We start from the raw sequence: 61,073 nt of genomic DNA, 5'->3' as shown, positions 1-61,073 counted from the left end.
TCAGCAGGGAGTACAACAAGCACAGCAGGATATTTGCATGTTCTCAGAATGTCTCCTCATAGATTGTGTATTAGTTATAAAGGGGAAAACAATAAATATACTATGAGGAAACTAGACAACCCCTTGATCCATTTTGACCTTGATCAAATTACATCATCAATAAGAAGCAGATGGACATTGCGAACCTTGGGGTTAACTTCCCTGAAAAGAACACCTGTGATTTATATCATATTCCAGCTCAGAATGTAGAACTTGAATCTGGTCAAGAGGAAACATCAGGAAAAACAAATAGATGAACATTCTATAGAATGACTGTCTCATATTCTTTATAGAATTATTGTCTCATATTCTTTAAAAATGTCTATGTCACTAATGACAAAGAACACTGAGGAACTATTTCAGTTTAGTTTTGTTTACTTGAGTTTAAGGAAATAGAACATGACAACAAAATGTGATACATGATCCTGGCCTGGGATCTCGTATGAGAGGGGAAATGCCATAATGGGCATTACTGGGACAACAGACAATTTTGGAATACGGACTTTAAAGTATAGTGCCAATGTTAAACTTCTTGAATTTGATAACTGTACCATGGTTATTTAAGATAACATTCTTCTCATGTCGGCTAATTGAATTTAAATTTAAGAATAGTCTTCTTAAGAAATATGCACCAGAGTATGAAAGATAAAGGGGCATACTGCATGAAACCAACTCTTAAATGGTTCAGAAAAAACATGTTATAGTACATATACAAAAGAATGATAAAGAAAATGTATCAAAATGTGAACAATCAACAAATTTGGGTAAAGAGTATATGGAAGTTCTCTGTCACTATTATATGAAATTTTTCTCTAAGTTTTAAATTATTTCAAAAGGAAAATATTTTGGGGGCACCTGGGTGGCTCAGTGGGTTAAAGCCTCTGTCTTTGGCTCAGGTCATGATTTCAGGGTCCTGGGATCGAGCCCTGCATCAGGCTCTCTGCTCAGTGGGGAGCCTTCTTCCTCCTCTCTCTCTGCCTGCCTCTCTGTCTACTTGTGATCTCTGTCAAATAAATAAATGAAATCTTTAAAAAAAAAAAAAAAAAAAAAAGAGGGCTCCTGGGTGGCCCACTGGGTTAAAGCCTCTGCCTTCAGCTCAGGTCATGATCCCAGGGTCCGGGGATCAAGCCTTGCATTGGGCTCTCTGCTCAGAGGGAAGCCTGCCTCCTCTTCTCTCTCTCTCTCTGCCTACTTGTGATCTCTGTCTGCTAAATAAATAAATAAAATATTAAAAAAAGAAAGAAAGAAAAGTTCCAAGTGTTTTCAAATTCTGACCTTCCTGTAGCTTGGTCCCTTTCATCTACTTTCCTAAAAAGGCTCTTAACCATCAACCTCAAGACCGGCCATATCACAGGTGCCCACCTAGCTCTTAGCACCTCAGCCCATGGCTTACCTGTGAGGGTGCCACTTTCCTTCCCCAGTCCTGTGCAATCTAGCCACTTGAATACATCAACCTCTCTAAACCAAAACCCAAACCCAAAACAAAACAAAACCTATTCCAACACTGCAACCCACCCAGGTAGGTACTCCCAACAGCTTTGTTTCCTGTTCGGTGAAAACATGATTTCCCCAGGTCAAGGGCAAGATGTGGATCCGAACCTATGCACGGCTTCATCCTTCCTGCAAGCAGCAGATCCACAGCATATAGATAATACAACGGGCCTAACACCCACCCACCTATGAATTATGTACATATGACATTAGAAGCAGGCTGCATCTGTGGTTAAGAGCTAGAGGAAGATGGCCTGAATTTGGCTTTGACTCCACCACTCAGTTACGTGACTGACAGCAAGTCAGCTAGTACCTGGAGCTCATTAACCATTCACTCAACATTATCCATCCAGCAAGTACCAGACTGCATTTTAGGAAGCAGTGATACAAAATCTCTGCTCCCAGAAATTACATTCTAGTTGGGTGAGACAGAAAATAATTTAAATAAATATACTGACTGATAGATAGACAAATAGAGACTGAAATATAGACGACGCCAGATACACGTGCCATGGAGAAAAACAGGGCAGACAATAAAAAAGCAAGTGCAAGAACCAAAGGTGAAAATGTAATTTTAAGTAGAATATTCAATTGAAGTTTCACTAAGGAGGTGACATCTGTACAGAAATCTAAAATCTATAAAGGAACAAACCATGTAGATAGATGAATTTTGAGGCAAAAGGGAACAGTAGGTGCCAAGGCTTTGAATAAGGACATGCCTTGGATGAGAGATGACTGCTTAAATCTTTAACTCTTTGAAGGCAGGGAAAGGAATTCCACATAACAGGAGCTCTGTAAATGCTGATGGAAGAGAGTAAGCAGGAGGAGACTGCCGTATTATATCCAGAGATTTAAAGGTTGAATTTTGAGAATAGAAGAGTAGAAGTACCTGGCTGGCTTAGTCAGTAGAGCATGTGACTCCTGATCTCAGGGTTGTGATTTCAAGCCCCACACTAGGTGTAGAGCATACTTTAAAAAAAATAAAAATTAAAAAAATGAAAGAGTAGAAGCTTTAGCTCATAAAGCTGGAGAAGATCTGGTGATTAACTGATTCTAGGTCTTGTCTTTCTGACCTCTTAAAAATATTTCTCAAATGGAGATGATTTAAGGATTTTGAAGATTTTTTAAAAAGATTTTATTTATGGGCACCTGGGTGGCTCAGTGGGTTAAGCTGCTGCCTTTGGCTCAGGTCATGATCTCAAGGTCCTGGGATCGAGTCCCGCATCAGGCTTTCTGCTCAGCAGGGAGTCTGCTTCCTCCTCTCTCTCTGCCTGCCTCTCTGCCTACTTGTGATCTCTCTCTGTCAAATAATTAAATAAAATCTTTAATTAAAAAAAAGATTTTATTTATTTATTTGTCAGAGAGAGTGTACAAGCAGGGGGAGCGGCAGGCAGAGGGAAAGGGAGAAGCAGGATCCCTGAATAGGGAGCCTGATGCAGGACCGACCCCAGGACCTTGGGATCATGATCTGAGCCGAAGGCAGATGCTCACCCAACTGAGCCCCCCAGGTGTCCTGAAGATTTTGGTTTTAGTTTTGCTTTCTAGCTTTGTTTTGGGTTGAAAATGAGGATTTTTAAAATTTATCTTTTTCACTAAGTTTAAGGCATTTTGCAGATATACAGAACTTTTTTTTTTTTTAAGATTTTATTTATTTATCAGAGAGAGAGGGGGAGAGAGCGAGCACAGGCAGACAGAATGGCAGGCAGAGGTAGAGGGAGAAGCAGGCTCCCTGCTGAGCAAGGAGCCCGATGTGGGACTCGATCCCAGGACGCTGGAATCATTACCTGAGCCGAAGGCAGCTGCTTAACCAACTGAGCCACCCAGGCGTCCCTATACAGAACTCTTTAAGAACAGGGCTTAGAGGGGTGCCTCGGTGGCTCAGTCAGTTGAGCTTCTGCCTTTGACTGAGGTCATGATCCCAGGGGCCTGGGATGAAGCCCCACATTGGGCTCCCCGCTCAGCGGGAAGCCTGCTTCTCTCTCTTCCATTTCTTATGCTCTCTCTCTCTGTGTCAAATAAATAAATGAAATCTTAAAAAACAAAACAAAACAAAACAAAAAACAAAACACCAAGAATAGGGCTTAGAGTTCAAATTACTAATACTCTCAAACAATTTTATTACTTGGAAGAAGTTAAATACCATTTTCAGAATAATAAGTTTATAGGGGAATTGTTAGCAGTTTATAAATAGAAAGACCCCCCCACACCAAATGGTCAAGAGAATTGGGTCTGTGATTTGGATGTTCCTTTGCTATGGTTTGTACAGTCTGTATTTGCCTCTTCAAATAACTTTGGATGATTTTTACATGACCACATTATTGTTTCCATAAAAGGTATTTTTAGGAATTGGAAATAACAGAAAGTTCTGGCAGACTTGCCACTTGTCCTTAATAACTTGCATAGTACTGTTTCCTCCTTTACGAGACCCACCAACCTGTGCTGCATTGGCACCAAAGCCATGAAGAATGGGCCGCGTGGTCATCAAGAAGTACTACACGTGCCTGGGCAACCTCTTCCATACCAACAAACCCGTGTGTGAGGAGATGCCATTATTCCCGTCAAGAAGCTCTGCAAGAGAGAACAGCCTGTCACATGTCAGAAGGAGCAGACTTGGAGAGGCCCAGTGAGAGGGGTTTCCACCAAGCTGCAGGAGGAGGAGAGAGAAAGGAGACAGAATTACATTCCTGAGGTCTCAGTGCTGGGGCAGGAGACCATGGCAGTGGATCCTGACACTGAGGAAATGTTGACGGTCTTGGTCTTGGGCAGTCTGTAGTCTGCAGGTCACTCTGTCTAGAGTTGGGATGAATTTCAAAACACCTCATAGAGCCATTTGAATCTTTCTGCTGTAATATCTTCAATTACCCTTGGACAACAACAAAAAAAGCAAATAACTTGGGTAGCTAATTGCCTCTTTACCAAAAAAATGACTGAAAAGCAACACCAGCCCAGGATTTATTTTATTTATTTTTTTTTAAAGATTTAATTTATTTATTTGACAGACAGAGATCACAAGTAGGCAGAGAGGCAGGCAGAGAGAGAGAGAGAGAGGGAAGCAGGCTTCCTGCGGAGCAGAGAGCCCGATGCGGGGCTCGATCCCAGGACCCTGAGATCATGACCCGAGCCGAAGGCAGCAGCCCAAACCACTGAGCCACCCAGGCGTCCCCAGCCCAGGATTTAAAGTGTAAAATGGATGTTTGGTTGCTGGGCCTTTTTTTTTTTTTAAGGTTTTATTTATTGATATGAAAGAGAGAGAGAGAGAGAGAATGAACAGGGTGAGCTCCATCCCAGGACTCTGATCATGACCTGAGCCGAAGGTAGCCACTTAACCAACTGAGCCACCCAGGTGCCCTTCTTTTTCTTCTTCTTCTTTTTTTTTTTTTTTTAACTTGGTTTCTGTTGTTTAAATTATGGAAGGAAATTTTGTGTTTTATTTTTAAATTTATGTATGTATATATATAAGTAAGTAGGTAACTTTACACCCAACATGGGGCTCAAACTCATGGCCCTAAGATCAAGAGTCATCTGTTCTACTAACTGAGCCAGCCAGGCGGCCCTACAGAAGGCAAATTCCTCCTTTGCTTTGTGTGTGAGGATTTTTCAGGAGTGATAAGCAGACAGGCTCTGGTCCCAACATATAATCAATACCCATTTTGTTTTCAATGTCACTAAAGTACAGTTAATTTAGATCTACTCCACTTTGGTCTTTCCTCTCCTACTAAAAATTTCTTAAAAAAAAAAAAACAAAACTTCTAGGGGTGCCTGGGTGGCTCAGTTAGTTAAGTGGCTGCCTTCAGCTCAGGTCCTGATCTCAAGGTCCTGGGATCAAGCCCCACATTGGGCTCCCTGTTCTGTGGGGAGGCTGCTTCTCCCTCTCCCTCCACTGCTCCCTCTGTTTGTGCTCTCTCTGTCAAACAAATAAATAAAATCTAAAAAAAAAAAATCTTATCTTTAGCCTCTCTCACACCACCCTTTAAAAAAACATTTCATTCGCTATTATTTGGTAGAAAGGTAACAAACTTCAAAACATTCCGAAATAATATTGTTGAAGGTTTTGCTTTATTATGTCCCTATTATAAAAGTAATGCATATTCATTATATAATAAAGGGAGGAGCACAAAAGGTATAAAAATTAATTTTAAATTGCCTATAATCCCATCCCAGGTTTTCTTATTATTATTATTATTATTTGAAAATTATTAATATTTGGCATATTTCATTTTATCGATCTTCTCCTATGTATGTCTGAACACCACTCAGATATTACTATATACAAAGTCTCGTATCCAGCTTTTTCAATATAACATTATATTAAAATTATCTTTCCTCCTATCAGTAAAAATCTTGTTTATAAACATAATTTTAATGGCAGAGAACCATCCCATGATCTAGATATACTATAATTTATTTAAATGTTCTCCTAATAGCAAATATTTCGTAAGAGAGTTAGTGGGTCAAGGCATATCAAGGTTGTTAAGGTCCCTCTGTTACTGAGAACACAGGAAGGGAACGCAGAGACAGTGAGGGCAAGGTAGGGTGTCAGGGCCAGCAGCTCAGAGGTCCTGGCCTAGCCTTTCCAGCTCGTTGAGAAGGAAGTCCATATCAGCCCGGGTCAGAGCAGGGTTGGCCACGACCATGCGGAAAAAGTTGCCTCGGGTCCCATGGGGCTGGTAGCCGATCATCATGGAGCCCTCCTTCACCATGCGCTCCTTGAGTACCGGGGCCACCTGTGGAAGGGGTGGAGAGAACTTCCAGCTGCAGCCTGATGCCTACTCCCCTAGGTGCACCTCCCTCCTACTCGGCTACCTTTTGGAGGGAGCACTCATCACTCAGCTCCTGACCGTGGCCCTGGGTCACCTTTTCAGCTGCATCCCACCTGCTTGGCCTTCTCTAGCTTCTGCATTATTTCCTATCTTACCTATCTCTAGGTTGTCACATGGACCATTTTCTGCCAAATCCTGACTGTTCCCTGACACCCAACACTGCTTTAGTCTAACATCTAGCCTTTGTCATCCTTAACACCTTCTTCTCCCCTCTCTGAATTCCTGGAATATCTGTGATCTGCACCCTGTAATCTAACACGTAATTTACAAGACTGCCTCGAACATACTGGTTTCAGATAGGTAACTCTCGTTTTTCTAAATAACTCCTTAAGGGCAAGAACATTCTTGTCCTTTCAGATCATCGGCAGCACTTAGCACCAATCTATCCTTAGGGATATGACATATCTCCTTTCCTGTAGGAGACAGGTCTGGACCAGCCTTACAGAGTTATTCTGCCCCCAGCACCAGGGAATAAGGCCTCACATGGCTGTCCTGGGCTGGAGCTCCCAGCAGAACTCCCATGGATTACATACATGCACTGGTGACTTCTCCCATGACATCCCTCTCTGTCCTCTTTTCATTTTCCAGAAACATACCTTATTTCCTATCCCCATCCCCACAGAAATGAGGACAAGTTGGGGTTGTCTTCCTTTTCACACCCCCCACCCTCGGGAGGAAGACTAGCAGAGGGACCTGCCATGCCATGCATGGCCAGCAGGGGGCAGAAACACACCAGAAGCATGGCAGTTCCCTAAACTGGCCTGACCAGAGCCCAGAAGACAGAGCCTACCTTAGCCAGCCTTTCACTGTAATCCGGGCTTTCCTGCTTCCCCCGCAGGCTGGGGGGCACGAACCAGAAACACACATTGACAAATTCTGGCTGAGAGGAATGAGGGAGGAGAAGAGGTGAGCTGTGGAAGGGGGGGGATGTTCCCCCCTCACTTCCCCTCTTCCCCCTCTCCCTGCCCCCCTGCCTCCCCACCTGCTGCCAGGGCTTTGCTGTGTAGGATAGACTGGGATGCAGGGGGGCGGGGAGGGTTGGGGAAGCATACCTCCATGATCAACTCAAATCCTTCTCTCTTCTTCAATTCCTCCACCAGGTACCTGCAAACACAGAGAGAGGGGGAAAAAATCACAAATGGAGGGAAAGCAGAGCTACAGAAACAGAAGAGTCCTGCAGAATGAGCCCAGAGACCCTGAGAACAAGGAAAATGGGAAGAGCAGGGCAGTGGGTGGGGGCAGGACGGACCAGGGCAGTGGGTGGGGGCAGGACGGACCAGGACGGACCAGGAACTGGGACCGCCCCCACTCCTACCAGGTGAGGGCAAAGGCCTGGTCAACACGCCGCTCCAGCCCTTGCCCGCCCTGTGCCTTCCACATGAGCCACAGCTTCAGACAGTCCACGCGGCGGCCACACTGCACCACCTTGTCTCCGGTGTCCAGAGCCACGTCGTAGAACTTGTCCTGCTGGAAGAGGTAGCTGGCCTGGGACCCGTGGCAGCGCCTAAGCAGGTTCTGTTGGTTTGCGGGGGTGCGGGGAGCAAAGAGGGGGAGACTGTCAGACCCCATCCTCACCACCAAGGCTGCCTCCAGAGCTGCATAGTGAAGTGGGGGGGGCGGTTCTTAGCTCAGCCCACCCATTCTTTTCCTGCCATCAGGCCCCTTTCTGCAGGTTTTTCTCCCAATGCCAAGAGTTCTCCCCAGATTTGGCATAGGATCTCTTCAATTACAACTGCCAGCTAGAAACTTTTCCCTTTGCCTTGAAGACAGGCCACAGTGGGGGAGGGGGCACCCCAGGGGATGAGGGTGGTCACAGAAACTCAGCTTCAGATGAGGAGAACAGAATAAGGTCAGGACCCTTGCAAAGGATGGGGGGTAGAGAGAAAAAGATGGAGGTCCAAGGTGAGAGGCGGAGTGAGGAGAGCAGCAGGGCCAACCCACCGAGGTATCCCGGAGAAGAAGAGCTGAGCACTGCAGGCCGGCTGTGAGAAGCTTGTGAGGATTCCAGGCCACAGAGTCAGCCCTGTGTGTTTTGGGGGGGTTGTGTGCAGAGCATCACGGCATCAGCTCGCTGGTCCTCAGCCAGAGCCCCCCCCCCCCCCACCTTTACCACAGCTTCAGTAAAGGGGCTTGAGACTGCCCAGCAGTCAGGAAGAATTCCAGTGTCTGATGGGCCCCAGTCCACCATCTCTCCAGCGCCCCTCCCACCAACCTCCTTCCCTCCCTCCCATTGGAAGCTCCCTAGTCCAGGACTATTCTCTGAGTCAAGGATTGGAAGGGTGGGATTCAGGTATGTACCTCTGGATCCCATCCAGGAGATGTCTATGTGTCTGTGACAACAGGACGCTCCCACCCCAGGCGGCCTGTGGAGCAAAAGAAATAATGTGGGTCTTGGCCTTAACTCAGCCCACTCCCCCACTCAGGCCCAAGGCTCACTTACATCCACATGGAGCCATAGCCCGTGACGCTGGCACACATCAGCAATTGCCTCCAGGGGGTCAAAGGCCCCCAGCACAGTAGTTCCAGAGGTGGCACTAACCAGGAACGGGACAATGCCCTGCGGCAAAAATGCAGGAGGAGAGAGAAGCTGTGAAGGGATCTAAAAAGCTACCCAGAGCCCAGCACTGAGCCATCTCTAAACTCTTACTGCATGCCTGACCTCGGCCCTTTCACCCTGACAACATGCCACTGTTGCTTCCTTAATTTGCAGGTGAGGACACTAAGGTTCGGCGGTAATAAGAAATTGACCCCCAAGCTGAAGCTTCAGAGATCGAATTCAATCCTAGGTCTGGCTGCAGGTCTATTTCAAAGCTCACACACTTTCAAACACTTTTAATGTCTTGAAGATCAAAATGCTATTTTAAAAAGTCTAATAGTACAAAAGCTCATGAAGAACTAGAATTTTTATTTTATTTTATTAAGATTTTATTTATTTATTTGACAGACAGAGATCACAAGTAGGCAGAGAGGCAGGCAGAAAGAGAGAAAGGGAAGCAAGCTTCCTGTTGAGCAGAGAGCCAGATGTGGGGCTCGATCCCAGAACCCTGGGATCATGACCTGAGCTGAAGGCAGAGGCTTTAACCCACTGAGCCACCCAGGCGCCCCTTGAATTTTTATTTTAAAAAATGACCACAAGGAAAAGCCCAGGCCCATATGGCTTCACTGATGAATTCTACAATACATTTAGGAAAGAACGGATACCACTTCTTCACAAAAATTCTAAAATACAGAAGAGGAACGCTGTTGAATTGATCCTATGAGGCAAATATTACCCTGATGCCAAAGCCAGATGAAACATCACAAGAATACCTCAGACAATATCTCTGTGAATATAGATATAAAAATCTACAGAACACTAGCTGCCCAAAGCCAGCAACATATAAAAAAATTACACGTTAAGACAAAACGATTTGTCCCAGGAGCAAAAGCTCCATTTAGCTTCCAAAAATCAATTAATATAATACATTCTTATCAACAGAATAAAGAGAGGAAAAACACATAGCAAGAGACACAGAAAAAATCTGACATAATTCAACAATCCTGTTTGATAAAAATACTCAACAAGCTAAGAGTTGAAGGGAACGTTCTCAAACTCATAACAGGCAACTACAAAAAACCCACAGCTAACATCGTACTCAATGCTGAAAGACTGAAAGCCTTCTGCCTAAGATCAGGAACATGACAAGGATGCCCACTCTCCCCCTGTCCATTCAACATTATACTGAAGTTCTAGCAGGGCAATTAGGTAAGGGGGGGAAAAAAAAGAGGCATCCAGATTGGAGAGGAAAGCAGCAGAAGCCCCACACTGGGTGTAGAGATTACTTAAAAATCATAACCAAACAAACAAACAAAGGCAGAGGACCTGAATGTAGATGGCTGACACATGAAAAGGTGTTCAACATGACTCATCCTCAGGGATGTGCAAATTAAAACCACAGTGAGGTATGACCTCACACCTGTCAGAACATCTAGAATCAAAAAAACAAGAAACAAGTGTTGGTGACAATGTGGAGGAAAGGGAGCCCCTGTGCACTGTTAGTAGGAATGTAAATTGATAGACACTGTTCCTCAAAAACTTAAAAACAGAATTACCATTTGATCCATAATTCCACTACAGAGTATTTACCCAAAGAAAATGAAAACACTAATTTGAAAAGATAGATGCACCTCTATGTTTACTGCCGCATTATTTCCAATAGCTAATAGGAAAGCAACCCAAGTGTTCATCAATAAATGAATAAAGAAGCTGTAGTATACATGTGTGTGTGTGCATGTGTGTGCATGAGTATTACTCAGCCATAAAAGAGAATGAGACCTTGCCATTTTGAACAAGGATGGACCCAGAGAATAAAATGCTAAATGAAATAAATCAGACAAAGACAAATTCCATATCATTTCACTTGTATGTGGAATTGAAAAAAACAAAGCAAATGAAGAGAGAAACAAAGAAAGAAGCAGACTCAAATACAGAAAACAAACTGGTGGTTCCCAGAGGGGAGGCTGGGGGAGTATGGGTGAAATAGAGTGGATTAGGAACAATCTTCCAGTTATAAAATAAATAAGTCATGGAGATGAAAGCACAGCATAGGGGTACCTGGGTGCCTCAGTTGGTTAAGCGGCTGCATTTGGCTCGGGTGGTGACAGGGTCCTGGGATTAAGCCCCAGGACAAGCTCCAGGCTCAGCAGGGATCCTGCCTCTCCCTCTCCTACTCCTACTCCTTCCTCTCATACTCCTACCCCCTCTCCTACGCTCTGCCTACTTGTTTTCTCTCTCTGTCAAATAAATAAATAAAATCTTAAAAAAAAAAAAAAAAGCACAGTGTGAAGTGTGTAAACCTGGTGATTCACAGACCTGTACCCCTGGGGATAAAAATACATTATATGTTTATAAAAAAATTTTTTAAATTTTTTAAAAAAGAAAAGCACAGCATAGGGAGTCTAGTCATTAATACTATGGTAATGCATGGTGACAGAAGGTGACTACACTTAGTACCTTCTCCAAGTACCATAAAGATAGAACTGTTGAATCAATGTGTCATGTGCCTGAAACTAACTTAACACTTTATGTTAATCATACTTCCATTGAAACAAACAAACAGACGAGGAGAAAAGAAGTAACAAGTGTCAGTGAGAATGTGGAGAAACTGGAACTCTCATCCAGTGCTGGTGGGACTGGAAACTGGTACAGCCACTTGGAAAAACAGTTTGGCAGCTCCTCAAAAGTTAAATACAGTTAGTGGATGAGTCAGCAATTCTGTCCCCAAGTGTATATACCAAAGAAAATGAAAAACATACGTTCACACAAACACTTGTATACAAATGGTCATAGTGGCATTACTCAGAAGAGCTGAAAAGTGGAAACCCAAATATCCATCATCAGAGGAACAGATCAATGAAATACAACAGAGTATTATCCAGCAATGAAAGGAATGAAATGCTGAGATGCCACAACAAGGATGAAGCTCGAAGACAGTATGCTAAGTAAAAGAAGTTCATCACAAAAGACTATGCATAGTGTAAATCCATATATATGAAAAATCTACAACAGGCAGGTCCATAGAGACACAAACTCGCATAGTCCTGCCTAGTAGGTTTGGGGGAAATTGGGGATTGAGGGTTCAAGGGTGTGTGGTTTCTTCTTGGGGGTGATGAAAATTGTATTGTAGTGATGGTTGCACAACTCTGTTAAAAACCACTGAATTGGGCGCCTGAGAGCTCAGTTGGTTAAGTGACTGCCCTTTGGCTCAGGTCATGATCCCGGAGTCCCAGGATCGAGTCCTGTATCAGGCTCCCAGCTCCCTGGGGAGTCTGCTTCTCCCTCTAAGTTTCTCCTTGCTCATGCTCTCTCACTCTCTCTCTCAAATAAAATAAATAAAATCTTAAAAAAAAAAAAAAACATTGAATTGCACACACTCAGTGGGTGAATTGTATGACATGTGAATGATATCTCAGTACAGCATTTACAAAAAAAGAAAAGGTTTACCCAATAAAAGTGGTACTCGACTACTCTAGTTACTGCTCACATTGTTACTTAGAGGTAACACCCATTTATCAATAAGTATATATTATTCGGGGCGCCTGGGTGGTTCAGTCGTTAAGCATCTGCCTTCAGCTCAGGTCATGATCCTGGGGTCCTGGGATCGAGCCCCATATCGGGCTCCCTGCATGGCGGGAAGCCCGCTTCTCCCTCTCCCACTCCCCCTGCTTATGTTCCCTCTCCCACTGTGCCTCTCTCTGTCAAATAAATGAATAAAATGAATAAAATGTTTTTTTTTTTTTTAAGTATGTATTATTGTAAATAACCATAGGTTCTGGGGCGCCTGGATGGCTTAGTCAGTTAAGTGTCTGCTTTCGGCTCAGGACATGATCCCGGGCTCCCTGCTCAGGGGGGAGCCTGCTTCTCCCTCTCCCTCTGCCCCCCCCAATCCCCCATGCTCTTGCATGCTCTCTTTCTTCCAAATAAATAAATATTTTTTAAAAAATTTAAAAAGTAAAAATAAATAACCATAGGTTCAAAGTGTTCATTCTATACTACAACATACTATATGTACTTTATATAGGTCTACTTAAATATATAGTGGGGGTATTTTCAAGGTAGTAAATACTACCCACCTTATTCTTTTAAATGGCTATAAGTACTCCAATAATAACAACAAAAACAATAATGGCCACTAATATTTATATAGTCCTTCACTGTTCCAAGTGCATATATACTTACTCATGTAATACCTACAACAACCCTATGCAATAAAGTTCTATATTATGCTCAGTGACTCAAGCCTGCTCCTGACTCTTGGGGTCCGGTCCTGCCCAAGGTCTTGGCAAAGCCCCCAAGAATAGCACAGAGTGTCCTGACTCCTCAGGTTTCCTACTGATCACTTCAGCCCACGGGACAGAAGGGCACAGAGGTCAAGAAGAGGGACTGAGCGGCGCCTTGAGTGGGGAGGGCCCAGAGAAGCCTCCAAAAAAAGACCAAGGGGTTCTGCTCCACTGTCCCAGCACCCCTCACTCACCTCAGCCTCAGCCAGACTGATCTGTCTCTCCAGATCCTCAGGAATCATTTTCCCTCTGGAAAAGAAAACTGACTGGGTAAAGAAGTAATTGGTTTTCTCAGCTAGGAGGCAGAATGGCTGAGAGCAGGGTAATGTGGGGTTAGCTACACAGAGGCCATAATGTTGATTTTTTTCCTAAGAGGGGTAAGCGGATCTCAGGGGACAGGGCGAGAGACTCCAGCAGCCATTGGTAGACAGAAGGGGCAACTCTGTAGGAACAGAGAGGGGAGAAGAGCCCACTTGCGGCATGGGCCTGAGGCCAGAGTTTCTGGCAGCAGGAAGGCACACTGTGCCAGGCTGGCTCTGAGCCATGTGAACAGAAGGACCTTTACCTCTCATCTGTCTTGACTACTCGGACACTGTCGGTGCCAAGTCCCAGAAAAGCAGCTCCCTTCTTGATGGAGTAATGACACTGCGGAGAAAGGCAGAGGGCAGATTAGGCTTGGGCCAAGAGGGCTGGGAGGACAGGGAGGAGAGAGACACTGGTGAATGTGTGAGCTACAGAGCTACAACAGATGAGACTCTGTAGACTTGAAGGCTTCTCTTCTCGAATGTTCATGTGCCTCCACAACACCAGGGTGTCTGGTTCAAATGCAAATTCCTACTAGGTATGTCTGGGGTGGGGCCTGAGACTCCTTTCTTTCTTTCTTTCTTTCTTTCTTTCTTTCTTAAGACTCTGCATTTCTGACAAGTTCCCAGGTGACACTGATGCTACTGGTCCACAGACCACACACTCTGAGTATTAAGGGCGTGGACTATGTCCGCTGCACTCCTGGTCCCTCTGCTACCTGCGCACAGAAGGCAAGGCGAATGGGAGCGTTTACCCAGCCCCTTAAGTGCTTCTGCCTGGAGGCAGGCTGGCCCTGGAGATGGGGCTGGGTGGGCAGACTCCACTGGCTGGACATTAGAATCAGGAACCCAGGGCAGGTCTGAGTCTCTTCTCACCTCCTTTGATGCGAAGAGAGCCAGGGGCGGCAGCGCCCGGAGGCCCCTCTGCTTGCAGTCCGGGTAGCGCTGATAGCGGGCCAGGTTCACGGCATACATGTTGGAGATGGAGCCACCTGTCACAGGGAAGGTGGCAAGAAGGAGGAGCGGGTCAAAACTGGAGCTTGCTCTCCCTGACCTCCACCCAGGAGAACAGATCAAAGTAGCACAAGTGATAGGCTCCCAGGGCTCTCCTCAGAGCATACTGATAACCCCGAACAGCCGGAGGATTCACAGGTTCCCCCGAATACTTCCCTCCATATTCTGGGTGGACCAAGGCAAGTGCCTCCCCTCCCCAGAGCAGGCACTGATCCCATGGACTGTTTGACAAACATGAGGATACAGGGGACTGGGCAGCTTCTCTCAGGTTTGGCCTGAGCCCAGCTGGAGAGGACAGAGAGGAATCACCCCGCCCACCAGCATAGAGCAAAAAATCGTGGGGGAGGAGAACCCTCAAAAAGGCCAAAGAGAGGCCCCCCTCCCTCTCACATACCAGGGCAGAAGACCCCATCCCCAGAGCTCCAGCCCACAAGGGACCGGAGTTTCTTCAGCACCTCTTCTTCCATGAGCACAAACACAGGGGCGATTTCATAAGTGTACCTGCCAGGAGAGGAGGAGATGAGAAAGGAAAAGAGGAGGCAGGGCCGGCGGGGTCAGACTCAGAGGAGCAGGAAAAGGAGGTGGGGACAATGAGGGAGGAAAGGTCCAAAGAGAGGAATGACCTGGTGACCAAGAGCCAGGGAAGCAAGAATGAGGAAGAACTAGGGGTCCAGAGGTATGAGAAAGCTGGGAGAAAGGGAGCCCAAAGGGTACAAGGAGAAAGACTGCTAGCAGAGATGCCAGGAAATGGGGGGGGGGGGGGAGCAAAACCATTCTCCTCCCCCTGGGATATGTCTCCAGCAAATCCAAGCCTTTGTAAGGTGGGGGAAAGGGGCCCGGAGATGACTCACTGGCTGGTGTTGAGGCTCTCAGTGACAATACGCCCCGCCAGAGCGTGGGGATCCAACCCTGAGAAGAGCTGGTTGAAGAAGTGCGGGTGACCTGGAGAAGGGCAGCGGAGAGGGGGGAGAGGGGGGCAGGGAGCTCAGAGGGCAGCCGTGGCAGGCGGATGGACAAACTCCAGACGCTCCTCCCGCCGCAGCCCAGGACCCACAGGTTTTCACACTGTAGTGGATCACCTCCCGGCACCGTGCTAGGATCCGCTCAGCCGCCTCGCCCTCGCTGCGCAGCTCCAGGTCCAGCAGCCGCTTCAGCTCCTCCGGCTCCTTCCATTCGCAGACCTGGTGGGAGGAGCGGGAGGTTCTGGCGGCCGGTGGACACCCCACTGACCGGCTGCCCGCACCGCCTCTCAGCTTGCGTGGAAAACAAGTTAGGAATGTTTCCCAAGTAACTCGTGAACAAGGATAAATATACACAGTAGGAGGCAGCATATAATCCCTGAGGCACACGGCGAGACAGTGATGAACTAGGGGCTGAAGCCTTGTCGGCAGGGAAAAGTTCGGAGCCAGGTACAATGGGCAGGAGGAGGGGAAAGGACCCACCTTCTCAGAGGCACTGGTCCCTTTCCGAATGACCTCATCCATAACAATCCCAAACACATCCCGGAGCAAGGCTTCTGCAGCCATGGGGTCCCCATCAGGGGAGAAGAGTGGTTTAGAGTCAGCCATCAGGATAAAATCTGTGAGCAAAGCAGGAGTTACTCCCTACTCCGCCCAGTGTATCCCAGCAGGACCTAAGCAGCAAGGACCCCCAACCGCAGCCCAGTCCCAGCCTTCGCTGGGTGGACAAGAGCAAGTGCCCAGGGAGAAGGTCAGTAGCAACAGGTGGGGAAGAAACAGGCAGTGAGCGCTGAGCTGGTGGAAACCGGTGGCCACTGCCTACCTCAGGCAACAATGAGAGGCTTACCTTTCCACCCAGGTCTCGGTTCAGGGGAGCCGGAGGGAAGGCACCCAACTAGCTTTTGAGAGAGTTAGGACTGGGACAGCGGAGGGGGTGAGGTATAGGCAGCAGTCACATGACCATGAGCTCACTCTCCTGACCCTTGCCCGGAAGAGAACTTAGAGATTTGGGATAGGGACAACTGGTTGAGATAAGTCCCTGAATAATCATTAGCTGACCCGAAGAAGGGGGGAATGCAAAGAAAAGCAAAAAATATTAACATCGGGGTTGAGAGAGCAGCCAGGAAGAATCACTGTGAAGAGCTGGAGATGGGACTTAGTGGAGAATGTTGGGGGTGTGGTGCAGGGAGTTATTGCCCCTGACCCTGGAGACAGAAGCGGGAGGGAGCCCGAGAGAGGTGGAGGTGAAACAGTTTATCTATTTGTACCCCTACCCCCAAAGACCCATCCTGATTGATTGATTGATTGATTGATTTTAAGATTTTATTTGTTTGACAGAAAGAGATGCAGCCAGAAAGGAAACAAGCTGGGGGAGTGGAAGAGGGAGAAGCAGGCTTCCTGCAGAGCAGGGAGCCTAATGCAGGGCTCGATCCCAGAACCCTGGGATTATGACTTCGATCCCAGGACCCTGGGATCATGACCTGAGCCGAAGGCAGACACTTAACCACTGAGACACCCAGGCCCCCTGAACCATCCTGATTTCTAAAGCCCTCTTCTAGAGCAGGAAGGAAAGGGGGGGTTATGTTGAGGACGCGTTTTGTTAAACAAGTGTAATCTGCGTGCCTCGCAGGCTGAGAGCACTCAATATACAGAACGTGGTGGTCTCAAGTGAGCACCAACTGTGTTCGTGACATGGTACTGGGGACCGAGAAAGCCTTCCTGTCTGCTGGGAGGGCACAGATGCACGTACAACAGTCACAGCCCGAGGCAGGCTGGATGCTGACCCCATGTGCTACAGAATTAGAGAGAAGACGGATGGTGGATGGCAGCGGAAGACTGCGGAAGATCTGCAGTGCGACTGGAGCCGAATCTTGAAAGAAGGCAAGAGAAATGGGATTAGCAAAAGGGAGAAAGAGAGCATGGGGGGTAGGGTGATGCCAGGAGCCGACATGGGGAAGAAGTATGGCTTGATGTAAGGTCAATGAAGGTGCCTGGCTGGCTGGAGGGAGGTCTGCAAGGTGAGCAGAGTTGCATGAGGTTATGGGGAGAGCCCTGAGTGCCAGAAAGGCCCAGGGATTTAAATTTATCCTGCAGAAAATAGGAACTCATTGAAGCATCTGGGTGGCAGTGGGTTAAGCACCTGCCTTCAGATCAGGTCATGATCTCGGGGTCCTGGGGCTCCATCCCAGTGGGGAATCTGCTTTCTCCTCTCATGCTCACTCTCTCTCCCTCTCTCTCTCAAATAAATAAAATATTAAAAAAAAAAAAGAAAGAAAGAAAGAAAAAGAAAAAGAAAAGAAGAGAAAAAGAAAACAGGAACTCACTGACTCAGTGGCAAGGAACAGTGATGAGCTGATGCCCAGACTAGTACACAGCACAGGAGGCAGAAGTCACAAGGTGTGGCTGTAAACCAGGTGAAAACTGATGCACACTGGAAGAAGGGTGGTGTGGGTAGGAAAGGAGAGAGGAAGGAGGAGGTCTGCCCAAAGCTCTGAAGAGCTATAGGAACAAAAAGCAGATTTGAGAGTCAGGGTACAGGCTGAAGCCTGGTGATGGGCTCCATTCCTCATGGGAGAAAACGTTCGGAGGGACAGCCAGGGGGAGGGGAAAACACCAAGGCCTAGGAACCCCCCGCAAACAGGTGGGTGAGAGGATCAAGGGAATAGGAAGAGGAACCGTCCTCAAAGTGGGTTGCTCTGGTTTAATCCACCATCAGCAGCCACTGGACCCCACACTAGTAGAAAACACAGGTTCAAGGAACCCCAGAGGTCCAACCCTTAAACATTTCCTCAGTAGACAGGGTTTGGGGGAGAGAGGGGAGCTAGCCCAGGCCTTGAAAACAGAAGGGCCAGTCCTTTATCAGTGTTGCTTTAGCTCCCCTGACAGGTGGCAGCTGTGGGGTGATGGGGTGGAGAGGCTTGAGGGGAAGAAGCAAAGGAAGATAGGTACCAATGAGGCACTTAACCACGTGCCACACTCTGTCCTTAATGTGTATTATTATCATCTTTACAACTGTTGAGGGTAGGTATATGGCCCACATGTTTTGTTTAAAGATTTATTTATTTGACAGACAAAGACCACAAGTAGGCAGAGAGGCAGGCAGAGAGAGAGGAAGCAGGCTCCCCGCTGAGCAGACAGCCCAATGTGGGGCTTGATCCCAGGACTCTGGGATCGTGACCTGAGCCGAAGGCAGAGGCTTTAACCTACTGAGCCACCAGGTGCCCCTATGGCCCACATTTTAACTGAGATTCCAGAGACGCTATGGATGTAGCTGGGTCAGATCACGCAGCCAGCACATGGCCAAGCGGGGTGTGAAGCCAGGCATGGTGCACTCTGAAGCCCCCTGCTCCTAACCATCACACTCGACTGCCTCTCACGAGGCTCCGTCAGGCCCTGAGTGTGCTGTGCTGCTGAGACCACTGCGCCAGGAGTGAGGACACCTCAGGGCCTCCGTTTCTGTAAAATAAGGGGTTTCCAAGAGACAACCTCCAAGGTGCTTGCTGGTGTTCATAGGAGCTCAGGCCAGAAGACATAACAAGCAGGCCAAGGGAGACTTTTCTTTCCAAGCTGGGGCAGCAAACAGGTTGCAGGGGGTTTGTAAGGCAAGAACAACTGCTTAACAAAGAGAATCTCCTAGCAGGAGGGACACTTTCCCCAAAGCTCTAAAGAAAGGGCCTGTAGGGGAGACTCCATCCTCCCTTCCCAGGACCTTCTTTATCCTTCCCACCTGAGTCATAGCTCAGAAACGAAATCTGGAGCTGAGGCCTCTGAATACTCCCAGTTTTTTCCAGGGATAAACAGAGAAGTAAGACATCACATACAGAATTATTGTTCCACATACAGAATCCTGCCCTGGGCCCCTGAGAAAGGGAAGGGACCCCGCCTGCAGAGTTTTTCTTTTTCCTTTGTTTTTTAATTAATTTGAGAGAGATAGTGAGCGCGCAGATGCATGCAGGAGTGGGGGGTGGGCAGAGGGAGAAGGAGAGAATTTCAAGCAGACTCCCTGCTGAGAACAGAGCCTGACTCAGGACTTGACTCAGGGCTCAATCCCACAACCCACGAGATCATGACCTGAGCCAAACACAAGAGCTAATGGTCAATAAACTGAGCCACCCATGCCAGGAGTTTTCCTTTTTCTTTTCTTTTTATATTTTAGAAGGTTTTATTTTATTTATTTGACATAGAGAGCAAGCGAGCACAAGCAGAGGGAAGCAGCAGGCAGAGAGAGAGAGGGAGAAGCAGACTCCCTGTTGAGCAGGGAGCCCAACATGGGGCTCGATCCCAGGACCCTGGGAGCATGGCCTGAGCCAAAGGCAGACGCTTAACCGACTGAGCTACCCAGATGTCCCAGAGATTTTCTTTTTAAAAAGAAGAAGGAGGGGCGCCTGTGTGGCTCAGTGGGTTAAAGCCTCTGCCTTCAGCTCAGGTTGTGATCCCAGGGTCCTGGAATCATGCCCCACATCAGGCAGTCTGCTCAGCGGGGAGCCTGCTTCCCTTCCCCTCTCTCTACCTGCGTCTCTGCCTACTCGTGATCTCTGTCTGTCAAATAAATAAATTAAATCTTTTTAAAAATAAATAAATAAATAATAAAAAGAAGGAGGACATTAACCTGCAGGATAGAATGATAAAGCAAAGAAACATGAATGGAGTTAGGAACAGGGCTTCAGGGCTGAGAAGATGTTGGTAGGACCAAGTAGGGTTTGTTTAAAAATTTGTTTCTTCCAGCTTCATGGGATCTCTAGTCCATCAACTCCTCAAGCCATCAACTCCCTCATATCTTTCTTTTCTTCACTTATGCAACCTTGATTGTATGTTCTGTTGTTTCAGCCATTCTGTGCAAAATCCTCAGCTCCTACGCCCTTTGGTCCTTCCACCAAATCCACCTGGGGAAACTCCAATCCAACTGGCCAATCCTTCTCTTACCAATCTACCGGGACCGTTGGATTCTACTAGTAAAAGCCACCCAGCCATTCAAATTGATATAGCTATAAATTCGTGGTCCCTGTGCTCATTCCAATTAAACATAACAGATTAAACACCTATGTGTACCACCATTCATTCCTGAAACCCCACTAAAACTGTATCAGTGGCATTTTAAATTCAGAAGAATAAAGTAAATGAGGAGAGATAAGAAATGTCAATAATCGCAGAAGACAGAAGGCAGATGAGAAGTGGTAACTGGTTTATTAGCACAAGGCAGAAAGCCGAAACCAGCATGTCTGCGGATGGCTATGCCAATGGGAAACAAGCTGGTTCTTGGGGCTCAGAAAGGCTCAGGAACTGGAAACACTAGCCATCTTGGAAGGCAGGAGGGAGTTGCAGAAGTGTGTATAAGGTGCAGTTAGAACTCCTTCTCCTCCTACTTATACAGTCAGGCAACTCCCTTCCTTTCCCCCCACTTCCAAAAAAGCAAGAGATTTGTTTTCTAGAGCAACTGGAACAGGTAGGGTGGGACTTAGGGGGGCCAGGACTTAGAGACTTGAGGCACACCAGGTGAGCAGGAGGCACTGCAGGAGGATTAGAAGGAAGTTACCATCAAATCAACTCCTTTCTCCTAACCAGCATTCAGAACCAGTGGCCAGGGGTAAGTGTTCCAGAGTAGAGGATTCCTCTCTGGAGAAACTGACCTCGACAGCCCCAGAAAAAAGACCTCCTGGTCCTCTTATTTCAGTCCTCACCTGATCTCCTGGTCAGTGGTACCCACAAGTCAATATGGCCCATCCATGCACTTGGGCCTTCCAATATGCCAGCATGCCTCCCTCTTCACTGTGAGCAACCAACCAGCCACAGGTTACCAGACACTAGAGGAAAGCCCCTAACCTAAACCACACAGATAAAAACAGGCAAACTGAAAGAAAGCATTTGATGGAAGAAAAGAAAGTCAGGGAGCAGAAGAAGCCTCAAAATTTCCAGAAGATATTGTATTCATTAAAAAATAGGTCACCCTCAAAAAGGAATACTCAGAGAACATGAAGAAACTCTAGGATTTTAAAAATACGACAACGGAAATGAAAAATTAGAAATAAAACGATGCCAAGAAAATCACACAGAAAGATAAAAATATAAAGAGATGGACAAAGGAAAGAACCTTAGAGCAATCCAAAAGGACCAACAGTCAAGTAATACAAGTTTCAGAAATGGAAGTAAAGGAGGAGGAAAGAAATCAAAGAAAGCTTTCTAGAACAGAAGGACAGATTAAAAGGATCCACTGAAGGACCAATACAAAGACAGATTATAATATTGTCTTAAAACAGCGGAGGATCCAAAGACTTCCAGAGATAAAACAAAACAAACCAACCAAAACTGGGTCATAGACAAAAGACAGAGAATCGGATCAAATCAAACACCTCCAACACAGGAGAGAGGTGAGGGGAACCCAAAGGGCCAAAATGAAGGTAATAACCATATTCAAAGGATAACAGCACTCAACTTTTGGTTATCTGCCCTCTGGACTGCCCCCCCACAGCTCCTCCTTCTCCTCCTCCCTTCCTTCTTTCAATATTTGTTCAGTATCTAGTATGTGCCAAGCACTTTGGCGGCCATTAGAGATACAATAGAGAGCAAAAGACATAGCCCTTGGGGCACCTGGCTGGCTCAGTCATCGAGTTCAAGCCCCACGTTGGGCAGAGTGCTTACTTGATAAAATAAAAATTAAACAAAAAAAAAAGGGGGGGGGAGAAAAGGCCATAGCCCTGCCCTCATGAAGCTCGCAGCTAAGCCAGATCACCGGTGAGCCAACTCTCACACAGAGGTGGTTTCATTTGGTTTGCATAGTATGTTGTTGTTGTTTTTTTTTTTTTTTTTTAAAGATTTTTATTTATTTATTTGACAGAGATCACAAGTGGGCAGAGAGGCAGGCAGAGAGAGGAAGGGAAGCAGGCTCCCTGTTGAGCAGAGAGCCCGATGCGGGGCTCGATCCCAGGACGCTGAGATCATGACCTGAGCTGAAGGCAGAGGCTTTAACCCACTGAGCCACCCAGGTGCCCCAGTATGTTGTTGTTTTTAAGTAATCTCTACTCCCAGTGGGGCTCAAACTCATGATCAAGAGTCATGTGCTCTACCAACTGAACCAGCCAGGCACCCCTGTTTTAAAACTTTTTATTTTTATAGACTTTATTTATTTATTTGACAGAGAGAGAGATCACAAGTAGGCAGAGAGGCAGGCAGAGAGAGAGAGGAGGAAGCAGGCTCCCTGCTGAGCAGAGAGCCCGATGCGGGGCTCGATCCCAGGACCCTGGGATCATGACCTGAGCCGAAGACAGAGGCTTTAACCCCCTCAGCCACCCAGGCACCCCCTGTTTTAAAACTTTTAAAAACTATTGTCAATATTGAAACTTCCAGCTTCTGGTGAAAAAAAAAAAAAAAAGAAGGCCTACCAACAGTAGACCTGAATTAGTAAATAGCAACAATCACCTGTAGTTGGAATTGCCACTATTACCATTGCAGTTTGCATTCGTTATGCTTTCTTTCCCATTTTTTAATTCTTGAATAAGCAATATATTCAGGTAGTGCAAAAATCATATATATAAAAAATATATGTAATATATATAAATATATAAAAATATTAATGGTGAAAAGTCTAATTCCCACTCCATTCCATGTGTCCCATTCCTACCTCCACCCCCACCGGTAACCATATTTTAATAGTTTCTTGGGTAACCTTTCAGAGATTTTAATGCAAATATTAACAAATGTGGGTATGTATTTTTATTTTCTCTTTTGACACAAATGATAGCCTATAATCACTGATTTGTACCTTGCTTTCTTTCAGCTAACAATATATAGGTGATCCTGTATTTGTACATATAGAATTTCTATATTCTTTCTTTCTTTCTTTCCTTCTTTCTTTCTTTCTTTCTTTTCTTTTCTTTTTTAAGATTTTATTTATTTATTTGACAGACAGAGATCACAAGTAGGCAGAGAGAGGAGGAAGCAGACTCCCTGCCAAGCAGAGAGCCCGATGTGGGGCTCTATCCCAGGACCCTGGGATCATGACCCGAGCCGAAGGCAGAGACCTTAACCCACTGAACCACCTAGGCGCCCCTCTATATTCTTTCTTTTTAAAAGATTTTATTTATTTATTTGATAGACGGAGATCACAAGTAGGCAGAGAAGCAGGCAGAGAGAGAAGAGGAAGCAGGCTCCCTGCTGAGCAGAAAGCCCAATGTGGGGCTTGATCCCAGAACCCTGGGATCACAACCTGAGCCGAAGGTAGAGGCTTTAACCCACTGAGCCACCCTGGTGCCCCTATATTCTTTTTTTAATCAAACAGCTTCATTGAGATGTAATTTAAATACCATAAAACATAACCCTTTAAGCTGTACATTTTCAGTGGTTTTTGGTATAGTAACAGAATTATGCCACCATCATCAGTAATTCCAGGATGTTTTCATCACCTCAAAAAGAAACTCATTAGTGCTCACTTCTTATTCTCCATTTCCAATCCACCCACCCACCCACCCCTGCTTCCAGCCACCACTACCCTATTTTCTGCCTCTACAGATTTGCCTATTCTGGATATTTCATATAAACAGAAACATACAATATATGATCTTCTTTTGAAGATATGGCTTCTTCTACTGAACATAGTGTTTTCAAGGTTTATCCATGTTTTTAGCATGTATCAGCACTTCATTCCCTTTTAGAGCCAAATAACATCCCATAATATGGATAGACCACATTTTATTTAACCGTTCACCAATCAATGGACATTCAGGTTATGTCTACTTTTCGGCTATTGTGAACAGCAGGTGCTGTTACAAACATGAATGTACAAGTTTCTGTGTGGGTCCGTATTTTCAATTCCCCTGGGTACATACCCGATAGTGGAACTGCTGCTGGGTCTTACGGTAACTCTATGTCTTGCTTTTTGAGGAACAGCCAAACTGTCCCCCAAAGAGCCGGTACCATTTTTTATTCTTTTTTTTTTTTTTTAAAGATTTTATTTATTCGACAGAGAGAAATCACAAGTAGGCAGAGAGGCAGGCAGAGAGAGGCAGGCAGAGAGAGAGAGAGGAGGAAGCAGGCTCCCCGCAGAGAGCCCGATGTGGGACTTGATCCCAGGACCCTGAGATCATGACCTGAGCCGAAGGCAGCGGCCTAACCACTGAGCCACCCAGGCGCCCCCATTTTTTATTCTTTTTTTTTTTTTTTTTTTTTTTTTTTTTTTTTTTTTTTTAAATTTTTATTTATTTATTTGTCAGAGAGAGAGCAGTGGAAGGCAGAGTCAGAGGGAGAAGCAGGCTCCCCGCGGAGCAAGGAGCCCGATGTGGGACTCGATCCCAGGACGCTGGGATCATGACCTGAGCCGAAGGCAGCTGCTTAACCAACTGAGCCACCCAGGCGTCCCTACCCCATTTTTTATTCTTTATACCATTCTTTATTCCCATCAGTAAGGTGTGAGGGTTCTAATTTCTTCACGTCTTTGGCAGACTTATTGTTACCCTTTTTGTTATAGCCACCTGCATCGGTAATTTTAATGAGGACTGCCGGCATCCACAGAGGGTTGTACCAGTGTATGAAAAAGCGATTGCCTTCTTAGCCTCAGTAGCAGAGTATGCTGTCAAACTTCTGAATCTTTGTGGTTTGATGAGTAAGAAATGGTATCTTAGTATGGTTTTATTTTAGGTGAACACCTGCATCAGACAGTTTTGCTGTGGGAACTAATGGCTTCAAAATCCCACGGGCTTGCCACAAGAGAAGTTTGTCTCTCTTTCCTGGTTTACTTTGGTGGTATGGCTACAGCTCTGATTCGTATACCTTTAGTCCAAGACCTAAGCTGAAGGAACAGCCCCTATCTGGGACACAATGTTCTCTTGGAAGAAGAAAAGGAGCAAAAGGCAGAGAAAACCATGCAAGGACTCTTAAAACCTCGGCATAGGGCACATCTGCTCATACACTGGAGACCCTGGCAAACCCCAGGGCAGCAAAGTGAGGATGTCTGGTCCTCCTGCAGGCGGGCACTGCCAAAGTCATGGCAATGGGTGAAGATGTAAACTCTCATCGCAAGGGCACTGGACAGAAACCCTTAAACCCTTGCATTCTGGGGACACCAGGAGGGCTCATTCGGCTAAGCATCTGCCTCTGGCTCAGGTTGATCCTGGGATGGAGCCCCACATTGGGCTCCCTGCTCGGCAGGAAGGCTGCTTCTCCATCTCCCTCTGCCTGCCACTCCCCCCATTCTTGCTCTCCGTTTCTATCAAATAAATAAATTTTGAAAATCTTTTTTAAAAATTCTTTTTGCATTCTGTTTTACCTCAGCCCACACCAGCCAACCTCACTCATCCGCATTACCTGCCTGGCCCTGGAGATACCCAAGTTGGAACCACTGATAGAACCATTGGTCTAACCACTCCCCTTTTCCCTCAGGAATTTCCTCCTAATTATCCCCTCATTTTCTCAACTCTCCTTCCTACTACCTCTCCCTACTACCTCTTTCTCACAGCATTTTAAGTTGTTTAAGCCTCTCACATGCTCCCACTCTAGCCACCTCCTTATCACAAGCAACCTTCTTAAAAGAGTCATCTGCACTCCATCTTCGATCTCCCTCCTCTCACACTTTCCCCAGCCCACCACCAAGTCACCAAGAATTTCCATATCCAATGGACACACATGAGCGTTATCCTAGAAACATTTTATTTCCCTGGCTTCCATAGGATTACCACCAGCCATTTCTTAGATCCGTTTGCACTTTCACCTTCCTCTGCTCGACCTGAAATGCTAGAGTCCCTCAGGGCTCTGTCCCAGTGCCTCTTTTACCTGTTGAATTCTGCACTACTCCCTGGACAACTGCTTCTGTTCCTAGGGCTACCTGCTGACAGCTCCTCCATTCCAGACCTCTCTCCTGAGTCCAGGTCCATAAAGCCACCTGCCTAATTAAGAAGACTCCTGGGCACTTCATACGCAGTAGGTCCAAAATTAAACTCAATATCGGCCCTCTCAAATCTTCTCTCCTTCTTAGGTTCCCTGTTGGTGAATGGCCCCCATCTTCTACTGGTTACTCAAACTTTAGATTCTAACTGATTCCCTGCCTCCTCATCCTTGACTGTTTTTTTTCCCCCTTTTCATTTCGTCTTCAAATATTGTTACATCTTTCTCTCTGTCTCATCCAAAAACATCAGCACAACAGCAAAACCTGAATAAAGCTTCATTCCCCCACCCCACCATGGGCTCTGTTATAAAATTCTTTTCCTTAAAAACACTTTAAAGGGAGAAAGGTAACTCTACAGTGGAGAAACCCGGGGGACACCTCCTTACCCAAGTGATCAAGACAACATCATTGATAATGGGACAGACTGACATATGGCCCTAATGTGAGGCATTGAGAAGCATTCAACCTCACTCCTGTCACATTTCTGCCAAAAATACGTAACCCATATTTAATTGTGAGGAAACAGATATATCTAAATTGAGAGTCATTCTACAAAAGAACTAACCGGTTACTTTTCAAAAATGTCAATGTCATGAAACTCCAAGAAAGACTGAAGAACTGTTGGGGCACCAGGGTGGCTCAGTGGGTTGAGCCTCTCTGCCTTCGGCTCAGGTCATGATCCCGGGTCCTGGGATCGAGCCCCGGGATCTCTGCTCAGTGGGGAGCCTTCTTCCTCCTCTCTCTCTGCCTGCCTCTCTGCCTACTTGTGATGTGGATGAAGAAGGAAAAACCTGCTATAAAGAACATTACTGGGGGCGCCTGGGTGGCTCAGTGGGTTGAGCCGCTGCCTTCGGCTCGGGTCATGATCTCAGGGTCCTGGGATCGAGTCCCGCATCGGGCTCTCTGCTCAGCAGGGAGCCTGCTTCCTCCTCTCTCTGCCTGCCTCTCTGCTTACTTGTAATTTCTCTCTGTCAAATAAATAAATAAAATCTTTAAAAAAAAAAAAAAAAAAAAAAAAGAACATTACTGGAACACTTGGTGGAAGCTGACTATGGATGGTATCATAAATATTAGCGCTCAATCAGTGTTAAATTTCCTTAATTTGATCACTGCATTGTAGTTATATAAGGGAATATTCTTATTCTGAGAAAACATACTGAAACATTCAGCAGAAAAGGAGTATGGTATCTGCAAGTTTCTCTCAGTTCAGAAAAAGACAAACACTGTATGTATCTACAGGCATTTTTAGAAGAATAGCTTTATTGAGATACAATTCACGTACCATAAAGTTCACCCTTTTAAACTGTACAGTTCAGTGGGGTTTTTTTTTTTTTTTTTTTGGATACTCACAAAGTTGTGCATCATTCACACTATTTAATTCCAGAACATTTTCATCACCCCAAAGAAAAGCCCCATACCTATTAGCAGTCACTCCCCATGCATTTTTTAAAAGACTGAAAAAGATGGGGAAAGCTTTCAAAATAGTAATTAGGGTTATTCCTGGCTATTGGAATTATGAATTATTTTCATTTTCTTATTTATACACATATACTTTTATAATTTTATATAACTTCATATTACTCACATCATTAAAATAAAGGTTATTTTTATTTTTTTTAAGATTTTATTTATTTATTTGACAGACACAGATCACAAGTAGGCAGAGAGGCAGGCAGAGAGAGAGAAGGAAGCAGGCCCCCTGCTGAGCAGAGAGCCCAATGTGGGGCTCCATCCCAGGACCCCGGGATCATGACCTGAGCTGAAGGCAGAGGCTTTAACCCACTGAGCCACCCAGGCGCCCCAAAATAAAGGTTATTTTTAATCAACAAGAAAAATTAAGGAGGTTAAGGGGCAATAAGAACTCCAAAACATACAAATCACCAGGCTCAAGAATGGCCCTAGGACATCATGTGGTTTCCAACTCTTCAATCCACTATCATCAAAAAGGTCTCACTGGTGACAAATGTAGCCATATACTCCTCATTTCTATGATGCAGCCCCAATGGCTCTCGGAGAGAGGTACGGGGTCAGCCAGTTCAGAAAACACTGACTCATTATGTATCCCTGGCAGTGGCACTACCCAGGGGGAATGGGGGAGGCGGGGCTGTGTCTACCCTGTATGCTTCAGCTAACAGGCCAGTAGGGAGGTGGGCAGACACACTTGCCACAAAGGAGCGGAATGCTCAAAAGGAAAGTCAAGGCTGGTTAATTCTGCTCTGTTGGCTCATGGCAGCCTTCAAAGAGAAAATATTCAGGACTTAAAGCGATAGAGAGCTGGTGCAGGAAAAGACTCATTGGTAATCATTACAATACTATTTGAATAACTGATAGGATGGGCCTGAGGGGAGAGGTGTGCCAAAGAAGTTAGGGAAGGTAACACAGGAGGAGGCCTGCGCAGGCAAAAAAAGATCAGGGCAGTTGCTCCTTAAAGTACTTTTGGCCAGGCTTACTGTTAGAAAATGATACTGACCTTGGTACAATCTACATGGTCACAAATCCTACAGACTCTATACCCACATCCATAAAGGCACCAACTCTCCTTATGTGTATAATGTTTTTTCCCCTTCTGATTGTAAATTCCTGGGGGTTAAAATCTTATCTTTTTTTTCTTTTTTAAGATTTTATTTATTTATTTGACAGATGGAGATCACAAGTAGGTAGAGAAGCAGGCAGAGAGGAGGAAGCAGGTTCCCCCAGCAGAGAGCCCGATGCGATGCGGGACTGGATTCCAGGTCCCTGGGATCATGACCTGAGCTGAAGGCAGAGGCTTTAACCCACTGAGCCACCCAGGCGCTCCTAAAATCTTATCTTTAAAGAAAGCACTAAATACAAAAGAGGCACTCCAAAAAATGTTAGTTTTCAATTTACCCCTCTCCCCTCACCCTTCCCCCAAGGTTTTGCACAAAGGTACTCAATGAACATCTGAGTGAATTGACCCACTATTTCCAGGTACTGAAAAATAATGCTGCATTCCACTTATATTTGATTTACATAGACCAAAAATCTGAATTAATGATATGGAAGATTTGCAAAGGGTTTTTTCTCTCTTAAAACCTTCTCATCTGTGACCTCATCTGATCCTCACATTGTGCTGCAAATTAGCCTGAGAGATATTTATTCATTCACCCTGGTTTTCAAGATGAGGACTCTCAGTCTAGAGTTAACTTGTCCAAGATTACACAGGTGACACGAGAACAAGACTAGATCTCTGATTTTCTGAATTCTAGGCTAGTACCTCTCCCACTATGTTACTGGTTACTTTTAAGTCTGGCAGTTCTCACTACCTCTCACCATACACAAAAATAAACTGCAGCTAAGATAAAAAACTGAAAATATAAAACTATAAGAATGTCAAAAGAAACTACAGGGAAATATTTTTATAATCTTGAGGTAGCATCACAAAAACCCAAAAGCCACAGGCAGACTTGACTACATAAAACCTTCAAAATTCTGTGTAAAGAAAGACACCATTAAAGTGGTTAAAGATAATTCATGGCTTTACCCCACCCCTTATTTTACCCACTCTGTGTTTTCCAAAGTTATTTTTGTTCTCCTTGCAATTATTCTTTTCCATGAAAATTTTATTTTATTCTAATTTTTTAAGATTTATTTGTTTGAGAGAGAGAGAGAGTGCGAGCACATGTGAGGAGGAAGGGCAGAGAGAGAGGGAGAAGTAGACTTCCCACTGAGCAGGGAACTCGACCAACCACCAGATTTGATCCCAGGACCCTGGGATTATGACCTAAGCTGAGGGCAGATGCTTAACCCACTTAGCCACACAAGCACTCTTTTCCGTGAAAATCTAAAAATCAGATTAAGTTCCATGCAAAGTTCTACTTTATCTTAAGATTTTATGTATTTGTTTATTTGACAGAGAGACACACAGGAGAAAGGGAACACAAGCAGGGAGAGTGGGAGAGGGAGAAGCAGGCTTCCCACCGAGGAGGGAGCCCGATGTGGGGATCGATCCCAGGACCCTGGGATCATGACCTGAGCCAAAGGCAGATACTTAACGACTGAGCCACCCAGATGCTCCCAAAGTCCTATCTTAATTAGAATTTACTTTATTTTTTTTTTAAGATTTTATTTACCTATTTGACAGAGAGAGAGAGAGATCACAAGTAGGCAGAGCAGAAGGCAGAGAGTGGGGAAGTAGGCTCCCCACTGAGCAGAGAGCCCAATGTGGGGTTTGATCCCAGGACCCTGAGATCATGACCTAAGCTGATGGCAGAGGCTTAACCCACTGAGCCACCCAGGTGCCCCAGAACTTACTTTAATCGACAGCAAAAACTCATGCCTCTTACAAAATTAAATCTTTCTATTCGTATACGCTAAAAACTCTCCATTTAAGCAAAATCTTTTTGTCTTTCACCAAAATAGTCTGATTTTCTTAATATATGGCTTGAAGTTTCCTGTCAAATTTATTTCTAGAAGTGTAATATTCTTATTGTGAGAGTATTTACTTCATGGCATTTTTATGGTTGGTGGTTCTTATATTTTATGTGTACGATTTCTGTTTGTTAATCTCCCATCTGGTCATAATGCTGAACTCACTATTTCAGTATTTTGTCAGTCAATTCTCTTTCTTCATGAATGTATCATATGAAAATAGTGAGACTTTTCAGTGGCCAGGAGCTCCATACAATATTAGCTTTGATGGTAAACATTCCTGTCTTATTCCTATTTTTGATAGAAATGCTTCAAATAATTTCCTGTAAAGCATAATTTGCTCAGGGAGGGGAGAAGCTGAAAGATAAATGAAAAACGAAGAGGAAGTATTTTAAACACATATGACAAATAAAAAGTTAATATAACTTAGAGAAGATGCAATAGAAGTTGCTCCACTCCACTATTGGTGATGCAAATTTAAATGATGAAATCACTATTTTTCTTTTTTTTTTTTTTCTTAAGATTTCATTTATTTATTTGCCAGAGAAAGAGATCACAAGTAGGCAGAGAAGCAGGCAGAGAGAGGTGGGGAAGCAGGCTCCCCACTGGGTAGGGAGCCCAAAGCGGGGCTCAATCCCAGGACCCTGAGACCATGACCTGAGCCAAAGGCAGAGGCTTAACCCACTGAGCCACCCAGGGACCCCAACTATTTTTCATCTATCAAATTGGCAACCACACTAAAAATTCACAGTATCCAGTATTGCTATGCCATAGGAAATGGGGGCATTCATACATGGTTCTGAGTGAGCACATAAATTGTAACAAACTGAAATTCAATTTCACAGAATTAAGATTTAAAACACACAGGGGAAAAAATAAAAATTAAAAAATTAAAAAAAATAAAACACACAGGGGCCCTTGCTCAGGTCAATTTCCCAAGGTCCTGGGATCAAGCCCCACCTGGCTTTTCCCTCTCCCTCGGCCACTCCCCCTGCTTGTGCTGTCTCTCTCTCAAATAAATAAAATCTTTTAAAAAATGTGCTACGGGCGCCTGGGTGGCTCATGGGTTAAGCCGCTGCCTTCGGCTCAGGTCATGGTCCCAGGGTCCTGGGATCGAGTCCCATATCTGGCTCTCTGCTCAGCAGGGAGCCTGCTTCCCTCTCTCTCTCTCTGCCTGCCTCTCTGTCTACTTGTGATCTCTGTCTGTCAAATAAATAAATAAAATCTTTTAAAAAATAAATAAATAAATAAATAATAAAATAAAATAAAAAATGTGCTAAATGCACATACTCTATCTACAAATCTATAAGTGCAAAAGGATTAACTGTATGAAGATGTTCTTTATTGCACTGTTTATAAAACAAATAATGGAACTAACTAAATGCCCATCAGGATGAGTCTAGACAAATCAAAGCACAAATATAAGTTAGAATATTATGCAACAATTGTTAAAATGTTAAAGAACTTAGATATCTACAATGTTAACACAGTGTCCACCACTCTAGGTGCTCAATAAATATACTCTGGATGAAAAAAAAAATTGTATGAACATAGAAAAAACCCCTGGAAGTATATTTGCCAAATGGATAAAAGTGACTATCTTCAGGAGCACAGGATAGTAGAAAACAGACATTTAACATTTTTGCCTTTTCTTCTTATGTGTGTGTGGACTTGGCAAATTAAGTATGAGCGGGGCGCCTGGGTGGCTCAGTGGATTAGGCCGCTGCCTTCGGCTCCGGTCATGATCTCAGGGTCCTGGGATGGAGCCCCACATTGGGCTCTCTGCAGGAAGCCTGCTTCCCCCTCTCTCTCTGCCTGCCTCTCTACCTACTTATGATCTCTCTCTCAGTGTAAAGAAAAAAAAAAAAAAAAACATTAAATATGAGCGAATTTTTTTTTTTCTAAAGACTTCTTTCTGGGGCCCCGGGTGGCTCAGTGGGCTAAAGCCTCTGCCTTCGGTTCAGGTCATGATCTCAGAGTCCTGGAATCGAGGGGAGCCTGCTTCCCTTTCTCTCTCTCTGCTGCCTCTCTGTCTACTTGTGATCTCTGTCAAATAAATGCAAATCTTTAAAAAAAAAAAAAAGGTTCTTTCTGATGACATATCTCTATTTTTTATCTCAATTTTATCATGAGTCTAAGAGCACAAAGATTTGCTGTCAACGGCTCAAAACATGAAGTGCTCAAGGAAATGAAGCCCATGTACAAAGTGTAGTTGGGAATTCCTCTCTTTCATAAATAAGTATTTTTCTTTTGGCATCTCAATTAATTCTCCTAAACTCACATCCTAGCAGCACCTACAGCAGAAGCTGAGATTAAAATGGATTAACATTTCCATCCACTAAGAACACTTGGCATAGTCCATCTTTAGCGGGACCTCTCCCTAATAGCTCAAGCTGGGAGATTCTAAAGAAAAGTTCAAGTTTCCATCTTCTTAACGCCAGATCCAAGGGCCACCCTCTATGGCTTAGTCTCCAATGAAACTCGTCTTCTACTGAGGGGAGTCCTATGGCTTCTTTCAGGCGAGGAGGCCAATGTTAGACACTGGAAGGTCTGAAATGAAGGGGTAAGCGGTATAAGTCAACCAGACTGGCCTCGGCACACGCCCAGACTGAGTGTACACGGCCGAAGCATGCAAAGAAAATTAACTCTTCTCCCAGGAACCGGGCGGCCCCAGAATCTTCAGGGCTGGGTCTGATAGAAAACTCAGATAAAGAGGACCTTCGTTGAGTTACGTGAAAAGACTGAGTACGAACTACTCATGCTCTACTTGGGGCTGCAGGCTCAGATGGACAGGGGGACGTACGCGAGGAAAAGAAACTGATGGCGTTTTTTCAAGGAGCCTCAAACAGCCCACTTAGCAAAACCTATCGAAAGAACGCAACGCACGTCACTTCACAATCTCCGTTCCTGCCCTCAGCCAAGATGGCCGCCGGGGCGCGCCCTACCACGGCGCACGCGTCGTGCCGCCGGCCCGCCCCCTTCCCGTCCTTCCGCGCGCCGGTACCGCCCACTCACCAGCTGCACAACCACCCCCCCCAACCCTCCCAGCGTCCTCAGCCTCACCCCCTTTCTGGCTGCTCCCGCCGGTCCAGGCTCCGAGCCCGGAAGTGGATATTGCGGCTCGGCTGAGAGGACGAGGGGGAGGGGGAAGTGCTTCCGGGGAAACGGGCCCCGGGTTGGTGTTTGTAAACTTGCCTCGGTCCCGGCAGGGCAGCGGCGGCCACGGGGCTGGCACGGTGTGCTGGGGCCTGGAGGAGGCGCCGCGCGGTCTGGGAGACCGCGGGAGGCCGCGCCTGGCAGGTAGGAGCACGCCTCAGGGAGCGCAGCGTCGTCCGGGCAGGCGGCGGCGCCTCAGCAGCTCACAGGCCGTGGGGCGCCGCGCGGGAAGGGGGAGGGGAAGGGAGGAGGGGCGCGTGGCGAAGGGAGGGGGCTCGCCGGGGAGAGGAAGGGGCCGCGCGCGCGCGCGCACCTCGCTCGCTCCGCCCGGCGGAGAGGGGCTTGCTTGGCGGGGACGCGGGCGCGAGCACGCACCTAGCGCGCTTCTCGGGGCTCTCCTCCGGCTCGGTGCGGCGGGGCGCTGCGGCTGGCTGGCTGGCTGGCTGGAGGAGGAGGAGGAGCAGGGAAGGAACACGGAGCGCCGGCCTCCGCCTGCCTGCCTTCTTCCGCAGCGAGTTTCCGTACCTTCGGGCGGACTCGGAGAACGCGCACGTGTGGGCCGGCCCGGCGCACACTGCCAGTCCGGTTGCTGCCTTGCTACTCAAGCGATAGCCTCTGAGCTTTTCTCCACCCCAGTTCTGATCTCCTTAATAGAGGGCGAGCTTCGCGGCCCGGCCCACTCGGCACAAAAGCCCCGAAGGGCCTCCGCCCCCTTCTTCTATTCGTAAGATGGCAAATCCAAGCAGTTGGCCTATTGTAGTTCATCCATGAGAAGCCCCAGTTACTTTTACTCCTGTTGGCAGCTCGTCTTTGCCCTGGAGGCCAGTTTCTTCTCCTGACCTAGAAAGAAAACTCTGCTTAACTAATGTCCTCTTTCTGAGGTTCACAGAGAGCGGCCACGGTCACAAAAAAAAAAAAAAAAAAAAAAAAAAGGTCCAGCAGGTCGTATGGCCTGAGAATGTTGCACCTAACAGCCCCATCTCCTTTTCTGGTTTCAGGTTTCTGAAACAGATCGTGAACTTCAACAAGAGGATTCAGTTGGAAAACCAAGACTGGCAGACTTCTTCAGATCATAGGCAGGAGCCAGGCCGAGTCCAGGGATTCTTGAAACATCTATCTTCCCTTTGGAGGACACTAAGTTCTGTTTGAAGACAAAGGCAGTTCAATATGGCAGCAGGACTGAAAGGACACGAAGGAGTTGTTACAGTGATTTGGTGACAGTTCTTCAAACAACAGTGTCTTAGGAAAGGTGGATCAACAAACTCCTGAACTTTTGGGTTGCATTAAGTGAGAAATCAGCATGGCTCAGGTAAAAAGCTATAGAATCCTCCTCCTTCAAGATCACTGGGAAGCGTGTTTGCAGTTTCACTCTTGAATGCTGCCTTAGTCAACATATTGACCAGCCCAGTGAGCCAAGCTCTGTATTAAACACCAGGGGGAGATCTAGAGGAAGGAAAAGAGACAGGCCACAGCCCCTGCCTTCAGGGAGCTTCCAGTCAAATGAAGGAGGTAGGCCGTTCTGCATCACAGGCACTGATGGGACATTTGCAAAACAACTACTCAGTTTACACTTGGTACATTAAGTGCTGAGGGGCATGAGGGAGTGAAGAGTCTGGTTAATGCTTCATTTGTTTTTTTCAACAGGAATTAATTGAACTCCTGTTACATGCAAGGCATTATGCTGGGGATACAAAGATGAATAAGATTATCCCCATCCCCAACAAGCTTCCAGGATAGTTGGGTTGGGGTCGGGGTAAATGGAGAGAAAGTCTGTTATTTATCTTTATGTACATAATACCTTGCATAGTGGTTGATTAGCAGCAGAGACTCAATGAAACTGTTGATTGAAGGAACATATAATAATAGAGGTATGTACGTGGCAGAGGAGAGAAGGGTACCTCTGCTTGGATGAACAAAAGCAGATGAAGCTTGAAGAATACATGGGATTTTCCTAGACGAACAGGCAGACAAGGCTTTCAGACAAGGAGAACTGGATGGGCAGAGGCTTAAAGGCATAGGAGAATGTGATGAGGTGTTAGAAGTACTGCATGTAGTTTGCTAGTTAAGGAGGAAAGGACTTAAATGGGTTAGGGGGACAGGGTAGGTAATGATAGAGGGAAGAGTTAGAGTAAGGGAGTTGTTTCTTAAGGATGTAAGAGTATAACCCAAGGGCCTTTTATGCCTCGCTAAGGAATCAGACTTTATTCTGTAGGGAATGGGAGCTCTCAGAAGAATGTTAAGTAGCAGAGTGGTGTCAGATCAGTGTATTTAGAAGGTAGTTGTCATTGTGAGGGGACAGGATTGGATTGGAGAGACAGGATGATCTGTTATATTGCTCTAAGTGTGGATAGCAAAGCTATGTGCAGGCATCCCTGAAGCTTCTCCCAGCTTTCTTCCAGGGACCTTCCTTACCAGTCTCACCAGGAGGGCAGTTTGATTATAGTATAATTGGCTTTCTTCCAGCTGCAGGCATAGCTTCCTCCTTTCCATGCAGATTAGGAGCCCTTTGGTTTCTTCTTCCTTTGTTTCCAACCCCCTTCACAGCATCATGTTCACTCTTGTTCTGAGAAACTGCCTTTCACTAATCACTAACTTTGTATTGGGTACCACTATGTATTTGTATCTTAGTTTTATTCTTGTCAGCCCTGTGAGAGTAGATACTCTTCGTAAACATTTTGCATTTAAGGAAACTGAGGCCTGAAAAGGTGGAGTAACTTGGCCACGATTATGCAGTGCAAACAGCAGATCTGAACTTTCCACCTCTAAACCTTTCAATGTCCAAAGTCCTTGAAGGAGAAAGGAAAGAAGGGGTCGCAGGTTATACTAAAAGGAACTTTTTTTAAAGAGAGTATTTTTAAAGATTTTATTTATTTATTTATTTATTTATTTATTTGACAGATCACAAGTAGGCAGAGAGAGTGAGAGGAGGAAGCAAACTCCCTGCCGAGCAGACAGCCCGATGTGGGGCTCGATCCCAGGACCCTGGGACCATGACCCGAGCCAAAGGCAGAGGCTTTACCCACTGAGCCTCCCAGGCACCCCGAGATAATTTTTAAAAGGAATTTTTTAAATAAATGACTTGTGGAAGTTTGCTGATGGACTATTTCTTTGAAGTGTTTCTTAATGTTTTTTCAGTAAAAAAATATCCTCTAGTGCTAGCCAAACAAAGTTAGTTTGAAGAATATAACCAGGAAAAGAGGAAATTTTAATCATTCCTTGTTTGAGCAGTTTTTAAACTACACATAGAGTAGAGAATGTGAAAACATATGGATTTGCACATAAATAAATGGCCTTGGAGGTCAAGAGAAAGCGATACTCAACCCTAAAATTCTTCCAAGTGATTTAATTTTTAGACCTGTTAAAATTGACAACACCTCGGGAATTTAAAATCTGAAGGGAGAAATAACCTAGTTTGCTGATAAGCATGTTTGTGGGACCTGAAATAATATGTATTTGGCACCAGTGATATCTGCCAATCATAGTGAGCTCTGAAGCTTCTGTTGAGAGAGGAAGAGGAGGAAAGTCTGCTAGAAATCTCCCATTTCAGTGGATCAGCAGGGCAGACCCTCATGCCCATTCACAAGGTCAAGTTGGTAACATGTCCTAGCACACTGCTAATGACAAAAGTGTCAGTAATACTTGGTTATTCACTTGATTGGTATTTAAATGCTGAATAACAACAAGTAAATTGTTCTTGGTGAGGTGAGTTAGGGAGTACTCTTGAAGGAAACAGAGTTTCTCAAAGTAGAGAGGGACACTCCCTAGAGAAGCAGTTTGTGGCTGGGTGTGAAAGGTAGTTGTACAGAAGATGGCAGCCTGTTTTTGTCCTGCCCTGCCTGCCAGGTGACCTGACACCTCATCTCCTTTCAACTTAGGCAAGTCTCCTGGCTTGTGAAGGCCTAGCAGGTGTGAGTTTGGTTCCCACTGCAGCCAGCAAGAAGATGATGCTGAGCCAGATTGCCAGCAAGCAGGCCGAGAATGGAGAGCGGGCAGGTAGCCCTGATGTGCTGAGGTGCTCAAGTCAGGTACAGCGTTTGAGTCCATTGTGGCACCTGGGGGTCGGGTGGCCCAAGCTCTCTGCCAGGAGATGTCAAGCTTTAATTCCTCAGTGCATCTATTTAGGGAAGTGGGGAAAAGGGATCCAGCCGGGGAATGAGTGAATGTGGGTATTTTAGAGAGCTAAGGAAGGGCTTTTCTTTACCTATAACCCCTTAACACCATAGTACTTAGGAAATGGATGAGTACCTTCTCTAAACCTTTGGGGCAGGTGGTTACTGTTATTTAGAAGCTGTCTGCAAGCACAGCATTTGGTTTCCTGTCTTGTGTAGGGAGATAGACTGTGAGTTTAGCTTTGATTTATTTTAAAAGGGCCACCGAAAAGACAGTGATAAGTCCCGGAGTCGCAAAGATGATGACAGCTTGGCTGAGGCCTCTCATTCAAAGAAGACTGTTAAAAAGGCAGGTAATGGGGTAATCCCCGAACTGGTATCATTTGGTAATAGGATAATCCTTCTTTTCTTTTCATCTGTGATTCAACCTGGAGTTTTCCCTAGATGTTTTGGTCACTCGTAGCCAGTGAATGTATCACTCGGATTTCTTCCATAGACCATTTTGGTCTTTGATTTCTGCCCTCTCCGGAACATCCTTGGTAAAGGAAGGAGGGCCAGGGAGGGCATGGGATCCTGTGGGCAGGTAGACTTCCCTCAGGTCGCATTCAGAGGTGTTGGGTTTGATGGGGCATACAGCTTACCCATATCCACCTCCTTCCTCAGAGGGTCTCTTAAATCTAGGGAATGAGGGAGATGACAGCATCAGAAAAATTACTTTGTCCAGCAACTGGAAATTGACCTAGGGTAGGATGAGGACAAAAAGGAGACTGAGAGAGAGCCTTATGACATGCCTGATTGTTGCCCCTAGGTGGTGGTAGTGGAACAAAATGGTTCTTTTCAAGTAAAGATTCCCAAAAATTTTATTTGCGAACACTGCTTTGGAGCCTTTAGGAGCAGTTACCACCTCAAGAGGCACATTCTTATTCATACTGGTAAGTCTTTTGCTCATATTCAGTAGTCTGTAGTTTTGTGTGTGTGTGTGTCTGTGTGTGTAGCTCTTGTTGGGTTTGTTTAGAGGCCAACTATTAGAAGTAGAAAAAGAAGATAAGTGAGTTAGCTAGAGAAATTTTGTGGCTCTGTATCTAGTGTCAGTGAGATCAACAGCTTTGGGCACCCTTCCTCATTAGGTATCTGTACATGGCTAAAAATTAAAAATTTCTGGGAAAATACGAATGAAGTCCCTACCTTGTGAACCTCCTGATAATCAACTTCTCTCTCCACGTGGGCCAGGTGAAAAGCCATTTGAGTGTGATATATGTGATATGCGCTTCATCCAGAAGTACCACCTGGAGCGTCACAAGCGTGTACACAGTGGTGAAAAGCCCTACCAGTGTGAACGGTGTCATCAGGTAAGCTCATGTGTCCTCCGCCCACCCCGCACAACAAACTTCTCCTTCACCAAGAAGCAGGGCCCGCCCCCGTCACTTTCCTAACAAGGGGCCACATTGAATTCCTGGCCATGATAGAGTTAGTATGTCCAGGTGAGGTGTACCTCTCTGGCCTTATGCAGCTGTCTATGGGGAGGGGCCATGAAAATAATTGTATTAATAATAGCATTTTTCATATACTTATTTCTGTGCAGGGTACTGTGAGAGCCTGTTTAACATAGATTATCTTTTTAATCCTCATGTTAATTCTATAAAGACCTGTGTTCTCATCATTTCACATATGGAGAAATTGAGATTCAAAGAGGTTAAGTTTCCTAAAGTCACAGCAGATTGAGGGTAGAGGCAGGATTCAGTCAAACTCAGAGCTGGTGCACCTGGAAGAAAGACCATCTCTGCCCCGGGGGCGGGGGTCCTTGTCTGATCTGATAAGAATGTTTGCTCCACCCTCTTACACTGAATCTCAAAACACTAGGATGGAAGCTCCATGAGGCAGAGATTTTGCCCCTCTGGTTCACCATTCTATCCTCAGCCCCAAGAACTGTACCTGCCTTGAGACAGACAATAAATATTGGATGAATGACACAGCCCTTCTGTGAGTAGGTACTTTAGCCCCATTACAGATGAGTGTCCAGATTGAGTGCTGTTAGATACCATGTCTAAGGTTGCACAGCTGCTGAGTGCTAGAGCCAGGACTCCCAACTTCAGAGCCTGTGCTCTTAACCACTGTGAGCTCCTGCTGTCTGTGTACTTGCTGAGGGCATGTGGAACCGAATGCCTGCCTCCCACGTAGGGACGGCAGAGCTAGCCAAAGGTAGCTGAGGTTCTCTCAACACTTAATCCTTCCTTTCTTCTCAGTGTTTTTCTCGGACAGATCGATTACTCAGACACAAACGGATGTGCCAAGGGTGCCAGTCCAAGACTTCCGACGGGCAGTTTTCTCTATAGGCGCAAGGGGCCCTGGGTGGTGGGAGTGATCAGAAGAATTTACCGAAGAGCGCACCCCCTCTGGTCTGATGGTCCCACCACCATCCCGTCTGTACCTGTCCCCCTCCTGGAGGAGTTGACCCAGGAGACCAGAAGAGTGCATCAGGGGACAGCGGCCTCAGAGCTTCAGCTCTGTAAATAATCTGAGACTATGAGTATCTCGGGGAAGTTCCTACAGCATTCCTGGGTAGGGAAGCTAGTCCCTGGACCCTTGGCTGAGGTTATAGGTGGGGACTGAAGGTACAGGACCAAGACTGGTGTGGCTCCCACAACCTTGGACTCCAGCTGGCAGCTGAAATGGAAAGGTTTGGGGAGAGGGATTTGTTTGCTTGTTCTGTTCTTGTTTTTGTTTATCCAAAAGCAATTTTAGCAGCTACACTGTGGATACAGGTAACATGGAGGCATAGAGCCCTGGTCAAAGCAGGGACTATGGCTGGTCCAGCCCTCCCCAAAATTGAGTTTTTAGTTGCAGTTGATCCTCAGTGTTCCACAGCCCTGCATCTCACCTTCTGTTTGAAGGAGAGTAGGATCAGGGATGGCAGCTGAGTTTACCTTGGTCTCCTTATACACTGTAAGGACAGAAGGAAGAATGGCGGGAGGAGCAAATAAGGGCTGGGTCCAACTAGAGTAGGCAGGTACCTCTTTCTTCCTCCAGGGAAGAGCAAGAGCTGTGCCCACAGCTGTTGCATTGGTCCAGGCCACCCTGGTACCTGTTGGGGTCAGCTCAAGTGCCTTGTGGAGGGAACTTGGGTGAGAGCGGCCCACAGAGCCCTTCCATGCCCTCTTTGGGCACTCGATCTTGGAGATAGTGTGTGGCTACCTCGCTGCCGTTGACTCCTGAGCCAGACAGAGGTGTTCAGCAGGTAGTCATGGATATCAAAGGGGGCTCTCTCTCCTTGTTCCCTCTTGGAACAACCCGAAACTAGTCCCAAGTTCAGCAACAACTGTTCAAGAAACAGAGGAGTTTGGTGTCCCCTGACATGACGGTTGAGCAGTGTGAGCTGCTCTCCCTGCCCAAGTCCTATCACTGTATTCAGGGAGAGGAGATAGGGGTGTGGCCTTCGGTCCCAAAGAATAAGATCTTCGTTTCCTTCTTAATGGCCATCCCTACCCAACAAAGAATTGGGGGAGGGGGGTGCTGCAGAGAAAGGACTGAGGAAGAAATCTATCATAGGTTTTATTCTTAATCATATTCTTTGCTCTTCTCTGCCCCAACACCACCACCCTACCCACCCTCAAAAAAGTGATCAGGGGTGTGTGTGTGTGCGTGCGCGTGTGAATGTGTTCATTCAAGTGTGTGCTTGTGTTTGTATGCTTGGAGATGGCATATTATTGAGCCAAACCCTTCTCTGGCCCTCTACTCAGGGGAGGATGAGCATGAAACAGCCCCCATCACCACCACCAAATCTGAGGGTGCTTGAGGTCCCAGCAGGAGCTGAGGAACTTGATTTAGGGGAGTGAAGTGCTTTGTTTTGGAGGGTTTTTTTTTTATTGATTCAACAGGCTGGTTAGGGTGTTTAATCCAAGCCATAGCTTGTAAACATGAATTTTTAAGTGAAATAAAAAACCCTCTTTCTGCTATGGAAGGTCCTGGGGTTTGGTTGGCTCCCACTGTGGCCTGCCCTGACCTGTAGAGGGGAGTAATCATGGAATAATCATGGAGGCTTGGTGAACCTGACCACGCTGTCAGTGGGGCTCTAAGATGGCAACTCCAGGAAGTGTGACTTCATTTCCTAGAAAATGTAGGGAACAGCAGCAGAAAGCTCCTGGCTGTTACCTGAGGTGGGGGGGAGGGGCTCTATACCTCGAAATGTGAGGATATCAGGGAAAGAGAGAGGTATGGCACCCTTCAGATTTTCCCTGATGGCGCCTGAGATCCTTTGGAAGAGACACTGGGGAATGTGTTTGCCGCCTGTGCTCTTCTAGCTTTACGCTGGCACTTGCATTTGATACCGTCCAGAACCTAGGCTTCAGTCCTTGAAGCTGCCATGTGGTCCCCGCAAGCTGGGTATCTTCCCGTATATGAGTGAACCCCTTTCCTGTTAGAGGGCTCTGCTGGGGCCGGAATTTATCACTCACCTCTGGGAGTAGATTCTTGGAAGGAGGCAACATTTAACAAACTTCTCCCAGGAGACTTTTGAAAATAGGAGGCTTCATTCCCTGCCAGATGCAGCTAATCTGTTTAGGGGGTGGAATGTGTGTGGAGAGAATCCCTTGAGTGACCTGTCCCTTACATGTGCGGATGTGTGCTTAGGTCCCAGTGTGCCACGGCCCCCCCACAGCTTCAGTCTCCTACCAGGGTGGGTGAGAGGGAGTTTGTGCGCAGGTGTGTAAAGAGCCATACCAGAAGCACCCCTGCCAAGGACTGGGTGTGGGGGCAACTCAGGAGCAGGGAGGTTTAGGTGTCCAGGTTTTGGGGCCAAGGATGTGTGAGGAGAGAGGAGCAAAGAGAAGAAAGGAGTAATTTAGCCTCCCAGAGGGCCCGGAAGTCCCACTTACACCCCAGGGAAAGCACAGAAGAAGAGCGCTACAGGGGCTCCTGGGCCCAAGGCCCCAGCCCTCCTCAGCTGGTGAGGTCTAGCACTGGACAGATGCCTCAGGTGCGTTTGGAGTGAAGGGAAAGGGAGCTAGGGCAGGCTCTCAGAGACCAGGACATGGAATTTGGGGACCTGGGAAAGAGTAGCACCAGTTCTTGGCGGGGGGGGGGGGGGTTGGCTTGTACTGGGCCCTACCAGCCCTGCCCTTGCCTGCACCCCAACTCTTCTCCGTCCACCCCCAACAGCCTCTTTCATCACTTAGCTACTGATTGTGCCCTATGGCTTGACATTGGAGGGTTAAATGAGACGTGGGGTCCCACCACAACTTCTAACCCTCTCCCCAGACGCTCTTTGCCTCTGCTGCAGTCCTGAGGCTTTTATCTTAACAATCCCTCCCAACTCTTCCTCTCTGCCCTCTCCCTCCCTCCCTCTCTCTCTTTTTTTTTAATATACTTATTTTGCTATTGGGGGAGGGGAATATCAAATGAACAAGATCACTTTTAAATGGTAGTTTTTATAAGATGTTATAAACTTGTATCTTTTTACCATTAAAGTGCAGTGTATGTTCCTTCGTGATATATTTAGGATATTTAAATAAAAAGAAAATGGGGCTTTTCTACATACTCTTTTTTTGGGAAAGCTTTTTCTTTGGGGCCAAAGTGGTTTTCTGTTTTCCCCCCAAATGTAACCACTCCAAACCTCCAGCATCCTGGAAACCACTGTTTAAAACTCCCCTCCACAGAAGAGCAACAAGTGCAAGTGAAAACAGGGTAACACTTCTGAATACAGGGGGCGGGGAAAAAAACATGCATGCTAGAACAAAATGAGGCGGGGTACCAACGTGTCTCTGAGTGTGTGTCTGCAAGTCCTCCCATATCAGCATTACCTGGGGATGGAGAAGCGCCCCCCCCTACCCGCCCGGCAGCCAGCCGCTTACCAAACCTCCTTCCTGCACGTCAGGTTACAGGCTCTCCCAACACTCAGGTGGGAGGAAGGAGCACATGTTTTCCTGAGGCCCAGGCTCCACAGCCTGCTCTGGCCTTGGGTAAAAGCAAGATGACAGCGGTGCTCTGAGGTAAGACTCTTTATTGTATACGGGGAGCGGGGGCTAACCCCCACTCATGAGGTAGGGAAGCATGGTTGCAGGGGTAGGCAGCCCTCGGGTGTCACTCTGAGAATGAAGTGGGTGGTGACTATTCCTCAGTAGTCCCCTTCCAGGCAGCTGAGAAGAGCCCTGGGAGGAGTGCTCCTCCCTCTGCTTCAGAGAAGGGGACTCCCTGCCTCCTGAAAGTGAGGGTTCACAGTGGTCGTGATGGCACTTCTGTAGAGAGGATTGCTGTCCTGGGAAAGGAGGTTGGAAATGATGAGGAAGAGTCCCTGGGCTTTATCTGATCCTAAGAGGCCAACCTCAAACTTGAGCAGCACCCCAAGAGCTGATGGAAGTTAGCAGCGGGATGGGCCAGGGGAGGTACAGACCAAAGTGAGGGGGCGGCCTAAGTGGAAGGAGCCAGGGCTGGGGGGCGGGGGATGGGCAGCAGAGAGCAAAGAGGTCCTAACCAGGGAGAGCCCAGCAGGGTAGGAGGCAGTCTTCCCCACCTGCTTCCAGTTGAGCCGCTGCCACTCCTTCTCAAAGCGCCTGAATTCTCGGCGATCATAAATTTCCACAGAAAGCCGATAAGCCAGAACTAGCCCTAGTCCCACTGCCACAATGCCCCCCACACAGCCCAGCACAATGGTCTGCGTGTGATCTGCTCCTATGGGGAAGAAATAACAGAGCCATGGGGATTGATCGGCCATTGCCCACAATGTGTCCAGCCTCCCCATCCCTGCCTGTCCTTGAAAACAAAGGGAACCCAGCAGTGGCCAAGGTTATCCTCAGTGGCCAAGACCTTAGTCTTGTCCACTTGGTCCATCACCTCCACTTTTGCCTGGACACTCTGCTCTACTTCAACCCCTAGCCTCGTTTCCCATTCTCTTCACCTCCCCAACCTGAGTTTTGAGGCCCTACCAATCAAACTTCCAGGGCTCCCTTTGGCATGTCCATAGCATCCCTGCCCACTTACTCTCTTTGGGTCTGACTCTGAGCACAACCTTGCCTCCGGCTCCCTCCTCCACCAGGAAGAAGAACAGCTGGTTGTCCAGGGTCCTCTCTTTGCACCAGCCGTCATCCAGGATAGGGGCGGAAGTCAGGGTCACGTTGAGAGAGTCACAAGCCCTGCTGCAATTGAGGGCCAGGGGGCCAGTTCCAAAGGCCCCACATTCTGCACAGTTCCTGTCCAGTGGACATCAGTAGATTACCAGCTAGGCAGCTGTCACCCACACTACACGGCAGGAAGGAGCAGGCAGATGGGAGTGGCTCTGCGAGTCCCGCTGTGCCTCTGCTCCCAAGCCACAAGACTGGAGGCCTCACCTGTATCTCTCGCATGATGTCGCACAGCCTGGGCACTGCTCACAGAGGGCACCGAAGTAGCCCTCCAAGCACTGGCAGCGGTTGCACCTGCACTCTCCGTGCCTGCTGCAGATAATTCCATCGGGACTGGTACAGCTGTCCGTGTCCCCACTGCACTCACACGCTCTGCCAGTGCGGTTGGCGAAACAGTGACACAATCCACATCGGCAGCGGCCAAAGCCTGGGGCAGAGCCATGCTTGGGCTGACAACCACGCTCCTCACACACAATGGGCATCACATGCCACCACAGGCTGCCTAAAGCTGGTCTGTTCCCGTGCATCCAACTCCCTCCCAAGGTTGCCAGCCACCTCCAACTCCTACACCAGAACCTTCGATACTCACCCTTAAGGCCATGAAGTCCCCAGAGCCTAAATACCCTTGGGAGCCACTCCAATCCCTCCCTTCTCCCAAAGCCTGCAGGTACCTCCACAGAGGATGCCCTCGTGTCGCTCGCAGCCGGCATCATCACACTCGCACAGACTCCCGGAGCTCTGTCCGCTGCAGCTGCAGCGGCCACAATGACACCGTCCCTTCCCACTGCACAAGGGCCCTGTCCCATTGGGGGATCGGCACCCAGATTCCAGATCAGGGGAAGACAGCTCAGCCTCAGAGCATTCACAGAGCCGGCCCAGGCGGCCAGGAGCACAGCTGGGAGGGGAAGACAGAGGCAGAGTCAGACAGTCAGGCAGAGCCAGGAAAGGGAAGGGTGGGTCAAAGGGTTACCATCCCTTGACCTATCTTTCCCAGGATCTTCTAAACCTAAGATCTCTAAAGAGTGGGAGAGAGACGAGTGGCTGAAGGGATGCTAGTATGTGATTGAGCACCAAGGAGTAAAAGAATGGAGGGGAGGGTCTTGGCATATCTGGGAAACTTCAGATGAAATTCAGGGTGGAGTCTTGGGACATCTGGAAAAAGATGTCTAGAGATGCCAGTGGGAGGATAAGAAGGGAGAGAAGAAATACTGGGCTTGGTCATGTGTGAAGAGCCACATGGCTGAAAGGAAGCAGGAGGCCTCACCTGCATACCCCGCATTGTAGGAGCCCCTGGCCATCACTGCAGTGGGGAGCCTGGGGCTGGGTGTCACTGCAGTTACAATCACACAGAGTGTGTAGCTCCACAGTCAGCTCTTCTGAGAAGCCAAGGGCTCGCAGCCTCAGAAGCTGGGGCTCTGAGGAGCAGTGGGTAGCTTGGAGAGCAACCAAAAAATTCACCTGAGGACAATATGGGCAGAAATCAGACTTGAGGTCCCGTGTACACACACACACACACACACACACACACACACACACACACGCCAAACCCATTGATCATCAAGAACCTATTCTTTAGGAAATGAAGGGATAAGATCATGCTAACACCCATCTCTTAGAAACCCACTGGAGAAAGCCACTCATTAAAACCCTTCCAGAAAGGATGGAGGGAGAACAACCCCAAGCTTTTGCATTGTTCTCTCTGTCTGCCCCCAATCTTTTCCTGCCTGCTTCAATTTCCCTCCCCCACCCCCACTTCCTTCTGCCTATCTCGGCTGGCTCTCACCGTCTGGTTGGTTCGGACATGGTTGCACTGGCCCCGGTCCCCAGCCTCACCCTCCCTCTTCTCAGGATCCCCACACTGAGATTCGTATGAGATGTGGACCCCCGGAGGGAGTGGAGAGTGTTCGAGGGTCACCGTGGAGGACAGGCTCTGTGGAAGGGAGACAGTGAGTAACCACATGAAAGCAGGACTCCAAACCCACCTTGTGCCCTCTGCAGCCATTCCAAATTCCACCACAGGCCTGCCCTAGGCCTGCTGTGGGGCCCCTTATAACATGCAGGAGCTGCTTCTCATACTCCCAATCAGGATATACAACCTGTACATGTAAAGCCCTCGAGGGCAGAGTCTTTCAATTGAGTTTGCCCTGGGAAATTGGATCTTGTCTCAGATTTTCTCACTGTGGCTTTAGGATGTGATCACCATCATAAGATGCCTATAGCATGGTTACAGAGCTAAGCTCAAGAAACACTTAAGGATCTTTATGGTTCCTTCTACCTGTAAAATTCTATGGTTCCTGTGAAAAATGCCTCTGAATTATTTGTAAGCTCAGTGAAAGTAGGCTCCAGATGTTACTTTCCTTATGGATCATCTGGGGCACAAATGCCAGCCCTTCTGTCTGTTCTCTGTGTGACCCTGGGCAAGTCATTCAGCCCCCTGTGTCCGTATTCTCATATATAAAATAGGGATGCTAATCGTTAGCAAACAGGGGTTCAGCGGGATAAGTGGGAAGGCAAGCAGCATGAGCACTTAGGACAGTGTTTGGCATGAAATACTGGCTCAATGAATGTTCCTTTCCTTCCTTGCCCAGAGCAGGGCTCTGTGTTTCACATAAGCCAGATACTTCAGATGTACAAGTGTCAGCCCAGCTGAGTGAATGATTAATGACAGCCATAGACAAACTGTAGGTAAGAGCCGTGGGGGGCTACACCGAAAAGCGATCAGTCCTTCTCAGTTCTGTCACCTCCCCAAAGGCCCCTTTCCAGGGCCTGCATTCGCCATGCTGCCCAGTCCCAGCCCCTTACCTTATAAGCATCCATGATGAGCTGCACCACGTTGCTGGAGTCCTCGCTCAACAACCCCACTGCGGACTTAGGAATCAGCTTACTCAGCTCCTAGGTTATGAGGAGTTGAGGGAAATGGGCTTCTGGAGGGTCTGGAAGGGAGGCGAGGACGTATGGGGAGGAGGAGAGCGGTCTTTGAGGGAGCTGAGAAAGGCTCACGACGGGAAGGTCCGGCATTCAGACAGCTCTCACCTGGTAGACAGGCAGCGTGGCACTGGTGACGGCAAAGATGGGCTGGATATTTGCCGCAGACAGGGCCTGGGCTACCTGACCCACAGAGGGGTAGTCCTGGGCAGGGGAACAGGGATAAGGTGAGGTCCGCCGGTCTCCCCCACAACATCCAATATGCCCTCTGCCCAGGAAGTCCAGAAACCAGGGTTCCACCAGCTAGAGGAACCCGGGAGGCTCAGCAAGGAGGAGGGAGGGGCTAGGGAGTGGGGTGACATGGGTTTCTGTCTGACCAGTGGGGGGACATGGAGAAGAGGAGCTCCTGGGGAAGAGGGCAGGGTGGTCACTGGTAAGGGCGAGGAGGCAGGGATGGGGGGACTGGGCATAGAGGAGGGGTGGCTCCGATAGGGGTGGGGCGAGGGTAGAGACTCACAAACTCTGGACTGCGACGATAGAGGCCATCGCTGTCCAAGTGGCAGTGCCCATCGCTGGGCATGAAAATGCCACCCAACTTTCCATCCCCAGCTGTGTGGAATGTGTCATCCGAAGTGAACACCAGCAAACGGGACACATTCCTCCAGCCAATCTGCTCCTGGGGTTGGAGGGGTAGAAGTTAGGCTGTGCACCTTGCTCTATGAGCCAAGGATCTGCCAGCCTCATTCTGAGTCATTTGTGTACCCCCCTGTCTCCAGCCCCCTGCTTTTCCCCAGCCCCCCAAACATGGTCGCTGCTGGTGGAGGCCTTCTTATGAACTAGAAAAACATGCCTCTTCCTTAAGGTACTTTAGTCCAATCCACCAGGAAATTGTTCAGATGAATATGCAAACTACACTGAGGATGGTACAAAGGGCACTCCTAGAATTGGGCACTGCATGACCCTAGGTGGCCGTCTCAGCCCCAAACAGTGCTTCGGACCCAGATGCCCTCCCCACGTCCTCACCTGACAGAGTGCAGCCTGCAGAATGGCATCGAAGCCACCTTCAGGCGAGTCCAGATTTCCAGACACGTTCTGGCGCCCCACCTCCCGCTCAAAGGCCTTAGCATCTCCGGTCAGTGACAGCACATGGCGAAAGCTGAAGGGTGGCTGGCAGCGCTCCAGCCGGGTGGGACAGGGGTGGCGAAGTTTGGAGGACACCGTGCTCACAAAAGGCATCACCGTTTTGTCCACGAAGGAGCCAAAGCCTGGGAGGGCGGAAATCATGAGGGCTGTGCCAGAAGTCACTGGCTAGCTGCAGGGTGGAAGGGCCTCTGCTGAGGACTCAGAAGGCAGAGGTCCATGGAAAGCAGTGGCGGGCGGTCAGGGGGACAGTCACAGAGGAGTAGAGGAGATAATGAGAGCAAGTGCCCCCAGCATGGAGGGTCTGAGTATCTGGCCTACTTGGCCAGTGGAGGCGGGGGAAGGGGTGGAGCAAAAGGTTTGGATCACTGGTTCAGAGCAGTGGGGGATGGAGGAGATCAAGAGGAGGACACAGTGGCAGTCAGGCAGGGTCTCTGGAGGAAGGAGACGGAATAGGGTATAGCCTGATGCAAAGGAGGGCATCCCTTGAATAAGGGAGATGTGAGTGCAGAAGGCACAGCCAGGGACAGTGGTATTTAGCCCTTGCTGGAGGGACACAGATGGGGCTGAGACAGTGGCATCAGGGCAGTATCTGGTAGTAACAGTATCAGGGTAGTATCTGGTTGGTAGATCCACAGCGCCCTGTCTGACCCTGTCTGACCCTGTCTGAACCCCGTCTGGCTAGACTCTGGGACTCAGTTATCCCTCATGTGGAATGAGTGCTCCTACTGGACAGCCTCTTAAATCCCCTCCAGTTCTGTCCTGGAAGATGAATGTCTTTGGGAGGAGAGACCAGAAACCCGTAGCCTGAGCAGGTCTGCTAAAAACTAGGAGAGGGCAGGTAGGGGCCCAGGCTCCCCGCAAGGGAAGGCCGAGGGCCGGCGGGGCGCTCACCGATGCGCACGGAGTGTGTGACCTGCTGCAGCTGCACCAGCAGGTCGTGCCCGAGCTGGCGCACGCGCTCCAGGTCGTCCTTCATGGAGTAGCTCAGGTCCATGAGGTAGTACAGGTCGACGGGGTATCCCGGGGCCCGGAGGAAGCGCACTCGGAGCTGCTGCGGCTCCCCTGGTGGGCGGGCGTGGGTCAGCGGGCTGGAGATGGCACCTCGGCCCCGCCCTCCGGCCCCGCCCCGGGGACTCACCCGGCCGCAGTGTGACCCGCACCCGCTGCGGCGCCAGCTGTGTGGCCCCCTCGCCGCGGGTGCCCGGGCTCAGCGGCTGGTCCTGCAGCACCTCCAGCCGGCCGCGGGGCTCCTCCAGCTCCCCCAAGGGGCAGCCACGCGCCAGCAGCTCCTGTCGCCGGCCGCAGCGCCGCTCCTCCGCTAACCCCGATGCGGTGAAGTTCTGAATCCAAGGGGAAGCGCGTTGGGACTCTGGTCCCCCACGGACCCCCCACCCCAACACCTGCGATCCAGGCCGCTCGCGACCCTCCCCTCACAGTGCCCTGAGCCCCTCGAATGCCCTCCCCTCTCCGTCCCCCCACAGCCACCTCCAAACCTGGTTCTGTCTTGTCTGAGCCCACTTCCTCTAGCACCACACTTACCCTCTGCTCATCTAGACAACCCCCTCTCCCTAGCCACCTACCCTTCTCCTCCCCCGCAGGGCCACAGACTTCCTGTTGAGATCTCAGGCACCTCACTACCACAAGAAAAGGAGGAGCCTGGTCTCCTAGTCCTAGCTCTCCTGCATGCTCAGGCCAAAACGGGAAAGCTGGTCAGGTTAAGACCCAGGCTAAGTTGCCCCCAGAGGGGGAAGGACCAGGACAGAACAGGAGACTCCTCTCCCCTCCCTCCACCCAGCTCCCACCCCTGTGTCTGGTCCCTTGGGGACTGGCTGGGAAGTGGCAGAGGAAGGAAATGGTTACAGTGGCTTCTCAACTGGCCCTGGTGCCAGTCCTAGGTCCAGAGATTGAAGGAGGCAGACTGGTATCTGACTGCCTCGCCCATCTTTGCTCTCCATCTCCCACTGACTCTGAGTATCCTCTTCCGGTCCTCCCAGATTCACAGGGTGCCTTTCTCCCCCTGCTGGCTCAGCCTCCACTCAGCTTCTGTAGCTCTGCCTTCTAGGGAGTTTGCCCTCATCTCTGATCGAACTCTCCCTCTTCCTACCCCCCAGCTCAGGTACCCACCATGCTCTGCCACTCCATGAGCCCTGTCTCTTTAAGGCACAAACAAAGAACCCTCTTGTTTGACAGGCCAGGGGGACACCTCCTCCCCAGCATCCTTCCGGGCCACTTGGGTAGATCAAGTCTTTCCCCCAAAACCTACCCACTTCTACCTCCTTTCCTTCTACTTTCCCAGCCACAGGAGACTACATACCTTGGGAAGGCTAAGCCCATGCACCCGCAACACAGACTCAGAAAACCAGTCATATACTTTCTATTAGGGACCAACCCCCAATGTAATGATAAAGCATTTGGAGATGGAGCCTCTGGGAAGAAATGAGGATTAGTTGAGATCGTGAAGGGAGAACCCTCACGTGGTTGGGCTGGGGCGTGGTGGAATTGATGCCATTATAAGAAGAGACACCAGAGATCTTGTCTACAGCCTGACTATAGGCCAGGGAGAGGGCTCTCACCAGGAACCAAAATGACTGCCACCTTGATCTTGGATCTAGGCTCCAGTACTGTGAGAAATAAATCCCTGTTGCTTAAGCCACCCAGTCTGTGGTATGTTGTTACGGCTGCCTGAGCTGACAAACACTTTCTCACATGTACGCGTGTGCCAAAGCTCACTTTACCTGTATGCAAGTGTGAGTTCCAGCAAGAACATACTTCCACCAAATGTAAGGTGACCAAGTCTTCTCCAGAGATACGCAAATACACAGACACACAAGTGTATACACAGGACACTTGCACACACATGCATGCACACACACACAGTCACACACAGGAGTCCTAGGTGCACAAACTCAGTCACCCATGGGACTGCCAAGTGCACCCAGAAATCACACATTTGCCCACACAATCACGCACAGAGCTCTGTTCTGCACATACACCTATACACAGTCTCCAAAGGCCACAGGCCCAGCTTTACCAGTTGCTTGCACCATGCACAGCTTGGGTGTGAGAGGATGCACTCCCGGCAGGAGGAGGTGGGCTGGCAGGACCCCGGCAGGGATGGATCAGGATCCCTCCATTCTGTGGCCTTCTCGGACAGGGAGATCATGGCATCCAACTCACTCTCCCCTCTGCTCAAGACCAGCAGGAAAACAAGAACTACGGGCAAAGCCACCATGGCCTACAATAGGACATAAAGGGTGACACATGGGTCCTTAAGGAAGGGCCTCTAAGCTCTCAGTCCTCTAAACTTAGCCTGTGTTTGTCATTCTCAAAACTCTGTTCAAGGGTGCCTGGCTGACTTAGTCCTAGAGCATGCAACTCTTGATCAAGCCCCACCTTGGGTGTAGAGTTTACTTAAGAAAACAAACAAACCTCTACCTCAATTCTTTATCTCCTCTGAGAGTCTCTCCCTGTGGATTCAGCTATTTCTTTAAAATGTCAGGAAGACTGGGCACCTGGGCCTGGGTGGCTCAGTTGGTTAAGCAACTGCCTTCAGCTCAGGTGATGATCCCAGGGTCATGGAATCGAGCCCCACATCAGGCTCCCTGCTCAGCAGAGGAGTCTGCTTCTCCCTCTCCCCCTGTTCATGCTGTCTCTCTCTTGCTCAGTCTCTCTCTTTCAAATAAATAAATAAATAGAATCTTTTTAAAAAAAATGTAGGGAAGAGGCAACCACCACACGTGGGTAGGACCCTCAGAGAAGTCTTGTCCCTCCTTTGTGCAGACATTGCCAGGGTGAAGGTGGCCAAAATGGCCTAACAAGAGTCTGGGGACTAGCCCCCGAAGCACTAAGGTCTACACCCACCAATGTCTAGTCACCAAGATTCCAAGCCACAGTGGAACAGAACCAAACAGGAAACACACCAAGTTCTCGTCCTGCTTCAGTCTCTCGATGGCTGTATGGCCAATCAGACTTTTTCTCTGGGCCTTAGTTCCCACATCTGTAAAGAGACAGTTAAATAAATAATCTGACAAGCCTTGCAGTTTTCATAATCTTGGATTCTAAATGAAGGAACAGGGGTGCCTGGGTGGCTCAGTTGGTTGAGCGTCTACTTTGGCCTCAGGTCATGATCTCAGGGCCCGGGGACTGAGCCCCATATTGGGCTCCCTGCTCAGCGGGGAGTCTGCTTCTCCCTTTCCCTCTGCCTCCTCCCCACTGCTCATGCTCATGCTCTGTCTCTGTCTTTCTTTCAAATAAAGAAATAAAATCTTTTTATTTATTTATTTTTAAAGATTTTATTTATTTATTTGACAGACAGAGATCACAAGTAGGCAGAGAGGCAGGCAGAGAGAGAGAGAGAGAGAGAGAGAGAGGGAAGCAGGCTTCCTGCGGAGCAGGGAGCCCGATGCAGGGCTCGATCCCAGGACCCTGAGATCATGACCCGAGCCGAAGGCAGCAACCCAAACCACTGAGCCACCCAGGCGCCCCAGAAATAAAATCTTTTTTTTTTTTTTTTTTTTTTTTAAAGATTTTATTTATTTATTTGACAGAGAGAAATCACAAGTAGATGGAGAGGCAGGCAGAGAGAGAGAGGGAAGCAGGCTCTCCACTGAGCAGAGAGCCCGATGCGGGACTCGATCCCAGGACCCTGAGATCATGACCTGAGCCGAAGGCAGAGGCTTTAACCCACTGAGCCACCCAGGCGTCCCTAAAATCTTTTTAAAAAGAGAAAAAACATTAAAGAAAGAGAAAGAAAGAAAGAACAAAAGAAAAAGAAAGAGAGGGTCAAGGGTTCTAAATTTAAGGAAGGAAAGTCAGGGAATAAGAATGAGAGGAAGAGGGGTGCCTGGGTGGCTCAGTGGGTTAAAACCTTTGCCTTCGGCTCAGGTCATGATCCCGGGGTCCTGGGGTCTTGGGGTCCTGGGGCTCAGCAGGGGTCCTGCTTCCTCCTCTCTCTCTCTGCCTGCTTCTCTGCTTACCTGTGATCTCTGTCTGTCAAATAAATAAATAAAATCTTAAAAAAAGAAAAAAGAAAAAAAGAAATGAGAGGAAGGAAGACTAGAGCTAATGAAGGAGTGTGTGAGAGAGTCAGGGAAGGTAACTGACATGGTAGCAAGAGGAATAAAGATTAGACCATAAGAGAAATTTCTAAAGGCCTGGGATAATGCAGGAAGGCAAGCCACAGCTGGTAAACTTTTATCTTTCTTGTATGTTGCACAGAGCAAATATAGACTGAAGAAAGAGCCTGAAAGCAGGGTAATTCCTGGAATGACCTCCAGGGAAAACCAGGCAAATTTCTGATTGTTAAAAACTTATTAATTGTTTGTCAATTAATAATAGAGCCTGGGTGGCTCTATGGGTTAAAGCCTCTGCCTTCCGCTCTGGTCATGATCTCAGGGTCCTGGGATTGAGCCCCACATCAGGCTCTCTGCTCATCGGGAAGCCTGCTTCCCCCTCTCTCTCTGCCCGCCTCTCTGCCTACTTGTGATATCTGTCTGTCAAATAAATAAATAAATAAAATCTTAAAAAAAAAAAAAAAAAGAGAGAGAGAGAGAGAGAGAGACAAAATCAGGAAGGTAAGGGGGCTCCTGGGTGGTGCAGTCGGTTAAGTGTCTGAGTCAGGGTTTTCAGCTTGTGTCCTGATCTCAGGGTTCTGATCTCAGGGTTAAGAGATAGAGCCCTATGTCCCTCTGGCTCTGTGCCCAACACGGTGTCTGCTTGACACTCTGTCTCCCTCTGTCTCTCTCCCCTGTGTGCGAGCGCGCTTTCTCTCAAATAAATAAATATTTTTTAAAAATCAGAAAGGTAGGGGCGCCTGGGTGGCTCAGTGGGTTAAAGCCTCTGCCTTCGGCTCAGGTCATGATCCCAGGGTCCTGGGATCGAGCCCCGCATCGGGCTCTCTGCTCCGCAGGGAGCCTGCTTCCTCCTCTCTCTCTGCCTGCCTCTCTGCCTACTCGTGATCTCTCTCAAGTAAATAAATAAAATCTTTAAAAAAAAAAAACAAAAAAAAACCAAAAAAAATAAAAATAAAAATAAAAATCAGAAAGGTAGGGGCGCCTGGGTGGCTCAGTGGGTTAAAGCCTCTGCCTTCAGCTCAGGTCATGATTCCAGGGTCCGGGGATCGAGCCCCACATCGGGCTCTCTGCTCCGCAGGGAGCCTGCTTCCTCCTCTCTCTCTGCTTGCCTCTCTGCCTACTTGTGATCTCTGTCTGTCAAATAAATAAATTAAAATGTTTAAAAAAAATCAGAAAGGTACATTGCAATGGCCTTTTTTTACAGAGATGGAAAAGTTGGTCCTACACTTCCTATGGAATTGCATGGGACCCCGAATGGCCAAAAAAAATCTTGAAAAAGAATGAAATCAGAGGTCTCTCACATCTTTCAAGCCTTACTAGGAAGCTACAGTGATCAAGACAATGTGGCATGTAGATCAAGGGTAGGCATGTAGATCAATGAAATAAAATCCAGAGTCCAGAAATAAATTCATCCATTTACGGCCATTTGATTTGCAACAAGGGTGCCAAACTACTCGATGGGGAGAGAACAGTCTTTAACAAATGGTGCTGGGATGACTGGTTATCTACATGTGAAAGAAGGAAGTTGGACTCCTACCTCACCACATATACAAAAATTAACTGAAAATGCATCAACAACCTAAATGTAAGTCCTTGAACTATAAATTCTTCGAAGAAAATGGAGGGGTAAATCTTTGTGACCTTGGACTTGACAATGGATTTTTTAAAAAGATTTTATTTATTTGACAGATAGAGATTACAAGCATGCAGAGAGGCAGGCAGAAAGAGAGAGAAGCAGGCTCCCCACTGAGCAGAGAATCCAACATGGGGCTCGATCCCAGGAGCCAGAGATCATGACCAGAGCCAAAGGCAGAGGCCTAACCCACTGAGCCACCCAGGTGCCCTTTGACAATGGATTCTTAATGAGGACATCAAAAACACAAGCAACAAAAGAAAAAAGAATAGGTTGATTAGACTTCAAAAAATATAAATATATAAATATAAAACTTTTGTGCTTCAAAGAGCACTATGGAGAAGACGAAAAGACAAGCTACAGAAAGTGAGGAAATATTTGCAAATCATATATCTGGGAAGGATCCAGAACATATAAAGAACTCCTCCAACTCAACAAACAAAAGGCAAACCACCCCATTTTTATTTTTATTTTTTTAAGATTTTATGTATGTACTTGACAGACGGAGATCACAAGTAGGCAAAGAAGCAGGCAGAGAGAGAGGAGGAAGCAGGCTCCCTGCCAAGCAGAGAGCCCAATGTGGGGCTCAATCCCAGGACCCCGAGATCATGACCCAAGCCGAAGGCAGAGGCTTTAACCCACTGAGCCACACAGGTGCCCCTAACCACCTCATTTTTATTTTTATTTTTTATTTTTTTAAGGATTTTATTTATTCATTTTACAGACAGAGATCACAAGTAGGCAGAGAAGCAGGCAGAGAGAGAGGAGGAAGCAGGCTCCCTGCGGAGCAGAGAGCCCGATGTGGGGCTCGATCCCCGGACCCTGGAATCATGACCTGAGCTGAAGGCAGAGGCTTTAACCCACTGAGCCACCCAGGTGCCCCCTAACCACCCCATTTTTAAATGGCAGAGGACTTACGTAGATATTTCTTTGAAGAAGGTAGACAAATGGCCAACAAGCACAGAAAAAGATGCTCAACACCATTAATCATCAGGGAAATGCCAATCAAATACCACAGTGAGATACTACTTCATACCCAGTAAATGGCTACATTAAAATTTTTAATATATATATTTTTAAATTTTATGTATTTATTTGACAGAGAGAGATCACAAGTAGGCAGAGAGGCAGGCAGAGGGAGAGAGAGGGGAAGCCGGCTAGCAGAGAGCTAGACGTGGGGTGGGGCTCGATCCCAGGACCCTGAGATCATGACCTGAGCCGAAGGCAGAGACTTAATCCAGACACACCTTAGGCACCCGGCTATATTAAATTCTTTAAAAAATAGAAAAAGGGGGTGTAGAGAATATGGAACCATCATATATTGCTGGTGGGAATGTAAAATGGTACAACAGAATTTAATAAATAAAACAAAAATTTGTACATGAATCTTCATAGCAGTACTATTCACAATAGCCTCAAGGTAGAAACAATGCAAATGTCCATTGACTGATGAACAGATAGACAAAATGTGCTATCTCCACACTATGGAATATTATTTGGCCATAGGAAGGAATGAAGACCTGACCCATGCTACAACATCGCTGAAACTTGAAAACACAATGTTAAGTAAATGAAACCAGTCACAAAAAAACCCACACACATTGTACGATTCAGTTTATGGGAACTCTTGTGACTAGACAAATCCCCAGAAACAGAAAGTAGATGGTCATTGCAGGGGGTGCTGGGGAGGAGGGAAGAATGAGGAATAACCACTTGATGGGCAGTTTTGTTCTGGAGTGAAAAAAAGTTCTAAAACTAGATAGTGGTGATGGTTGTACAACATTGTAAGGGTACTTAATGCCATTGAACTGAACACTTAAAATGGTTAAAATGATCAATTTTAGGGGCACCTGGGTGGCTCAGTTGGTTAGGCGTCTGCCTTCGGCTTGGGTGGTGATCCCAGGGTCCTGGGATCGAGCCCCGTGAGACAGGCTCTCTGCTCAGTGGAGAGCCTGCTTCTCCCTTTCCCTCTGCTTGTGCATGGCGTGTGCTTTCTCTCGTTCTCTGTCTCTATCGGAAATAAATAAATAAAATCTAAAAAAAATCTTTACAACATTATAAATTTTATGTGCATTTTATCACATGAAATATCAAAACATTTACAAATCTCCCACTCGTATCTCCCATCCTTCCGTTTCCACACCTCACTCCAAATAAATAACCATCAATTTTTTATTATCTTTTGTTGCTTATAATCCTTCTAGGGATTGTTTTATGCATATACAAACTAATATAAATACATATGTTCTTCAAATGGTCAAATCAAATGACAGATTTCTACGGTCACAATTCTAGAATACACGCAGTTTTGTCCTCTATTTTTTTCTTCTTTCAATTACTTTTCTTGGAAACCTGTTACTGAAGAAAGTAAAGAACTTGCTTGTCATTTTCACAGCCATATAGATTTCCACTTAGCACGGATATATCACATTACAGTTAATCTCTCATAGGGATTTAAATTGCTTCTAATTGCTCACTATTGAAACTAATGCTGCAATGGAAATTCATGCACTTATCATTTCACATGTGTGTGAGTGAATCTGTAGGGTATGTCCCTGGAAGAAGGGACACCCGAGTGGCTCAGTTGATTAAGCGTCTGCCTTCAGCTCAGGTCATGATCCTGGGGTTCTGGGATCAAGCCCCACATCGGGCTCCTTGCTCAGTGGGAAGCCTGCTTCTCCCTCTGCCTGCACCTCTCTCTGCTTGTGCTCCCCCCCTCTCTCTGTCTGGCAAATAAATGAATAATGTTTTTTAAGTCCCTGGAAGAGGATTTGTAGGGTCAATAAATAGGTATCACTTGTAATGTTGGCGGGTTATCACTGACATAAGCACTTTAGCAACTGTGTCGGTTTATATTCCCACTAGTGGTGTGTGTATGAGAAAGGCCAACTAAGTCCTTGGCTTGAAGCACCTGCATCTTCCTCCTCCTGGTTCTAGATTCAAATGGATGCTCTATACAGCATGGGGAAGGGGTGGGGTGCCAAGTTGTTGACCTCAGCTGTACTACCACTTAGGACCTCGGGTGCTATATATATATGTATATGTCTCGGGGCCCCCGTCCTGTGCAAGGTCGGCCCACGGCTCAGGCTCTGTAACCTCAACCCTGCTTGCTCTGCACGCCTGTGGTCAAGGAGGCCAACGATGCTGCAGCACAAAGCCCAGTTTTGACTCATCTGTCAAGGCGGGGCCCCCAGGATTGGACATATCCAGAGACCTCAAACCCACTCATTTCCCCTAAAGGGAGCCCTTGGGACTCCCTGCCCAGGACTTGCCAACTCCCTTCTCCCAATTTTCCCTCTTCTTTCTAACTTGAGGATACACGACCTGCAGCTTGTTTCTGTTAATTTCTCCCCCCAACCCACTCAAAAATTTGATGACAGGGAGCCTGGGTGGCTCAGTGGGTTAAGCCGCTGCCTTCGGCTCAGGTCATGATCTCAGGGTCCTGAGATAGAGTCCCACATCGGGCTCTCTGCTCAGCAGGGGGCCTGCTTCCCTTCCTCTCTATCTGCCTGCCTTTGTCTCTTGTGTTCTCTGTCTGTCAAATAAATAAATAAAATCTTTTTTTAAATTTTTTTTTAAAGATTTTATTTATTTATTTGACAGAGAGAGATTACAAGTAGGCAGAGAGGCAGGCAGAGAGAGAGAGGAGGAAGCAGGCTCCCTGCTGAGCAGAGAGCCTGATGCGGGACTCGATCCCAGGACGCTGAGATCATGACCTGAGCTGAAGGCAGCGGCTTAACCCACTGAGCCACCCAGGCGCCCATAGATAAAATCTTTAAAAAAAAAAAAATTTGATGACAGCTTTCTGCTGCTTTTCTCTTCTCCATTTTTTAAATTATTATTAAAGATTTTTATTTACTTATTTGACAGAGATCACAAGTAGGCAGAGAGGCAGGCAGAAAGAGAGGAAGGGAAGCAGGCTCCCTGCTGAGCAGAGAGCTGGACGTGGGGCTCAATCCCAGGACCCTGAGATCATGACCCGAGCTGAAGGCAGAGGCCTTAACCCACTGAGCCACCCAGGCGCCCCTCTTCACCACTTCTGTACAACTCTTTGTTCTACTTCCTTTTCCCTCTTATCCTAACCATAGAGCAGCAGGACTGTCAACTTTATCCCCCTCTTTTTACAAACCTGAATCCCAGGGCAGAAAGTGACAGTGAACAGGGATTAAGACAGGTGAGACTCATCACTCCCCATCAACTCCAGTGGGCTCCACCTGACCCCTTTTCTCTTCCCTTGAGGGGATCTTCTGCCATCTTCCCTTCTTTCCCTCTGTAGTTGTCCCATTTTCCTGGCCTCGATTCTGACTCCAATACACACCCTAACATTTCCCCCTCACCATCTGAGAAACAGAGCATTTGCCCAACCTATTCAGAGCTCCCAAATCAGGTGGAATCCTCTGCTGCCCACTCAGCAGCACAAGGAGGGAAGAGAACAGAGCCACTGGGCCACCATCCCCCAGGACCGTGGTAGTCACTGTCAAGCTGTCACTGGCAGATCTGATCTGAGCACCAGGCACTAGGCACCTGGGGTAGCTGCTGGGGAGTCACACTGGGAGAGCCCTACCTTGACATAATCTTTGGCACATGGCAGGTTCTCCAATGATAGCAGTCATACATTCCCCTACCTTCTTTGCCTCCCTCTCCAGCCCCACTTTTGGGAAACCTATGCAGGAGAGATGGGTAGGGGTGAGGCGGGGAGAGCTTGAGAGACTGGAGGAGGGAACTGGGAAGAGGATCTTAGGAATTCAGAAATGAGTTCAGAGCCTTCTCCAGTCTCAGCCGGATCTTGGGCATCTTGGGGTCAGAGCCCTATTCCATGGAGGTGGTAGGGAGCAGGCAGGGGTTGGGTTGTAAGAAGAGAGGAGGAAGAGGGCTGGTGCCCTGGTACTCACAGGTGAATGTCACCGAGCAGCTCTTCCTCCAGCAGCGGTGGCCTTTGTGTACTGATCTGGGAGGCTGCAGAGGAGGAAGTGACACGCCCTGGGGTGGGGTGGGGTGGAGGAGATTTCGGGGTGGTGGGGTAACTGACCTAGGAGAAGGTGGAGCCCATAGGGGTGGAATTGAGCCAAGGGGAGGGGGTGATGATACAGGGATCTGGAAGGAAGCAAGGAAGCTTGTCTGGCTACCGAGACCCTATGACATGCTGGGGTGTCCCATATTATAATTAACCCATGACACAGCCACAGGTTAATATCTCCCCAGCCCCCAAATTTTACAGAT

General features: G+C 47.6%; 3 protein-coding genes and 1 long non-coding RNA gene across 17 annotated transcripts; 1 reads left to right on the top strand and 3 right to left on the bottom strand.

The window, feature by feature from the left end:
- Positions 1 to 3,617: 3,617 nt before the first annotated feature.
- LOC131838707 (uncharacterized) lies at positions 3,618 to 4,801 on the bottom strand. Its single transcript, XR_009356679.1, has 2 exons — positions 4,211 to 4,801; positions 3,618 to 4,098 (listed from the first exon to the last, which is right to left on the bottom strand). It is a non-coding gene; the product is annotated as an uncharacterized LOC131838707 (long non-coding RNA).
- A 766-nt stretch (positions 4,802 to 5,567) lies between these two features.
- Positions 5,568 to 34,499, bottom strand: CSAD (cysteine sulfinic acid decarboxylase). Of its 9 annotated transcripts, none has more exons than XM_059185229.1 (15): positions 34,173 to 34,499; positions 15,928 to 16,064; positions 15,540 to 15,666; positions 15,337 to 15,427; positions 14,880 to 14,986; positions 14,348 to 14,463; positions 13,735 to 13,814; positions 13,364 to 13,418; positions 8,791 to 8,907; positions 8,649 to 8,713; positions 8,292 to 8,373; positions 7,666 to 7,865; positions 7,403 to 7,454; positions 7,141 to 7,230; positions 5,568 to 6,254 (listed from the first exon to the last, which is right to left on the bottom strand). In XM_059185229.1, exons 2-15 carry the CDS (start codon positions 16,051 to 16,053, stop codon positions 6,081 to 6,083), a joined length of 1,482 nt encoding a protein of 493 aa, XP_059041212.1. In that variant the 5' UTR covers positions 16,054 to 16,064; positions 34,173 to 34,499; the 3' UTR covers positions 5,568 to 6,080. The 9 variants fall into 9 exon arrangements, with proteins under 9 accessions (XP_059041212.1, XP_059041213.1, XP_059041207.1 ...); XM_059185230.1 differs by having other exon boundaries at positions 34,235 to 34,444; XM_059185224.1 differs by lacking the exon at positions 34,173 to 34,499 and adding an exon at positions 33,899 to 34,011.
- Positions 33,865 to 43,496, top strand: ZNF740 (zinc finger protein 740). Of its 4 annotated transcripts, none has more exons than XM_059185234.1 (7): positions 33,865 to 34,003; positions 34,858 to 35,168; positions 37,735 to 37,884; positions 38,228 to 38,317; positions 38,777 to 38,900; positions 39,199 to 39,317; positions 40,212 to 43,496. In XM_059185234.1, the coding sequence occupies exons 2-7, from the start codon at positions 35,160 to 35,162 to the stop codon at positions 40,299 to 40,301; spliced, it is 582 nt and encodes a 193-aa protein (XP_059041217.1). In that variant the 5' UTR covers positions 33,865 to 34,003; positions 34,858 to 35,159; the 3' UTR covers positions 40,302 to 43,496. The 4 variants fall into 4 exon arrangements, with proteins under 4 accessions (XP_059041217.1, XP_059041221.1, XP_059041219.1 ...); XM_059185238.1 differs by having other exon boundaries at positions 37,703 to 37,884; XM_059185236.1 differs by lacking the exon at positions 40,212 to 43,496 and adding an exon at positions 39,829 to 39,936.
- A 450-nt stretch (positions 43,497 to 43,946) lies between these two features.
- Positions 43,947 to 60,840, bottom strand: ITGB7 (integrin subunit beta 7). 3 transcript variants are annotated; one of them, XM_059185209.1, is made up of 16 exons: positions 60,746 to 60,840; positions 53,010 to 53,145; positions 52,180 to 52,383; positions 50,287 to 50,488; positions 50,040 to 50,210; positions 49,029 to 49,270; positions 48,523 to 48,681; positions 48,114 to 48,209; positions 47,883 to 47,972; positions 46,864 to 47,010; positions 46,345 to 46,538; positions 45,752 to 45,975; positions 45,288 to 45,507; positions 44,941 to 45,149; positions 44,474 to 44,631; positions 43,947 to 44,218 (listed from the first exon to the last, which is right to left on the bottom strand). In XM_059185209.1, the coding sequence occupies exons 3-16, from the start codon at positions 52,378 to 52,380 to the stop codon at positions 44,138 to 44,140; spliced, it is 2,394 nt and encodes a 797-aa protein (XP_059041192.1). In that variant the 5' UTR covers positions 52,381 to 52,383; positions 53,010 to 53,145; positions 60,746 to 60,840; the 3' UTR covers positions 43,947 to 44,137. The 3 variants fall into 3 exon arrangements, with proteins under 3 accessions (XP_059041192.1, XP_059041191.1, XP_059041193.1); XM_059185208.1 differs by having other exon boundaries at positions 53,069 to 53,145; XM_059185210.1 differs by lacking the exons at positions 52,180 to 52,383; positions 53,010 to 53,145; positions 60,746 to 60,840 and adding an exon at positions 50,642 to 50,662.
- Positions 60,841 to 61,073: the final 233 nt, after the last annotated feature.

The sequence above is a fragment of the Mustela lutreola genome, chromosome 8, assembly GCF_030435805.1.
Source record: "Mustela lutreola isolate mMusLut2 chromosome 8, mMusLut2.pri, whole genome shotgun sequence".
Lineage (NCBI taxonomy): Eukaryota > Metazoa > Chordata > Mammalia > Carnivora > Mustelidae > Mustela > Mustela lutreola.
Note: the sequence above shows the minus strand (reverse complement) of the source record. Positions and strands in the feature narration are given on the sequence as shown.

Excerpts from the sequence above, each read along its gene's own strand:
- CSAD (XM_059185229.1), bottom strand. The coding sequence starts at position 16,053 with ATGGCTGACTCTAAACCACTCTTCTCCCCTGATGGGGACCCCATGGCT. Across the intron at positions 15,428-15,539 it reads CCACTACAGTGTGAAAACCT|GTCACCCGCACTTCTTCAAC; the intron begins GTGGGTCCTGGG and ends GCCCTTCTCCAG. Across the intron at positions 13,815-14,347 it reads CTCTCTTCGCATCAAAGGAG|TGTCATTACTCCATCAAGAA; the intron begins GTGAGAAGAGAC and ends CTTTCTCCGCAG.
- ZNF740 (XM_059185234.1), top strand. Across the intron at positions 37,885-38,227 it reads TGCTGAGGTGCTCAAGTCAG|GGCCACCGAAAAGACAGTGA; the intron begins GTACAGCGTTTG and ends TTATTTTAAAAG. Across the intron at positions 39,318-40,211 it reads AGTGTGAACGGTGTCATCAG|TGTTTTTCTCGGACAGATCG; the intron begins GTAAGCTCATGT and ends CTTTCTTCTCAG.
- ITGB7 (XM_059185209.1), bottom strand. The coding sequence starts at position 52,380 with ATGGTGGCTTTGCCCGTAGTTCTTGTTTTCCTGCTGGTCTTGAGCAGA. Across the intron at positions 50,489-52,179 it reads GTGCATGGTGCAAGCAACTG|AACTTCACCGCATCGGGGTT; the intron begins GTAAAGCTGGGC and ends CCTTGGATTCAG. Across the intron at positions 48,210-48,522 it reads ATCGTCGCAGTCCAGAGTTT|GACTACCCCTCTGTGGGTCA; the intron begins GTGAGTCTCTAC and ends TCCCCTGCCCAG.